The 70163-nt window shown below is 47.0% G+C and overlaps 3 protein-coding genes across 9 annotated transcripts in view; all 3 read left to right on the top strand.

Annotated features, from left to right (window-relative positions):
• Positions 1-9455, top strand: part of UBA1 (ubiquitin like modifier activating enzyme 1) — a 22489-nt gene extending 13034 nt beyond the window's left edge. For all 3 annotated transcript variants that reach the window (XM_030849860.3, XM_060292647.2, XM_030849859.2), the window contains exons 15-26: positions 1192-1357; positions 1527-1723; positions 3726-3790; positions 4032-4227; positions 4949-5023; positions 5143-5332; positions 6692-6780; positions 7075-7167; positions 7295-7486; positions 8682-8783; positions 8888-8988; positions 9126-9455. In XM_030849860.3, the coding sequence (XP_030705720.1) occupies positions 1192-1357; positions 1527-1723; positions 3726-3790; positions 4032-4227; positions 4949-5023; positions 5143-5332; positions 6692-6780; positions 7075-7167; positions 7295-7486; positions 8682-8783; positions 8888-8988; positions 9126-9261 (1602 nt within the window). In that variant the 3' untranslated portion in view covers positions 9262-9455. The remainder of the gene's footprint in view (positions 1-1191; positions 1358-1526; positions 1724-3725; positions 3791-4031; positions 4228-4948; positions 5024-5142; positions 5333-6691; positions 6781-7074; positions 7168-7294; positions 7487-8681; positions 8784-8887; positions 8989-9125) is intronic.
• A 3364-nt stretch (positions 9456-12819) lies between these two features.
• On the top strand, positions 12820-24728 carry CDK16 (cyclin dependent kinase 16). 5 transcript variants are annotated; one of them, XM_030849849.3, is made up of 16 exons: positions 12820-13236; positions 18103-18310; positions 18914-19047; positions 19149-19274; positions 19363-19419; positions 19518-19632; positions 20327-20421; positions 20520-20582; positions 20850-20973; positions 21176-21296; positions 21406-21503; positions 21588-21693; positions 21775-21817; positions 21969-22059; positions 23352-23429; positions 23831-24726. In XM_030849849.3, exons 2-16 carry the CDS (start codon positions 18109-18111, stop codon positions 23869-23871), a joined length of 1494 nt encoding a protein of 497 aa, XP_030705709.1. In that variant the 5' UTR covers positions 12820-13236; positions 18103-18108; the 3' UTR covers positions 23872-24726. The 5 variants fall into 5 exon arrangements, 3 of the variants coding, with proteins under 3 accessions (XP_030705709.1, XP_030705708.1, XP_030705711.1); XM_030849848.3 differs by lacking the exon at positions 12820-13236 and adding an exon at positions 13280-13677; XM_030849851.3 differs by lacking the exons at positions 12820-13236; positions 23831-24726 and adding an exon at positions 23521-23778.
• Positions 24729-27691: 2963 nt separating this feature from the next.
• Positions 27692-43438, top strand: USP11 (ubiquitin specific peptidase 11). The gene is given in 22 exon segments (XM_060292649.1): positions 27692-27823; positions 27825-27985; positions 35350-35459; positions 35633-35763; positions 36109-36226; positions 36365-36510; positions 36634-36695; positions 36820-36919; positions 37279-37452; positions 37535-37693; positions 38079-38303; positions 38445-38528; positions 38647-38741; positions 39478-39684; positions 40360-40412; positions 40600-40842; positions 40933-41003; positions 41157-41269; positions 42228-42377; positions 42466-42581; positions 42754-42842; positions 42916-43438. Coding segments are annotated over 22 exon segments (2862 nt in total). The 5' UTR covers positions 27692-27706; the 3' UTR covers positions 43054-43438.
• Positions 43439-70163: the final 26725 nt, after the last annotated feature.

Genomic DNA, 70163 nt, shown 5'->3' with positions numbered 1-70163 from the left:
ACCAGGGAAGCTCGTTAGAGACACAGTACCCAGGGTTTTTACTGTGGTCTGGTCACATAGGCACCTTCTGCTGGTAATGTCCCCAAATTCCAGACTCCCAGAAGGAGAGCAGGAGTTCAGCATAAACCACAGGGTTTGCTCAAGCAGTCTAGGCACAGTGAGAAGCCCTTACCAGGTACTGAATGGCAAGAACCCTCCAGAAGTCCAGGTTCCCAGACTGCAGCCAAGGGCCAACCTGGCCAGCAGGCCTCTTTCCTAGGAGAGTACTTGTGCTAGGTTCACTCTTCTCTGCACAGATAGAAGCTGGGTTATATGGTGATCTAGTTAGGAAGCCTTCTGTAGGGGACAGTGTCATTGTTGCCTGGCCAGGATCGATTCCCCTTTTGTTCATTCATTTATTCACCAAGTAGTTATTGAGTAAGTTCTGTTCTAGGTACACCAAGGAAACAAAGATTTTAGTGGACGGGGACAGACAGTAAACAGCACAGTACAATAGCGAAGTTTATAGTTAACGTCCATAAGTGCTGTGCAGAGGAAACAACAAAAACAAGATGAGGGAAGTGGGCAGGCCAGGGAGATCGGTTTGCAGTTTTGATTACAGTGGTTAAGGAAGGGCTCATTTCTGCCGACTTGGAGGGCATGAGGGAATAGAGTCCCTTCTTCTGGGGAAGAGTGCTCCAGGCCAAGATCCTGAGGTGGGAGGGTAATAGGAGATGAGCTAGAGGAAACGGGGGCCAACTCATTTTGCCTTCAGTGGAGGTGGGAGCCAAGGGAGGGTTTTCAGCAGAGGAGGGACGTGACCTGATTTGGACTTTGAAAGGATCCTCCTTGTCTGTGTGCTAAGATTCTGTTTTGTTTGGGGGAATGTTCCCCAGCCCTGGGTGCCGTTAACTGCAAGAACAATAGAAGTTGGGTAGGCAGAAGAACAAGTGGCTGGCCTATCGTCTCCAGCCTGTGTCTGTGCACTGCTTCCCTTTTCACTGAGCCCCTGCCATATCCGTCACAGCCCTAGCCATGTGGTACTGTCACGAACTGTCTCCTGCCAAACCAGGGAGCCTCCTGAACTCAGGGCTTGGTTCTTCCCAGCATTAAATAAGCCAGCCTTCAGGAGGACAGCTCTGTGGAGGTTCGCTGGTGCATGCATGAATAACTGAGTTCTGTTCCCCCATTCCTACCCGTGCCCCCCCCCAGAAGTTAAAGTCTGACACAGCTGCTGCAGCTGTGCGCCAGATGAATCCGCACATCCGAGTGACAAGCCACCAGAACCGTGTAGGCCCTGACACCGAGCGCATCTATGATGACGATTTCTTCCAAAACCTGGATGGTGTGGCCAACGCCCTGGATAATGTGGATGCCCGTGAGTTTGGAGGCGGGAGAGGAGGTCAGGGGCCAACTTGCGTGTGTGTGTGTGTGTGTGTGTGTGTGTGTGTGTGTGTGTGTGTGTATCTTGGAGGTGCCTGTCTTCCATTCTCCTGATGTCCATTTCTTGGCACTCACGTTTTGTTGTGACCCCTCCCGCCCCCCAGGCATGTACATGGACCGCCGCTGCGTGTACTACCGTAAGCCACTGCTGGAGTCAGGCACACTGGGCACCAAGGGCAATGTGCAGGTGGTGATCCCCTTCCTGACAGAATCATACAGCTCCAGCCAGGACCCGCCTGAAAAGTCCATCCCCATCTGCACACTGAAGAACTTCCCCAATGCCATCGAGCACACCCTGCAGGTGATCAGCATGGGGGGAGAGGGCAGGGGTCAGGCACCCGGCCTCGCGGCCACTGGCCCCTGTGCTTTTTCTTTAAACTTTCCTCTCTTACTTTCTATCTTGCAACCTTGGTTTCTAGAATGATTCATTCTTTTTTTTAAAACCTTTTTTTTTTTTTTTTTTGTGGTACGGGGGCCTCTCACTGTTGTGGCCTCTCCCATTGCAGAGCACAGGCTCTGGACACGCAGGCTCAGTGGCCGTGGCTCACAGGCCCAGCCGCTCCGCGGCATGTGGGATCTTCCCGGACCGGGGCACGAACCCGTGTCCCCTGCATTGGCAGGTGGACTCTCAACCACTGTGCCACCAGGGAAGCCATTTTTTAACTTTTGTTTTGAAAACTTTTCAGCATTTAGACAGATACAGAGAATAGTGTGGGGAACACTCAAATACTCTTAAATTTAACATTTGTTAACGTTTTGCCACATTCTCTTCATAGATTCATGTGACTTTTTCTTGTTTTGGTGAAGTATATTGTGGCCATCACAATGCTTCACTCCCTCTGCTTCTTCGAAGGGAGGATGTATTCGCACATAACAGGGTCTCAACTTCAGCACTGGTGACAGTTGGGGCCCGATATCTCTTTATCATGGGGGCATCCTGAGCACTGTAGGATGTTTAGCAGAATCCCTGGCTCCTACCCACTAGATGCCAGTAGCACCCCCTTCCATTTGTGGCAACTAAAAATGTCTTCAGACATTGCTGGATGTCCCCTGGGGGCAAGATCTCTCCCAGGTGAGAACTGCCCCCAGGTAAGAACTGCCGTGTCTAACCAAAACACCACCTTCGTGCTGAACAAAGTTAATGGTAATTCTTCCTGTCTCTCCTAGTTACTTATTTGTCTCTAATACTCAGTCCATATTCAGGTTTCCCCTGCTGTTGCTCAAAATGGGTTTAATAGCTGGTTTTCCAGGTTGATTTTGTTTGCGTGATGCATATACATACAGAATACAGAGCAGTGCACATATTATCTGGCTGAGTTTTTTACAAAGCGAACATATCTAGGTTGTCCAGCACCTAGGCCTACAGACCAGAACCTAAGGATAACCATTGTGTTATCAGATGATTCTTAGTACAGTCTTTGAGAGCAAACCATTCAGAACGTTTAGTAAAAGTATGGGGCGGTGGGAACAAAATAGGGAGGGGGGAAAAAACAGTTCCCTCTATCACTTTCCCTTCTGCCCCTGCAGTTCCAGACTGGGTGTCTTTGTATTTGTGCACCCACCACAGACTCACTAGGCCATGAGTGACCTTGGACTTAGCCTCTCCATGCCTTGATGAAATGGAGGTGACAGTAGTATATACTTTATGGGGTTGTAAAGCATTTAGCATTCACTATGTATCTGGTGCTGTTTTAAATAAACTTTAAATATATACATACTTGGCAACCCGTGAGGTACATACTACTGTTACAGTATCTGTTTTGGAAAGGAGGGCACAGAGTTAAGTGTCACTGTGTGTCCCTGAAGTCGCAAAGCTAGATACTGTGTAGCGGAGCTGGTTTTGATCTCTGACATCTATATCCTCCAAACCCCCTCACCAGTGACAGCACTTACTGTTCTAGGAATTCTCAGAGGGCAGAGCCTCTGTCCAGTTTGCTGCTGAGTCCTCAGGGCCTGTATAGGACCGTAATTTTAAATATGTAATGTAATTTAAAAATACACGTAACTGAATTATTTCTTTTTTATTGAGGCATGACATACCTCACGTAAGGTACACAGAACTAAATTTTTTTCACGCATTCACTAGTGTAACTGCTGTCCAGATCAAGTTCATTGGTTTTTCAAATTGAGGTGCTGGGGGCGGGTGGAGTGGGGAAGGTTGGGAACAGTGATTGCGGGGCTTACCTTCTGCCAGAGCAGCTTTGTTCATCCTGTTTGATTTGTTCACTGATGGTCTTTCTAATGCCTCCAGAAGCCCATTTTGTCAACCATCGCCCCCTGTAATCTGTTTGCTCTGTCTGCAGTGGGCTAGAGATGAGTTTGAAGGCCTCTTCAAGCAGCCGGCAGAAAACGTCAACCAGTACCTCACGTAAGTAACCAAATGCCCCCTCACCCCACCCACTGCCCTCCAGCCAGAGCATCCTGTCTGCTTTCCTCACCAGTGTGACACCCAGCACCAGGCACACTTCTCAAGTGAGTCAGTGAATGTTGGGGCCTCATTCCACTGGGGGTCAGGACTAGCTTTCCGTGGAGAAAGTGGGGTTGCCCTGGAGCCCACGCTTGGGGCCTCTGTGTAATCCTGCCCTTTTGACCCCTCCAATTCCTGATAGAGACCCCAAGTTTGTGGAGCGGACCCTGCGGCTGGCGGGCACCCAACCCCTGGAGGTGCTGGAGGCCGTGCAGCGCAGCCTGGTGCTGCAGCGGCCATGTACCTGGGCCGACTGTGTGGCCTGGGCCTGCCACCACTGGCACACCCAGTACTCTAACAACATCCGGCAGCTGCTGCACAACTTCCCTCCCGACCAGGTAACGCCCACTTGCCAGGTCCATTTGGTGGGATGCGTTTCCCAGAAACAGGAGCCTGCTGTGCGTTCTCCGTGTGGCTCCTTTCGGTCATTAGTCCAGCTGTGGCAGATGCCCCAAGCATGGGGGTCTCACACGAATGATTAAACTCGACCTGTTTTTGCTGTCCCCTTTCCTTTGAGCAAGAGACTTCACTTCTGTTTCCCTTACCTGTGGTGTGGGCTGACTCACCCACCTCCCAGGACTGTAAGGATCATAGTGGAGAGATTTTGGAGTTAAGAGCTCAGGAATCAGTGGGGGTTCAAATCCCAGCTCCATTTTCATTTGGGCAAGTCACATACCTTCTCTCTGTACTTCAGTTTCCTCATCAGTAGAGATAACAGTAATCTACCTCATGAGGGTTTTTGTGAGGATTTATTAATATTAGCTTAGTACAGTGCCTAGCAATTCATAAGAGTTTGTTAAATGGCTGTGTGGCTAGCACAGAGTGAGTGCCAGGAGTTTTTTTTCAGTGAGGTGCCCCTGTTTCATTCAGCCTGGCATCAGCACTTCCATCTACAGGACCCTACAGTCTAGGTTGTTCATGATCTATTCTAGCCCCCTGCGCGTGCCCAGCCAGGAATAGTGAGTCAGGGCACATCCAGGGCCAAGGTGAGAAGTTAGGATTGTTAGAGAGGACTCCAATCTCAGGTCCTGCTCCTCAAAATTCTCTCTACTTCCTTAGCTCACAAGCTCGGGAGCTCCATTCTGGTCTGGGCCCAAACGCTGTCCACACCCGCTCACCTTTGATGTCAACAATGTAAGTCTCCTCCTTGGGGTCTCCTAGGGTCAGGTGGAGGGTGCGTGGGTGGGAAGGAGGCCGAGACTCCCCAGGTGAGGGTGGACGTGCTCACCCTTCTGGGCCCTGCCTTCTCCTAGCCTCTGCATCTGGACTACGTGATGGCTGCTGCCAACCTGTTTGCCCAGACCTATGGGCTGACAGGCTCTCAGGACCGAGATGCTGTGGCAGCGCTCCTACAGTTTGTGCAGGTCCCCGAGTTTACCCCCAAGTCCGGCGTCAAGATCCATGTCTCTGACCAGGAGCTACAGAGCGCCAATGCCTCTGTTGGTGAGGATGTTTGGCCAGTCGGCCAGGAGTCACCACCCCAACTTGTCCCCTGCCCAGTCCAGCCTTCTCTGCCCCTGGCACTGCTCTGCAACCCCTGGCCTAAGGCTTCCCCACACCTTCCTTTGAGCCTCCCTTGCTCTGAAATGAGGGTCGGTTGGGTTAAATTCTATCCCTCCTGCCTCCTCCTCCCCACTCCCTGGCCCTCAGGAGAACTAGCTGTTTGTTTCTCTTGCTCTGTGTGCGTTTCCCTTGGAAAGAACAACTTTTCTCTGTTTCTTCTTGATCTGTTTATCTGGAGGGTGTGATTTCCGCCAATGGTCTTGCTCCCTTGGTATCTGCCCCATCTTCCCACCGCCATGTTCCTCTGTGTGCATCTTTGCCATGGTATTGCTCTTCACAGTTTCCCTCATCTCCCTCTCCATATCTCTGCCCCAGTTCCCCATCTCTCTCCATCTCTTTCCCCCAGCTCATGCTGTATATCAGGGGTAAGGGCCAAGCAGTGACTCTTCTAGGCTTTGCAGGCCATATAGTGGCTGCAGTTAATCACCTCTGCAGTTGAAGCACAAAAGCAGCCATACACAACATACAAATGAACGAATGTGGCTGTTTTTATTTTCTCCCATGTCCCCATCTTCCTCCCCAAATATATATCTGTCATGTTCCTCTCTGTGTATTTCCTCCATCTTGTTCCTCATATACATGCATACGTATGTATCTGTGTGTAATATATATAAAACATATGCAAGGTCTATGTAAAATATATATAAACTTTGTGTGTGTGTGTATATATACACACACACACACACACATACACAGCATATATAGGGTATATATAAGATGTATCTATCATGTGTATAAAATTTTTTCTCACCTATCTCATCCTCTGTATATGCCCCTATTCTCCACTCTTCATATATTCTTTCCCCCAGTATCTTAACCTCAATATCCACATCTGCATATTTCTCCCAACTTCCCCTCTATGTATCTTCCCCTGCCTTTTTCCCCTGTATCCTCTTATGTCTCCCCACCTCTCTCTGCATCATTCTTCCTGAGATCTACAGCTCTCCCATCCTGATCTGTCCATCCCCACTTTCTCCTAATGTCTTCATTTTCAGTTCCTTAGAGTCTCTAGAGATACCTCTCTCTTGATATACCTGCCCCCTGTCCCCTGTCTTATTCAGGTTTGTACTCTGTTGTCCTGCTCTCTCTCTCCCCATTGCTCCTCCTCCCTCCCAGGATGTCTTTCCTTTTCAAATCCTTTATCTACCTAAACACCTTTTGCCCCACCTGGGCTCCTGTTTCTACCTTAGACCCTGGCCTGGGGTCTAAAGGGTTGACGGTGTTCCTCTCTCCCTGCAGATGACAGTCGTCTGGAGGAGCTCAAGGCCATACTGCCCAGTCCAGAAAAGCTCCCTGGGTTCAAGATGTACCCCATTGACTTCGAGAAGGTGCTGGGTGGGGGCCCTGGGCAGGCAGTGGGGATGGGCTAAGCACAGATGGGCAGGACAGAACAGGTTCTGGGGATCTAGAGGCAGCCCCAGGCCTTTGTGGGATTGGATCACAGGCCTACTATGGGGCCCTGAACGAATAGATGTTCCCAGCCATGCTTTGTGATCTGAGAGCCCAGCAGGTAATTGCAGTGGAGGATACTTGTGTCTCCGGAGGCCAGGAATCCTCTTCCTCCTCTGATCCTCTCCTTATTGTCTCCCCACCCTCCTCCCTTAACCTCTCACTCATAAAAGGATGATGACAGCAACTTCCATATGGATTTCATTGTGGCTGCATCCAACCTCCGGGCAGAGAACTATGACATTCCCCCTGCAGACCGGCACAAGGTGAGGCAAATCTAGACTTGACGTTTCACCCCCTCCCAGGCTGCAGTTGCCCACATTCTATCCCTTCTGTAGAATATGAGCTTCTTCTACCCTTAACTTCCTTCCTTGATCCTTTCCTTCCTCACAGAGCAAGCTGATTGCAGGAAAGATCATCCCAGCCATTGCCACGACCACAGCAGCCGTGGTTGGCCTTGTGTGTCTAGAGCTGTACAAGGTGGTGCAGGGGCACCGACAGCTTGACTCCTATAAGAATGGTTTCCTCAATTTGGCCCTGCCTTTCTTTGGCTTCTCCGAACCCCTTGCAGCACCCCGTCATCAGGTGAGGGCCTGCATCAGGGGAAGTGGATTTGTGGGTGGGTGTTGCTCTGTAGAGCTGGCTCTAGTTTGCTTCATAGCCTGTCACCAGGAGAGGGTTTCTGTCAGTGTGTACCTGTTCCTTTTGTTGACCCCCTTGTTCATTTATTCATTCATCATATATATATATATATATATATATATTTTTTTTTTTTTTTTTTTTTTTTTTTTTTGCGGTACGCAGGCCTCTCACTGTTGTGGCCTCTCCCGTTGTGGAGCACAGGCTCCGGGCTCGCAGGCCCAGCGGCCATGGCTCGCAGGCCCAGCGGCCATGGCTCACAGGCCTAGCCGCTCCGCAGCATGTGGGATCCTCCCGGACCAGGGCACGAACCCGTGTCCCTTGCATTGGCAGGCGGACTCTCAACCACTGCGCCGCCAGGGAAGCCCCATATTTTTTTTTTTTTTAGTATTTTCTATGTGCTAAGTACCGGTCTGATTCTGCTTGTGGAAGACCTCAGAAAAGATATTTGAATAGTAGATTATGATTAATAACTGCACAATAGTAGCACCCAAAATTTATTGGGTGCTTAGTATGTGAAATGCTTTTGCTTCTTCGTCATTCACTCAGATATTTACTGAGCACCTACTGCATGCTAGGTACTCTTACAGGTGCTAAGGTTATATTCCTGAAATAGAGTAACACAATAAATGATTTTGGAACCCCAAAAAAAGAACAGGATAAGGAGAACTTGAGAGTACCAGGTGGTGAAGGGATGGGTTTGGGATTTTAGCTGTGGGATAATCAGGAGTGGCCTTACGGAGAAGATGACATGTGAGTCCAGACTTGGAGGAGGTGAGGAGACAGGCCATGAAGGATTTGCCGGGAAGGCATTCCAGACAGAGGGGCCAGTCTCTGCGGGGATATTGAGGTAGGAGTGTGCCTGGGATGTTTGAGGAAGAAGTCGTTAGAACAGAGTGAGTGAAAGGATGAGGGGATAGGAAATGAGGAGAAAAGAATAGGATTCCAATGACTTAAGGCCTTATCTCCATTATCATAAGGGTTTCATTCTTTACTCAAGGCAAGACAAAAGCCATGGGAAAGTTTTGGACACAAGAGGCTTGTGATCTGACTTAGCATGTCTGCATGAGTGGAGGGGGAGACTGATGGGGCTGCGCCCTCTGGTGGCCCCCATCCCATTGGCCTGCTCCTTGTCCCACAGTACTATAACCAAGAGTGGACATTGTGGGATCGCTTTGAGGTACAGGGGCTGCAGTCTAATGGTGAGGAGATGACCCTCAAACAGTTCCTTGACTACTTCAAGGTGAGACCCCTTTCTCTCTCTCACCCCACTGGGGGCGGAGTGTGCAGGTGACTGGCTGGCCTGTCCACCCCCATGACACTGCTGTCCTCCCCCTTCTCCTCCAGACAGAGCATAAGCTGGAGATCACCATGCTGTCCCAGGGTGTGTCTATGCTCTACTCCTTCTTCATGCCGGCTGCCAAGCTCAAGGAACGGTTGGATCAGCCGTGAGTTGGGTAGTGGGGACCCTCAACTTGGCAGCTGTCCCACTCCTGCTCACTGCCCTTCACCTCCTCTGCCCTCAGCTACCTGCCCCTCTTCACTTACTTTTTGCCTCCCTGACCCTCTGCTCCCCCGCCCCCAGGATGACAGAGATCGTAAGCCGTGTGTCGAAGCGAAAGCTGGGCCGCCATGTGCGGGCCCTGGTGCTTGAGCTGTGCTGCAACGACGAGAGTGGCGAGGACGTTGAGGTCCCTTATGTACGATACACCATCCGCTGACCCCTATCCTCTCCTACAGACTGACCCCAGGCCCCCTCTCCAGACCCCTTCCAGCCCAGGGCTCCCATTTGGCCTTTGTCATCGGCCCAGCTACCCAAGCCTGGTGTTCCCTCTTCGTCCCTCTACCTGAACCCTCTTGCCGCTGCTTCCTACCTTGTTTGGAACCTGAATCCTAATAAAGCGTTGTAAACCCAGATGTGACATAGCTGCTGGTTCCAGGGAAAGAAGGGACTTTCTGGAGCTGTCTGGTTCAGATAGTAACCAAAAGGGCTCAGCCTCACCCCAGCTGCCAGCTTCCTGGGCAGAGAAAATGTGGGAACTGTCATGTCTTCCTCCTGCCCTTCCTGCTTAGGAAGAAATGGAGGCAGTAGTGAAGCTGTGGAGAGCAGGTACCTAGGTCCTTGTGACTTCACTGGAGGTGGGTTCAAATTCACTTTCTCCATCTCTAGCTCCTAACTCCCTGCCATATTGATTTTGAGAGGTAGTTAAGAGCAGTGTTTGAGCAAGTCCTTTAACTTCTCTAACCTTGTCCCCCCTCTGTGAAGGGAAAAGTTATGGCAACCAGTTGGCCAGGGCTTGGTCACTGTGGCTTATGTCCTTGGGGCACATCTCTTCCCACCTGGACCGAAGCACTCAGACCCTGGACAGGCCTTTAGCATCATGGTTCCCAGTGCTAGGAATGCCCGTGGTGTCCTTAGTTCAACTTCCCTGCTGCAGAGGGGCCTCAACAGCTCTGCTTGACTGAGGAATGCCAGTGTTTGTGCACACTTTGCAGTTCTGATGAAAATATTTGGCTGAGAACATCTGTAAAGGAAAAGCCTCTTTCCTGTCCCTCAGGCCTGGTCTGCTTGTCCTGAGGCCTCCCACCTGTGAGAAGAGAGCGGCTGTGGGTTGTTGACTGGTTGGAGCAGACAGTAGGAGGCTCACCACAAGCCCCACCAGGACTGCAGAACTGCCCGCACTCCGTCTTTAGTCTCAGCTGAGCACTTCAGACAGTTGAAAGCACCAATCGGACTGGCCACCTGGTGCCTGAGGATGCCACTCATAACCTCTGTCCTTCACCCAGCCAGACTCCAACTTTTTCCATTTAGAAACAGACCCCTCATTCCTTCACTCTAACTCAAGTACTGGGAATCACACAAACTGGCCTTACCCTGACCTGTCACCCATCACAGCCTGTTCCCACATGTGCTGTCTCCTGGGCCAGCTCCAGACTCCAGGCACAGCATATGCCCTTGCCCCACCTCCCTCTGGTTACTTTTTTTTTTTTTTTTTTGACCACATTGGGTCTTAGTTGCTGCGTGCGGTCTAGTTGGCGGCGAGCAGGGGCTTCTCTTGTTGCGGAGCACAGGCTACAGGCACGCAGGCTTCAGTAGTTGTAGCGCACAGGCTCAATAGTTGTGGCTCTAGAGTGCAGGCTCAGTAGTTGTGGCGCACGGGCTTAGTTGCTCCGCGGCATGTGGGATCTTCCTGGACCAGGGCTCGAACCCGTGTCCCCTGCGTTGGCAGGTGGATTCTTAACCACTGAGCCACCAGGGAAGTCCCTTTCTGGTTACTTGTTTTTTCTTCGCCTATTCTGTTTGGGTGACCTCATCCTTCCATACTTCCTTTCATTCTCCCCCAGGACATTAGGGACTGAAGTGCTTTATCTCTGGCATCCATTTAGTGGTGATGCTAGCTATCTAGGTCAAGTGGAGAGGTTTTCCCGCCACAGGTACTTTTTCCATTATTGCTGCTCTAGAGTACCCCCAAACTCTGCACGTCTGTCCACTGTTTCCACCATTTCCACCTCAGCATCTGAGGCTTGCACACAAACTTGATTTCTCTGCTTCTACTATCCTGGGGCCTTCATGGGTACTCTAGACCTTGTTCACTGTATCCCCCCACCCCCCACCATTACACCTCCTGACTCCAGACATTGCTGTCCCTTTCTTCACCACCACAGCTCCTGGATCCCCTTGCTACCTAATTTGCACAAGGTTTGAGAACAGCTTCTTCATCAAGAACCCATGTTTTCTGGTTGCATTTCAGTTCCCCACACATGCCATTTCACTTCTCTATCATTTTTGTCTACCATTATAACACCAGGGCTCAGTGGGCAAGGGCTGGGTCACTGCACTGAGCCCCCTGCACCCAGCAGGCATAAAGGACAGGGTGGGACAAGGTTGCTTCCTCTTGTCTCTGCCTAGAACTATTTACCATCAGGCATTCAACAAACATTTGTTGACTGCTTACTGTGTGTCAGGCTCTATTGTAGGTGTTGGAGATAGCAATAGATAAAAAACATCCGTGTCCTGGGGTGGGTTGTGTGTGTGTGTGCATGCGCGTGTGCGCATACTTATGTTTTGCTAGGGCAAGACCTAGAATAGACAATAAACACAGTGAGTAAATTGTATGTTAGAAGTTGATCAGTGCAGTTCAGAAGATCTGTAGAGCCAGGTCTGGGGAATGATGGGGGGGTGCCGGTAGGCAGTTTTAAATAGGGGAGTCAGGGAAGGCTTCATGAAGAAGGTGACATTGAAACAAGGACTTGGAAAAAGATGAGGCAAGTGGATATCTGGGGAAAGAGCATTCCAGGCAAAGGGAACAGCAAGTGCAAAGTCCCTGAGGCTGGACTGTGCCTGCTTCATTCAGGAACAGCTAGGATACTAGTACGACTGGAGCCGAGTGAGGCGGCTAACAGATGAGGTCTGGGAAGTGATGGACGCGATCATCTATCCCGAGGTGGACTTTTGTCTTTGTGAAATATTTCCACTCCCGACATGCTCCGGTAAATCCTCGTTAATATGAACTGGTGTGACCAAGGGTACCATAAGGGGAAGCCCAGAAGAGATGGGGAAGTTGGCTTTGCACTGGGGTGCCGTGTAAAGATGTTCCAGATGGCCTGCCGGACGGAGTCTGCTGCCATTTAAACTGGGCTTGGTGATAGTGCAGGAGTTTTGCAGGCAGAGAGGGGTGAGGGATTAGGTTGGTTTGTCAGTGCTTGACACACAACAGGCGCCCAATAAATAAAATGAAAAACCGGAGAGCCCAGGAGGTGGGGCAGGGGGAACCACGGGCGGGGCTCCGGCGGGCCAGAAGAGGTAGTTGAGAGGTGGCAGTAAAACCCAATTTAGGGTACAAATCCTCGCGTGAGGCGGAAAAGAGCCCCCTTTCCAACCCAAAGTCCCAAGCATGCGTAGTAATGCACTCGCTCCTGTAAAGGTCCATCTTTCCCTTCAGCCTAGGCTCCACCCCGTGAGCTTCGCTGATGGAGATGGGAGGGGTTAAAGGCGGGACGAAATTCGATTGAAAGACCTTTTGACCAATCACCTTGCGAGGCATTCGACCCATGGTTGAGAACAAAAAGGAGGCCCCGCCCCCTCAACGGTGAAACCAATGAAAACCTGGCAGAGGCGCGGCCGGGGCAGCGAAATCACGCCTCTCCAGCCAGGCCACGCCCTTTATTCTTGCTCTGCCTCACCCCAGGGAGCAAATCCGATTGGATGGGCGACAATCTCAAAGGGCGGGGCCGCATACATTCACAGTGGGAGTGAGCTCGCGTTTGGGGAGGAGCAGCTGGGCGGGGCTAGACTCTGTCCTATCTAAGGTGGTAGAGGCCAGTGATTCTCCAGGCCGCATCTCCTAGAAAAGTCATCTTCTCGCGAACCTTTAAAGTCCCTGCCTCCGGAGGCACCTCAAGGGACTAGGACTGACTGCCTTATCTTTTTCCTCCTTCCCAAAGTCCCGTTTGCTATCATGGGGATGTACCAAGTGAGACGGAGTAGGGGGACCGAGTGGTGACCGGCACGCTGGTCACTGTCTGCTGCCCACTTCAGCGTTAGCAAACTTCTAGCAAGATCGGAACTGAGTACTAAACAACCTCTACACTTCCCCCCTGGCGCCATTCCAGGGCAGCGCCACATTCCCCAGTGGGCGCGCAATGGCCGCGCCCCCTCCCGCTGCGGACGGGTCTTTTGGTACATCCAGTCCGAGGTGAGTCCCTTCCCTATCACTTCACCCTTTCCAGCGCGTGCGTGCGCATGCGCGGAGCGCGGCGCGCGCAGCGGTTGGGCCGTTGGGTGTTCGGCTCTGGGATCTGCCGCGTCTCCGCGAGCAGTCGGCTCTGAACCGCGAGCCGCCGTGAGCTCTCGGATTCTAGCCGGCGCCAGCGAGCCCAGGGGCATCGCCCGCAGCGGCCAAGCTCATGGCCGGCTGAGCGGGACGCCGCCTCCGCCTCAGCCACCGCCGCCGCCGCCGCCTCCTCCTCCTCAGCCGGCGGCGGCCCGGGCCCAGCAGCCATGGCCGAAGACTACTGGGACGGGCGCCTGCGGCGAACAGGAGGAGAAGGAGGTCGCGCGGCCTCAGCCCGGGCCGCCGCCCCAGGCGCCGCCGCGCCGGTCCCGCGGCGTTGAGGTTGCTCGCGCGCCCCCGCCGGTGAGCGCGTCCACGAGGCGTGGGGTGGGGGCTGCCCTTCCTCCTACAGAACCAACCCAGACCCCGGGCGTTGCCGGGCTGCACTGCTGGCATGTGCCCCCTCCCCCAGCGAGTTTCCCAGAATGCGCCGGGCCGGGGGTCATTTGGGGCCTCCCTGACCTTGGCCCCGCCCTGGGCCTGGTCTGGGAACTGGGGATGGGAAGTACTGTGGGTGCTAATGGGGAGCAGGGTAATCGAAGGACCAGAGGGTGTGTAAATGGGTGGCAGAGTGGTGAAAGACTCGGGGTTTGCTAACGGGGGCCTGAGCTGTGGAGGGGTCGGAGCATGTGGTAATAAGTCTTACCTCTTTGTAAGGTTTTGAGGCCCAGTGTGTGCTAACGGAGGGGCGGTGCAGGGCGATGGAGGGACCTGAGGATGTATAACAAGGGAGAGGACGTCGGAGGAGTGCTGAGATATGCAAATGGGGTTATAGCTGTAGAAAGGCCCCGTGTGTGTTACTGGGGGATAAGGTGGTAGAGGTACCAGAGGGTGTGCCAGTAGGATCGGGGTTCTTAGGCCCTGTGTGTGGTAAGGGGGGGGGGTGGTCAGGATGGTGTTAATATTGTGTATTTGTCCATGACGGACTGCGAGGTGTGAGGGTGCAGAGTGTGCTCATGGAGGACAGGGTAGTGGAAGAACTCCAGTGTTGAGAGGGTACTAATGGGGGTCATAGCTCTCGAGGGTATGTGCATATGATAATAAAGGTCTGGGTAGTATGAGGCCCAGTATGTGCTAATGGGGGCAGAGTAGTGGAAGCCCTGAGCCTGTGCTAATGGGTATCAGAGTTGTGGATATATGTGTGTGTGGGTTGGGGGTGAGGGAAGTATCTAAGCACTGTAAGAGGTTCAGTGTATTAAGGATCAGGATGGTGTGAGATCAGTGTGTGTGGGTCCATGAGGTCAAGGGATGTGAGACTCTAGAACACCCTAAGAAGGAGCAGGGTAATATATGAAGTTCTAGTGACTATTAATGTGGATTTAGAGTCATGGAGGCGCTTAAATGTGTGCCAATGGGGGGGAGAATCAGAGCAGTATGAGTTCTGGAATATGCTAATGAGCGTCTGAACATTCTGAAGACAGTGTGTTCTTGGGGGACTGAGGTGCGTTGAGGTTCCAGAGAGTGCTAAAGGAGGGTAGAGCTGTGGAGGGGATCTTGTGTACAATAAGGAAGATCAGCGCTGTGAAGTGATCCAGTTGTCAACCGACAGGGGTTATAGCTATGGAGGAGTTGAAACAAAGAGAAATAAAGGACAGGAACGTGACAGTCCAGGTGTGCTAAAGTGGATTAGTGCCATGGAGGGCTGAAGTGTGTTAATGGGGTTCTGGGCTGAATGAAGATCTGTGTGCACTAATGAGGGTCAGGCCATTATAGAACAGCGTGTTTGTGTGTCCCTGGGGACTAGGGCTGAGTACAGGTTCAGGGTGTGGTAATGGGGAGGCACTGTGAGGCCCGGTGTGTGCTAATAGGGGTCAGGGTGAAGTGAAGGTCCAGCCTGTGCTGATGGGGTATGGGGGGACAGGGTAGTGGGAGGACCAGAATATGTGTTAGTGATGATCATAGCTGTGGAGGGATCTGAGTGTGGGCTAAAACAGGTCAGGGATCTGCAAGATTCACTTTGTGTTCATGGGATTCAGGGTAGTGTGAAGGTCCAGTGAGTGCTAATGTGGGTTACCAACCTCTACTGCTGTAGAGGGTCCCAAGTGCATGTTAATAGGGGTCAGAATCATGTTGGGGGAACAGTGAGTGCTGTGGAGAAGAAAACAGGCAGCATGTGGTGCTAAGAGTTAACTTAGAGGGGCCAGTGGTGTGCTAACAGAGCTTAGTGCTCTGTTGAGGCTTTGTGTGCTGATGGGGGTTAGAGATAAATAGAGAAATTGCATTGCCGATGGCAGTTACAATGCAGAGAAGCCTTCTTGAGGGTCCAGTGTGTACTGAAGCCAGCAGGACACTGAGAGTCCAGTGTGTGCTTATGAGATGTGCCTGAACAGAATGAGGATGGTATGTTCCTATAGGAGTTAGTAGAGTGTGATGACTGTGTCCTCAGTGGTTGGTGTGATGTGAGGTGGTGAGTATCCTTGGGTGTGGAAATATTCTGAGGATGGAAGCATCCCCTCAGGGGGTCAAGACGGACATGTGCCCTTCTCAGAGTGGGGTTGTGTATCCAGTTTCTTGCTCCTTCAGTATTCTAAAACCTAAAAATCTCAGAAAACTGAAATGATATTTAAAAGTTTTACTGCAGATTAATGTTCAAGTGTCTCTGTTCACAGGGCCCTGTCCAGGGTCCCCCTGCTGGGGGCGTTGCATGATACACAGATTTTGTACCCTGTCTCCCTAAAATCCCCCCAAAACTGAACTCTGGAATATGTCCAGCCCTTGGGGTTACTGCTTAGAGGTCATGGATCCATGGCTCCTTCGGGTTCCTTCCTCATCCTCCGTCCAGCTCTACTTACAGTCCCCCCAGCTCCCCATTCCCTGCCACAACAGGCAAAGCGACTGGGTATCCATGCCATATGGACGTATGGAAAACAGTCTTTGGGGGCTGGCCATGCTTCACCTTCCTCAGCCTCAGGTCCAGTGTTCAGCCTCTTGGGTCAGGATTTTTTTTGTTATTGTTATCTTGGGTTCTTTGGATGGACTTCATCCTCCTTACTGGATCTTTCTGCTAGGCTGGGCCCTCTACCCCTTCTGGGGGTGATGAGCTCAGGCAGGCAGAAGTGGGGTATGGGGATCGCTAGGGTAAGCACCTGATTTCAAGGTAACAGATGACCCACTTCTCTCTCTTTCGAATCCAGCCCCAGCCTCATCGTCAACCTTCTATCTAGCTCCACTTCCCTTGGGCCCAGGGCCATCTTAGGCCCTGCTGTGAGTCCAGATGGTTCCTGGGCCAGGTCTTTCCCCCTCCTTGCTGGCCCAGAGCCCAGGAGGAAGCAGAAGAAGGCTGGCCTAAGCCTTTTGGTGGCCCCGTTCCCTCTAGCAGCCCCATCTTCTTGCTGATACCAGTGTCCCTGGGTCACCTTGTCTGGGGTTGTTCATGAGTAGCAGGGACTGACCCTGCTCACCCTGACAGATGTTGGTCCTAGGCCCTTAGCCCCCTGCTTCATTAATTTCTGCCACAAGCACTTTTTGAGCATCTACTCTGTGTCAGTCACTGTTCCAGGTCCTCAGGATATAGCCATGACCTAAACAGACATAAATCTACCCTGGCGGAGCTGATCTTCTAGTTATGGTGGTGAGGAGACAGACAGTAAAGAATAAAGAAACCAGTAACTAGATGGTGTCATTTCTGAGGAGGTGATAAGTGCTGGGGGGGTAATTGGCAAGGTGAGGGGGCTCAGAATGATTGCGATTTTAAATAGGATTATTCGTGGTTATCTGTGAAAAAGGTGATATTTGAGCAATGGCCTGAAGGGGATGAGGGAGTGAGCTATTTTGAAATCTAGGGGAAGGGTCTTCTAAGTACCAGGAACAGCCACTGCAAAGGCCCTGAGGTGGGACTTTTGGGTGCGGTTTCAGAACAGCAATTAGCAACGAGGGGGCGGTGAGGCCAGAGAGGTAATGGTGTGAATGGGGGCCTTGTGGGCCACATTAAGGACTGAGACGTTTATTTGGGGTGATAAGGGACATGTGGTATGTTCTCAAGTAGAGGAGAAATGTGACCTGGCTTGTAAAAATCTGGTAAAATCTGGGTTCAACCTGATGGAACCAGGACAGCTGGTAGACTTAGATCCCCCCGCAACCCCACCCAGTGGTTGGGTCTGGGCAGGACTCTCCCTCCCTCTCCCTGCACCCCTCACCTGGGTAGCCCACTGGGGTAATCCTTTAGCCACCTTGACCATGGCTGCTGGGGGAGGCAGGAGGGTCCTTGTGGTCGCGGGGAGCGTTCCGCCTTGGCAGTTGGGGGTGATGTGAGCTGGTGCCAGCAGAACATGCCATTCTGTGGGCGTGCCCGGGGCCGTGTCAGTGGTTCCGGCGTCCTGGGCGAGCCCCCCGCTACACCAATGGCTAGGTCCATCAGTGCTGCTGCACCCGAGAATGCCTGCTGTGGAGCCTCTGCTTCCACAGTGAGGGTGCCCCCATAGAGGCCAACACGCCACCAGTTGGGCCCTTTCCCTCAGCCAGCCACCCAAGCCTCAGTACCCAGGTGGGCTCCTTAGGAGCAGGGTGCCCTGGGGCTGGTCATCGTAGGTGGCAGGCACTGACAAGGGTCTCCATCCATGCCAGGTTTCTAGGAATCCTGAGTGGTCCCAGGACTCCACAGTGGTTGGGTGGGCACTGACACAGGTTCATGTCAGTGCACCTCACTGGGTTGTCATGGGTTTTAGGGGGCCTATGGGTGTCAGGCAAATGCTAATGTGGGACCCATTCGCATCCATACCCCCTGCGCAGGTCGCCATGGATCGGATGAAGAAGATCAAACGGCAGCTGTCAATGACACTCCGAGGGGGCCGAGGTGTAGATAAGACCAATGGTGCCCCTGAACAGATAGGCCTGGATGAGAGTGGCAGTGGCGGCGGCAGTGACCTTGGAGAGGGCCCCACACGTGCTGCCCCTGGTGAACCTCGCTCTGGACGGGGCCCACTCAGCTCTGCACCAGGTGGGTCCACTGACCATTCCCACTCCCAGACTGGTCCCAGGGGTGCTGCCTTCCAACTGAGTTCCTCTTAAACTTGCGTTATTTTCATTTTCCTTTCTCCATTTTTTCCCTCATCTCTGCCATCCTCTCTCAACACCCTCTCTCTATTGTCCATCTGTGTCCCTTTCCTTGGCTTTGTGCCCAGGCCTCAGCGGGGAGGAAGGGTGCCCCGCCTGCCACAGCTGCCCCAAGCCTCCCTCTGCCCTTCTCCTGCGCTCTGTGACAGCCCCCTCAGGCCTCCTGGCACCTGCCTGCCCTGGGCCTGCCTTCCCAGGGCATTTGGCTACTTCTGCTGCCTGCCCACTGGCTCTGGGCCAGCCGCAGTTTCAGCTCGCCGCTGACGCGGGGTGCTCCACTAGGTGACTATTGCCCTCCCAGTTCAACCTGTCTTGACCTGTGTGAACCTCCCTGGGCCTTCCCACCCTCTCCATGAGGGACTCCAGGCTGCTCTGGGGGCCATGTGCACACGTGTGTGATGAGGGAATGTGTTACGGGAGGGTGGGGGGATTTGTCCTGGGGCTTCTGAGCCCACCCGGCCTGCCCTCCCCCTGTCCCCACTACCAGAGATTGTACACGAGGACTTGAAGATGGGGTCTGACGGGGAAAGTGACCAGGCTTCAGCCACGTCCTCGGATGAGGTGCAGTCACCAGTGAGGGTGCGCATGCGCAACCATCCCCCACGCAAGATCTCCACTGAGGTGCTGAACCCCCTGTCCGGGCAGTGGCGGGGCTGGAAAAGAGGGTCGGACCTGGGGAGTTGGAGCTCATGGTCCTGTTTCTCCCCTATCTTGCCTGCCAGGACATCAACAAGCGCCTATCACTACCAGCTGACATCCGGCTGCCCGAGGGCTACCTTGAGAAGCTGACCCTCAATAGCCCCATCTTCGACAAGCCCCTCAGCCGCCGCCTCCGCCGTGTCAGCCTGGTGAGCGTCTTCTCTTCCTGTCTCCTCCTCTTCCTCCTCCCAGTCCCTTCCCCTGAGCTTACTTCAGCCTGCCTCCTTTGCCCCACAGTCTGAGATTGGCTTTGGGAAACTGGAGACCTACATCAAGCTGGACAAGCTGGGAGAGGTGAGAGACAGCCAGGAGGCCCATGGTAGGGCTGGGGGTCCGTGGGAACTCCCTGCAGCTTCATAGCTCGTCTCCTGTCACTCTTCCTCACATTCCAGGGTACCTATGCCACCGTGTACAAAGGCAAAAGCAAGCTCACAGACAACCTCGTGGCACTCAAGGAGATCAGACTGGAACACGAAGAGGGGGCACCCTGCACCGCCATCCGGGAAGGTACAGGCCCCATCTGATCTGCCCCAGGCTTCCCGGGCTCTCCCCATGGTGTGCGCGTGCACGCACACACACACACACTTGCACACACACACCCATAGTGAGGACAGGGACTAGGGGTTCTGGGACTTCCCTCCTGACGTTCTGGGCTTCATGAGAAAGTGCCCATCAGCCACATATCCAGATAATAAATCAGGGTAACCAGGAATCTTCCTGTGTGGAGAAGAGGTAGGTGAATTGTAAAGCAGGGTGCTTGCTTTGGTTCTGAGAATATCCCTGAAAGTGCTCACGAGTTTACTTGACACAATAGTTTCTAGTCAGAATTTCACATGGAATGAATCTGAATTGCATAGTAATTGAGTGTGCAAACTCATTTTCACACGATGCTGCAGATCTGTGTACTGAGGATTGGAGCAAGGGCGCTTTCCAGAAACCAAAAACTGGTTGTGAAAATCTAGTGTCACATAAGCCTGGGGCTGCAATCCCAGGTTCTTGCTCTATACTCTTCTCTGAGCCTTAGTTTCCACATCTGGAACTTGGGGACACACCTTCTTCCTGGTATCAGGTGGGTTAGAGCCGGTGGCTGTGAGCCACCACCCCAAGCCATCTGGCTCGACCCGGTCTAGTCCTCCTCCTTGCCTCTGTTCTGAGGGTGGGCCCTGACTCTTCCCCTGTCTCACCCCCCTGCTTCCTGCAGTGTCCCTGCTCAAGGACCTCAAACACGCCAACATCGTCACGCTACACGACATTATTCACACGGAGAAGTCCCTCACCCTTGTCTTTGAGTACCTGGTAAGGTTGGGTGGCAGTGGGTCCTGGGGGGAGGTGGGGAGATGGCCAGGAGCCACAGGATGTGACCCTCTTTCCTCTACCTGCTCTTCTTTCCTCAGGACAAGGACCTGAAGCAGTACCTGGATGACTGTGGGAACGTCATCAACATGCACAATGTGAAAGTGGGTGTGGGGCAGGAAGCAGGGGCACAAGGGGGCCCCTCACTCACCCACTCCACCCCACAAATCTCCCAGAAACAGACTTTTCCTGTTTGGCTTTTTTGCCAAAAAAAAAAAGCTGGGAGCCCTTGGAGGGCATTGGGACCCTATCCTCTTTTGTGAGACAAGGCTCTGGGCTCAGTGCCTGTCTTTGGGAGGGGGAGCAGTGCCTGCTGGGGGTCAGGCTGCTGGATACTCTTTGACCTCTGCCTGCCGTTCCTGGGTCCCCAGCTGTTCCTGTTCCAGCTGCTCCGTGGCCTGGCCTACTGCCACCGGCAGAAGGTGCTACACCGAGACCTCAAGCCCCAGAACCTGCTCATCAATGAGAGAGGAGAGCTCAAGCTGGCCGACTTTGGTACCCCTGGCCTCTGCCTTCTTCCCAGTGATCCCCCAGCCTTACTCTCCCAGCCTCCCCCTTCCCCACAACCACCTGGTCTCAGTCCCTCCCATTCAGCCCCTCCAGGCTTTGCTTAGGATGCCCTCAGTCCTAACTGCATTCTCCCCAATACTGCCCACAACCTCCTCAATTCCAGCTGCCCCTTCTCTCCACCTACCAGGCCTGGCCCGGGCCAAGTCAATTCCAACGAAGACCTACTCCAATGAGGTGGTAACACTGTGGTACCGGCCCCCCGACATCCTGCTCGGGTCCACGGACTACTCCACTCAGATTGACATGTGGTGAGGACAGGTCGAAGTGTGGCAGGGGCCATGCGGTGAAGGGGGGTGGCTTGGTCACAACAGCCAACCGGCCAACTGCCTACATATTCACTGTGCCCTCCCTGCCCAGGGGTGTGGGCTGCATCTTCTATGAGATGGCCACAGGCCGGCCCCTCTTCCCGGGCTCCACGGTGGAGGAACAGCTGCACTTCATCTTCCGCATCTTGGGTGAGGAGGCATGAGCCCTAGGAGCTGTGGGGACATGCAGGGAGGCCCTGTGAGATGTTTAGGATAACTCCACTTCCCCGCCAGGAACCCCAACTGAGGAGACATGGCCGGGCATCCTGTCCAATGAAGAGTTCAAGACATACAACTACCCCAAGTACCGAGCCGAGGCCCTTTTGAGCCATGCACCCCGGTGAGGCTGGTGGGTAGGTGGGTGTTAGGGACCAGAGTACCCAAACTGAGTTTAAAACAGGTCCCCTTGTCCTTGTGGTAGACTTGACAGCGACGGGGCTGACCTCCTCACCAAGCTGCTGCAGGTGAGACGATCTTCCTGGGCCAGCCTTGGGGCCTAGCGGATTCCAGGTGTGGGGAAACAGGGAGCTACAGGGGCAGGATCTGGGGCGGGGAGGAAGAGAAGCCTACTTGTTGAAAGTGTCAATACTCCCCCATCCCGACACACACACTCAGTTTGAAGGTCGCAATCGGATCTCCGCAGAAGATGCCATGAAACATCCATTCTTCCTCAGTCTGGGGGAACGGATCCACAAACTTCCTGACAGTGAGTGGAGCTGGGGAATGGACCGGCTGGTGGGGGGCTTTGGGGAACAGGACTGCTGCAGATAGCTGGGTAGGTTGTGTTGGGCTCTGGCTCTGCCACCTTGGATGGGGTGGGGTGGGGTGGGGGGGTATGCCCTTGTTCACGTGTGTGATGTGTTGTTCATTACAGAAGAGTTTTTTAGTTTTCAGTTCCTGGAAATTTTCAAACGTACATAAAAACCGATGGAACATCACTTTACCTTTTAAAAAAAAGTAAATGTTGTGAAATAGATACTGAGAAATGATAGATCATAAGCATATAGCACAATGAATTTTTACAAACTAAACACCCGTGTAACCGGCATACAGGTCGAGAAATAGGATATGAGAAGCTCCCCTGAAGTGCCCTCTTTTCTCCTTCAGTTATTCCTGGCATCCCCTCTAAAAGTTGCCACTAGTTTGACTTCTAAAGCATAGATATGCTTTCCCTGTCCCTGTCCCCTACAGAAATGGAGGCACATGGCGTGTTCCGTTATGTCTGACTTTTTAAAACTTTTTAATATGGACGTTTTAAAGTTAGATATATTTATATATTAGACCAAATAATATGATGAGTCCCCAGGTACTCCAACAAGTGATCAACTCATGGCCAATCAGGTTTTATCTATAATCACTCTGATTATTTTGAATCAAGTTCCAGATACATCATTCATCTATAAACAATTTCAGCATGTATCTCTAAAATATTTTCTTAAGCGTAACAGTAATACCATTATCACGCTAACATTTGATTGGATTAATCTCAATCAAATCCCAAACACCGGGCTTCCCTGGTGGCGCAGTGGTTGAGAGTCCGCCTGCCGACGCAGGGGACACGGGGGTTCGTGCCCCGGTCCGGGAAGATCCCACATGCCGCGGAGCAGCTGGGCCCATGAGCCATGGCCGCTGAGCCTGCGCGTCCAGAGCCTGTGCTCCGCAACGGGAGAGGCCACAACAGTGAGAGGCCCACGTACCGCAAAAAAAAAACAAAAAGAAAAATCCCAAACACCATCCATTGTCTAGACTTTATAGGTGGTAATCGCAGTATCACTGTCGCACTTGACAAAGTTAATGATTTCTTGGTGTCATGTAATAGTCTATAATTCCATTTTCCCTGGTTGTAGCTGGTTTGTGTGTGGGATTATTTGATGGATGAAAGTCAAGGCTCTCAAAGAAAAGGCAGCTTTTTCTAATTTCCCTGACGGGGCCACATGGGAGGTGGTCCTAGGTGGCCTCATGGGTCATGCCCCACTCCTGTCTCTCCTCCACCCACAGCTACTTCCATATTTGCACTAAAGGAGATCCAGCTACAAAAGGAGGCCAGCATTCGGTCTTCGTCAATGCCTGACTCAGGTAAGTGTACTTGTGGCCCTCACCCTCTTCCCTGCCCCGTCCACCTACCTGCTTGCTCACCAACAGCCATCTGCTCTGCTTTCCCCTGCAGGCAGGCCAGCTTTCCGAGTGGTGGACACCGAGTTCTAAGCCACAGACCGAGGCCCCAGCAGGCAGCAGCTGGAGGGATGCCATACCCCTCACAGGGCAGCCCCCAACTGCATCATCCTCCCTGCTTGCTGCCTGCCTACCTGCCTGACTCATGCTCACCTGCCCACATGTCCCCTGCTGCCTGTCTGAACACCCGACCATTGGCCTGTTGGCCCACCCATTGGCCTGTCTGCTGGGTGCTAACAAAGTTCTCATCGTTCCTTCGCCTGATCTGTCTGTCTGTGTGTCTCTCTCTCTTTCTGTCTCGGTAGTTGCCGGCGGACAGCATGGCCGTGCCAGCCTCCCACACTGAGGCCAGGCCTATACCCCTCCCCATCATGCCCCACCCCCCGCAGGACCACTACCCCACGGCAAGCCAGGGGTCTGGAGCTAGCCCAGGCTGGGGATCTCGACTCAGACAAGACACGGTGATGCCTTGGGTCTGAGGCTCCCCTGTCTGCTTTCCTGCCTGCCCCACCTGCCTCATGTTGTGTGGGCCTTTTTCTTTTTGTTTCATTCATTGTTGTTTTTTAATTATTTTAAATGAGGTTTTCATTTTTTAAATGCAATATCTCTGTATACAGGCTGGCTGGGCCCCACCCACTGTGTGGCCCTCCCACAGTATTTTGTGCAATGAAGCCCCGCTCCCAGCCTTTCCATGGCAGGGACACAACCCCTATTCAAAACCCTGACCATCACCAGACCCTGGGGTCAGCTAAGGGAAAGCATGCCTCAACCACTCGCCTTCCGACCCCCACCTGCCATCCCCAGCTGCAGGGGGACTTGGGGACTACTGGAGATTCTCTGGGAGATGGATGAGGTGGGGGGCCCCCACTCTTTCCCTCCTGCAGTCCCATAGCAGGGGCCTCCTTCTCAGGGTCTCCCTAGCCCAGCCCTCCTGCCCCCATCCCACTCGGTGCTGTTGAGTAGGGCCCCTGCCAGGAACTGACCAACTCAGCGAGGAGCCATAGTGTGTATATGTACACAGGCAGGGACAGAGGGGCACATGGTGGGGGGGGGGTGTGCCCAGGCGTTACCCCCTAACCCCTGGGGAAGATGAGGCAGGGCAGGGACAGTCTCTGGGGTCAGTCTCCAGATGGGTGGTTACCTCCCCTTCAACTCTAAACCCTGGGGCCCTCAAATGGGGTGGGAGGGCAGGGGCCTTCCTAGGGTGGTTTGGGAGGGGTGGGTTCCTGAATGCACCATAATCGCTGTATGAAATATTAAAAAGTCTAAAGTGAAAAACCTGATTGCAAATCCCTGTGGGGGTGGGCTCAACCCAGGGTGAGTACTGGGACCTTGGAGAATTCATACCTGGTCCCCATCGTCTAGAAGAGCACTGGGAGTGGGCCAGGGACACGTCAGGACTATGAAAAAGGCATCTGAGGGGTTGCACACAACGGTGGAACATCGAGTTGAAGCAGGCAGGGCAGGCTGTATAAGAGCATAGGCTAAGGAGAGAGGAATCAGATTTACCTGAGAATATGCGGGAGCCAGATAGAGGGTAGACTGGTGGGTGTAGAGAGGCTGTTTGAAAGACACTTGGAAGGCCCAATAAAATGAGTTGGGGAGATGAGGCAGAGAGGCCCAGTATGACCAAGACATGTCTGGCTGGGAGCATGAGAAAGGCCAGTTGGAGAGGGAATATGAGAGGAGGGTAGATTTTGAACCACTGAGTAGATAGGGGAATGCTTTTAATACATGGATCAAATTCAGGAGTAGGGCCATTGATGGAATTGGATGTTTAGATTACTGGTGTCTAGGAAGTAATGGAAACCATGGACATGTATGAGATGACCCTGGGGAGGATGCAGTGGTTTGTGAGAGGCTAGAGGTCAAGAGACAGCCTGGGACTTGGTCTCAAGTCGAGGCTTTGATTTCCTCTGTCCTGGGAGTTCTAGCCCCTGTCCACCATCTTGGGCAAAGCCTAGGATAGACTTCCAGGCAGAAGAGGTAGGGTGGGCAGGCAAATGCTACAGGAGATGCAAGCTTAAGTGACTGGTTACTGAAGTCTAGCGGTGGCAGTGGCCGACGGACCTCTACTGTGTCCCTGTAAGCACTTTGGTGATAGCTTGCAGCCTTATAGTTCCATGATGGCTGCCATGTCCCCAAAGATGGGAAAGCAAGCAGGGAAAACATCACCCTCCCTACCTGACCGCATCCTTGTAACAGGAAACTTCCACAAGCTCGTCAGCGGACTTATGCCATCATTTGGCTAGAATCAGTTGACATGGCCACCTCTGGCAGCAAGGGAGGTGGGGAAAACGAAGACCTTGCAAAAGGGGACAAGATTGCCAGGCCGGACTAGAATTCATCCAACTGCTCTGGGAAGTGGTAGGGTACCTGGTGTGGGCAGATGTTGGTTTCTGGAAAACGGAGAAATCAAGTTTAGGCCTAGGGAGGGAGGCCTCTTGTTGGATTGTAGGAAGGATGGGCTATCAATTAAATGCGGAGGGGGAGTTTGCAGAGGGGCAATAAGAGTCAATTCAGAGAATCTGACAAGCTTCAGCTGGGCCTGAAGAGCAGCTATCTGCCATGTGCCAGACGGAACTCGAATGCCACTTCGGGGATCCCCAGGTGAAAGGGCTGCTCCCTTTCCTCCCTCAAAGTTTGCACAACTGAGTTGTGACCCCCTCACCTGTGCCAGGTCTGAGCTGGAGGCTGGAATCACAGTAATATACAATCCCTGCCCTGCAGAAGTTAACCGAAAACAGGTAAATCATAAGATCATGTGTATGAGTGGTAGTGGGATTTGAAATTGTGCAGGGAAAGGGTATTCTGGACCTGTGTGTGCCTGGGCCTAGGTGTGGAAAGGCAAGGTGTGTTTTTGCCTGTGGGTATGGGTGGTGATAGTGAAGGAAATCACTGAAACAGACCCAGAGTCATGAGCCTGTCTTGGGGAGTTTGTGATATGGTCAAGTGGGGACAGCCAATAGGCAGGTAGATGTAGAGAGCCAAAGAGGGAAATTTTAGTTATCACCAACATGTAGGGCTGGGAGTTCTAGCAGAGAAAAGGCTGGCATAGTCTAGTGCACTGGTTCTCAGCAGGAGATAATCTCCCCCACCCCCAGAGGACATCTGGCAGCGTCTGGAGACACTTTTGGTTGTGCCAACTGGTGGATGCTAGCGGGCAGAGGCCAGGGATGCAGCTAAACATCCTACAATGCTTCCTACAACAGAGAAATGTCAACAGTGCCTAAGCTGAAAAAACCCTGGCATGGTGGACTGGTTCTCAAACTTCTGGTCTCAGGATCCCTTTATATTCTTAAGAATTGAGAACATCCAAAGAGCTTTTGCTTATGTCATGCAGCCTCTGGAAAATTCCACCGCATGTGCAAGAGAGAATGACCATGAAAAAGTATTGTTGTGAATAGTTTTGACTTTGTGAACCCCCTGAAAGGGTTTCCTGAACCGGTAGAAAGCCTAGGACCACAGTTTGAGGATCTCTGGCCTGGTGTTTTAAGGTGCCAACTCTGGAACTGGAATTCCTGAGTTCGAACCACAGCTCCACTACTTACTAGGTGGGGCAAAGTGAATTAACGTTTCTGGTGCTCAGCATCCCCATTGTTGCCCATAGGCAACCTGCTACCTAAGACTACTATTTACGTGCAATAAAACACCTAAACAGGGTCAACTATTATTAGTACTGCAACTCCAACAAATATACCTGGCCTGGGGCTGACTTGCCTTCAACACGTTTATCAAGAGAATAAATCTAGTTCACCCAGGGAAGAGGCCCGAAGGGCTGGGCGGCGCCCTGGAAGTGGTGACCTCTTTTGCATTAGGTTTTGATGGAAGGGAAGGGTAGTGCAATGAAATAAGGGTATTCTGGTCAGGCTAGCAAAAACGCCGCTCCCAGGATAGGGGCCCGCGGTCCCCAGCAGAGCATGGGACCGAGAAGACCTGGAACCTTTGTGTTCCTCTGAGCGCTCCCCAATACATGTCCTCGTCCACCCCGGGGACCTCTACCTGCACCTTCCACAGAACCGTTTGCCCCGACTCAACATGGCGTTAGAATCCCACAAGACACCTTTGTCTTTAGGTCCCAACTGGAGGCTTTACCCCGCCTATTCGTCGCAGAGATCACCGCCCAAGGTCCGATGCCCGCCTAGCCCCTCGACGCGTCCGAGCGGGGCTCCCTTTTCAAAATGGCAGTAGCCCCCCGGCTGTTTGGGGGGCTCTGTTTCCGTTTCCGGGGACAGAAGCCGGAAGTAGCATTTATGGGGACTTTTCCTATCCCCAGCTGCGATGACTGTGAGAGGAGGGCGAACGGCCATGGCGGCGGTGGCAGAGAGTCCGGCGGCTGCGGCTGCGGCCGAGGACCGAGAGCCACAGCGTAAAGCGGTGCCGGGCCTGGAGAGCCAGCGGCGCCAGATCGAGAACGGCGAGAATGGGCGAGGGCATCCGCTGCGGGCGGGCGAAAGCTGGTGAGGCGGAGCTGCGAACGGAGCCTCGGCTAGGGGGACGATGGAGGCGTTGGGGAAGGTGGGGGACGGGGCGGCGAAGGTCCGCAGGAGAGGTGCCGTGGGGCGGAGTGGCCTGTGAGACTGAGGACAAGAGACGCGGGGAAGTGCCTTGTCTGTGAAAGAGGCGGGGCCGGGCCTGTGTGGTGGAGCCTGCGGCCTGAGAACCGGATTGTTGTGGAGAGGCAGGGGGTCGGATATATATTTTTTAAACATCTTTATTGGATTAAAATTGCTTTACAATGGTGTGTTAGTTTCTGCTGTATTACAAAGTGCATCACCTATACGTATATATATATCCCCATATCTCTTCCCTCTTGCGTCACCCTCCCACGCTCCCTATCCCACCACTCTAGGTGGACACAAAGCACCGAGCTGATCTCCCTGTGCCATGCGGCTGCTTCCCACTAGCTATCTATTTTACGTTTGGTAGTGTATATATGTCCATGCCACTCTCCCACTTCGTCCCAGCTTACCCTTCTCCCTCCCCGTGTCCTCAAGTCCATTCTCTATGTCTGCGTCTTTATTTCTGTCCTGCCCCTAGGTTCTTCATGACCACTTTTTTGTTTGTTTATTTTTTGGATTCCATATATATGTGTTAGCATACGGTATTTGTTTTTCTCTTTCTGGCTTCATTGTGTATGACAGACTCTAGGTCCATCCACCTCACTACAGATAACTCAGTTTCATTTCTTTTTATGGCTGAGTAATATTCCATTGTATATATGTGCCACATCTTCTTTATCCATTCATCTGTCGATGGACACTTAGGTTGCTTCCATGTCCTGGCTATTGTAAGTAGAGCTGCAGTGAACATTGGGGCGCATGTGCTTTTTTGAATTATGGCTTTCTCTGGGTATATGCCCAGTAGTGGGATTGCTGGGTTGTATGGTAGTTCTATTTTTAGTTTTTTAAGGAACCTCCATACTGTTCTCCATAGTGGCTGTATCAATTTACATTCAGGGGGGCGGATCTTGAGAAGAAAGGGCCACGGCGGCGGGGTCAGGCTCGCGTGGTGGAACTGAGAACCTGGGAAGGAGGTTTTCTCAGCAACAGAGCGGGGCAGCGTGGTCTGCGCGACGTAACGTAGCATTTGGGGGCGGCCCGCGGTGCTCCGCCGCGCCTGACAACGGAGGCGAGGCGGGTGATGTCAGGCGGAAGAGCGAAATCGGAGCCGAAAGGCTGAGGGGGGAGGGGAGTCGGAGCCTCCGTGACGGAGGGAGCTGGAGCCTGGGAACGAGGCTTGTGACGTAGGCCGAGGGGCGTGTCCTGGGGCAGAGGAAAGACTGCAGAGGGGAGGTGGTACCTTGTGAAGCAGAAAATGGCGCCTGCGAATGAGCAAAGTTTGTGACGCGGCGAGGTTTTTGCCTCTGGCCGAGCCCTTCTTCCCAGGACGGGAGAAAGTGCAGGTGATTGGCACGGGAGGGGCCTTCGATGTTACATTTGTTTTCTGTTTTGTAATGCTTTGTTTTTGTAATCAGGAACAAATAGCTTTTTAAAATGTCAACGCGTATCTTGATAAATCGGCTTGTTTAATTGATTTCTTTGCTAACCAGTGCTTGAAATGTACTGTTCCTGGGTTCATTTTATTTCTCGCCGAGTTGTATCTCGTTTTTTAAGTTGTGAAATACGTAAGACCTGTAAAGATTATATGAAACGTTTACGTAGCCCAGGTTGATGGACATTCTATAAAAATAAACGGCCTGTGCTCTTCAAAAATTTCAAGGTCGTGAGAGACAAAGGATGAAGAACTGTTCCAGACTGAAGAAATTAACGGGATTTAACGAGTCATGATAACTAAATGCAAAGTGTGATCCTGGGTTGGATCCCGGAGCAGAAAAAATAAATTATTTAAAAATAAGTTTTTTCTCATAAAATGAATTTTCTCTCTTTTACTGTAAAAGATATGAATGGGGAAATTGGTAAAATTTTACTAAGGTCTGAAGATTAGCTATTAGTACTGCTAATTCCTTGCTTTTGATAATTGTATTTTGAGTATGAAAGGGAATATCTTTGTTTTTAGGAAATACATGTCGAAATATTTAGGGGTAAAGAACCATCGTGTAAGCAAGCTTACTCTGAAATCGTTGAAAGAATGGCATATATAAAAACGTATTTAAAGAAATAATCGAGCAAATGGGTAAAATTTTAAATTTGGAGAATCTGGATGAAGGGCACGCGGGAATTCTTTGTATTATTTTCGCTATTTTTCTGAGTCTATTTCAAAGTTAAAAATTTAAAGAATAATAAAAAAATTTGTGAATTAATCACCTAGGTTAAGATTCAGACCGTTACCTTAAGAAATCTTTCTGTGCCCCTCCCAGATGAAGATCCCTCTCCCTGCCAGGGGAAGTTATTACCCTGAATTTTTAATTTCGTTAACGTTTCCCCACCATTGTATGCATCCCTAAATAGTATTTGTGGTCTAAGCTTTCATTTTATTGAGGATATATATGAAATCAGACTGGATGCACATGGTGTGCCCTTTGCATCATGTCAGGTGGGTACTCTGTATTCACATGACGTCATTGGTGATGTTAGCCTTGATCACTTGGTGAAGGTATCTGCTGGGTTTCTCCACTGTGCAGGTACTATTTTCCTCTTTCCGTACACAGTAATTCTTTTTAAAAATAATTTATGTCCATCCTTTCCTCAAAATGTTTTAACAGTCTTCCTATTTTATTCAATGTAACTGCTAAAATTCTTACAATGACTTGCAAGGCTTTAGGATTGCGAGGCTGGTCCCTGGCTCTGATCTTCTCCCATGCTCTTCTGATTTCCCTCCCCCTCACTTTCCCCATCCGGCCATGTTGGACTCTTGCTGTTCCTCGAACGCCTCAAGCATGCTCTCACCTGAGAGCCTTTAGGAGTGAGGTTTGCTCATTTTACAGAGTTATTTAATCACAGTACTAGCGAAATATATATTCCTGTTACTGGAGAGACAAGTTGAGATTCCCCAAATCGGAAATATGGAACTGAGCAGTTTGTTTTACCATTACACTATAGCTCTCCAGCAAGGCAAAACCTCAATCCATCCTGAGAATAAACAATAACAGGAACGTTTTTATAGCCCACTTGGAGGTGTTCAGAAGGGCGGGGGGGGCCTTTGGTTTCTGCCCCATCCTACCTTTACAGCCTTGTGACAATACCCTTTAAAATTATCCCACCAGTACCAGCTTTCCTCTTGGGGTGCTGAAAATGTTTTGGAAGTAGATAGAGGTTGTGGTTGCACAATGCTGAATGTACTAAATGCCATTGAATTGTTCACTTTTTAAATGGTTAATTTTATGTCATGTGAATAAAAAATTATGCTCTGTCAATAAAAAAAATTTATCCCATCGATGTTGGTTCAGTGAAGCCAGTTTATCTCTGCTTTTGTGGATAATATGCAGCATTTTTCCTTAGCTCCATTTTTTAATGCTTATCTAGAGCAGAGCACCTCAAGATTCTTTAATTTGCTGTCTATTTTATAGGGGTTTGCTGCAGTGGTCAGGAAATTTGTGCTTATAAAGCATTTCAAAGTCATGGACTAACCCCAAATCATATACCTAATATCCATATTAATATTTGCACCTTCTATCTTTTGTCAGCTGGCAGATTTGGGTGGGGGCATTTAATTAATTTGGCCATCTAAATTGATTTAATTTCTAGGAGAAGCTTAAATTTTAAGAGAAAATTCAAATCTGTGATAGTTTAGCCTCCTTGGCAAATTTTCGAGGATGAACCATCTAAAACAAATCTGGGATAGCTGGAGTCTCTAGGTCTGTGCAGGGTGGGGATAGTTTCCTAACAGAGGTAAGCAAGCATGAGGTTCTCTTTGCTCAGGTTAAGGAAGGTGGGTGGCTGGGTTCAGTATTGCAGAATCGACTGTGATGTGTGAAGGGGAAGCAACGTCTCACTGGAGCTTAAGAGACTAGCCTAGAAATGTTGAGGGTTTTCTGTCAATGGAGAAGTCTGCACAGCACGGGGAACCGTTACCTTTAATGAAGACCCTAGAACTAAACCGACTGAAATTTTCACACGTTTGGTTGGCGATTGCTGCTATAGCTCTTACACAAGGTAAATATGCTTTGGCCACTGGATCTAATGAAAGACTGAAAAAAACAATAGGCCTCTGACAATTCCCCTCTAATTGAGTCGGCACCCTTAGTACCTGTTCAGACTTTTTGTGAACCAAAAAGGGAAAGGAGTTTGTGAGTCTAGCGTCCTGGAGGGGGGAGCTTTTGGTAGACAGTTACTGTACTAGTCTTTGTTGCTTGAACATTATGCTTTTTAGCTTGAAAACTATGCAGTTATTGAAAGATATTTATATTAGTATATCTAATTATATATAATTAATAACTAATCTAGGAAGATAAACTTTCTTTTTGGTTTGTCATTTTTAAAAATATCAAGTTTGAAAAATGAAAGCTTTTCTGAAATTTTCAAGTTAATTAAAATTGGGGGAATTTTGGATAAACCTAATGATGCTATTATCATTCCTTTTATAGGGCAAAGGAGCAGATCTTTGTGGTATCTCCCAGAGATAGTTTAGACAGAAAAGAACATCTTAACAGTGTTATTATTCTGACTTTGGCCTGAATTTGTGAAAGACAAAGGAAGAATAGTTGTTTTTTAACAAGATATAAATTGAAGTAAAGACAAGAAATATTTACACTCAACCTCGTAAAACACAGTGATAAATAACAAAGATTATTAGGAGCTTAACTTTTTTTTAAAGCAAGAATTCTTTTTAAAAAATGAGCTAAGGAGATGTCAGAAGGTACCAAGAGTTAACAGTAATTTGGTGACAGAAAAAGGAACTTCCAGTCTGGGCATAAATTAATGTAGTCATTTTACAGAAAAAGGCCCAAATTCTAATTTTTCTCCTTTGGTACATTATTCATGTAACAATTTATAGAAAGGATTTATTTATATGCCTGCCTTCTTATTTGTGTATGTAGGCTTATACAGATATATAAATAATAAATTTAGAACAATGTAATAGCACATTTACCATCTGAATAAGCTAACAACCTTTTAATAAAACAAGTAGGAAACCATCTCTTAGTTTACATCCATATTTCTATTTCTCTGTAATTATTATACCTAGTGTAATGATTAACCAGAATAACCAATATTTTCTCCAGACACAAGAGAAATCTAGAGGACAGACAATATTTTTAGTAAATTCTTTCCATAAGCACATATTTCATATCATTTTAACAAATTTGAGGAAACACAAACATAAGTGACTTTAGGAAGATCCATTTTATTTCTGTATACTAGCAACAAGACATTAGAAAGTTAAAATTTGAAAGATACCATTTACAGTAGCAACCAAAAAAAATTGAAGTGTAGGAGTAAATAACAATGTGGTGCTTTTTCATTAGACAATGACAACTCTGTCATGACTGCCACCTGAGCTGACAGATTATGAGCCATCCCAATTCAGAGATGTTAAAAAAGTTTTTGTGTCTTTGAATTGAAAAAACATGCTAGTGATACTTTGTGAAAATTTATGTAAAACTTCAGTCTTCTATGATGGCTTTAGAAATCCAGGTTGTAGCCAGGTCTGGAGGTTTTGCTTACCACTCTAAAAAGTGATTTTAATGTTAATCTTCCTTAAAAATCTGCTTTTAAAAAAACCCATTGAGCTGTGGCTCCTTTTGCTTCGAAGATCCCATTAACAATAAACTAGCTTTACTGAGTAACCTCATAGACCATCAATGGAGGCAATTAAAACCTTGAAGGGGAGGTGAAGGTACAGTGGCAGAGGGTAAGGTCCGCAATGGGGTTTTCTAGATGAGTGATGGGAAGTGTCTGTGGCTTGAGCCACTGGAGTGCGGAGGGTGTGTGTTTCTGGCATGAATGAAGTACGGGGTCTGTGGGGGTCACTGCAACCCCCCAAATAAATAACTGAATAAAAAACAACCCACAGAAAAGTTTGCCTATTTGGGCAACATGTGACTATTCCAGGGTTTTTCTATCTCCCCATCCCCCTACCTTTCTGATCCTTTTTTAAACAAAGAAAAGTTGCCATTTTAAGGAATCCAATTTATAGAGTTAAATCGTTGGAAAACTGTTACGTATTTTTTATCAGTTTTGTAATTTTTTAAAAAAGTGTTTATTTGAGGCTGTTAAATACTTGGGACAGCCTTTTATGTGTCAACAATTCCATAGCAGGGACTTCCCTGGTGGTCCAGTGATTAAGATTCCGCACTTCCACTGCAGCGGGCAAGGTTCGATCCCTGGTCTGGGAACTAAGATCTTGCATGCCACGGGTGGGCGCAGCCAAAAAAAAAAGAAAAAAAAAAATTCCATAGCAGAGCAGGTTTGTGTTGGAGTTGGAGGGGGGAAGGAGGATTACGTGTACATGAACTTTTTTGTCTAAGCCCTGGGATCAGAACAGTAACAGCTAATGTTCATTTAGCACTTATTATATGTCAAGTATTTTGCAGACTTCAGAATTTCTCATGACATTTTACAAAGGCAGATTTCAACAGTCCTAAATGTTTATCCTAGTAGTGCATATAAAAGTCTCCTTTAAAAGAGAATAGGTCAAACTGCACTTAAAGGTGGTTCAGGTGGTAAATTTTATGTTTTAACCACAGTTTTACATAAAGAGTGAGCTAGTCACCATACACTTAGAAATTTACTCTAAAGCCAAAATAAATCCTAAATAAGAAATTATTTTTAAGATGGCAGTATACAGTTTTTGAAGGAAAACTTTATGATTCCTTTAGCAGTTGAAATTCTTTTTGATTTCTGAGTGGGTTTTCAGAATTTAACAATCCATTTCTTAGCTGAAGATTTTTGTATCCTTTACAAACACTGCACATTTAACAAATGGCTAAGTCTTACAACATTAGCTGCAAGTAAGTTATTTTGAACCTAATTTGACTGTGTTACCCCACAGACTAATACAAGTGAATTATTGTTTATTCCATAATAAAATCTCCTGTTTTCTGGCCCCATGGGTATGGGTATGGGTTTTGGTTTTTTTTTTTGCCGTTATTGAGCACACTTTCTGTTTTTAATCATCAAATCTCTTTTAGTATCCTAAGAAGTTAAGCATTCTATCCAAATCTGGATTTCACTGAATACATTTTGCTTCTAATTTATTTTTATATGATGCTGAAAATTTTTTTAAATGTTGAATTCTGGGAAGAATTTCTTTTTTTAATCGGAAATATAGTTGGCGTATAGCGCTGTATTAGTTTCAGGTGTTCATGAAACTTGTCATCTTGACTTGTAACATGTTGATACTTTTAGTCTAATAACCGTGTGAAGTGGTACCACTAACCCCCAGATAGCCGTGTGACACCCCTGTCACCTGTCTGGTCCAGGTTCCTCGTGGAGCAGCACTGGTACAAGCAGTGGGAAGTATACGTGCAGGGAGGAGACCAGGACCCCAGCACCTTCCCTGGCTGCATCAACAATGCTGAGCTCTTTGAAGGTACCAGGCTTCTGCCTCCCAACATCAGCCAAGCCTGGACTTCTTGTCATCTTTGTCCCCGCAAATGATCATGAGCCCCTTTTCTGTGCTAGGTCATTGGTGAGATGGCCAGAGTGACTCATCACTTTCCTTCCCTGATTGTTCCTCTGCCACCTCCCCCCGCCCTCCTGCAGACCAGGTAAACTGGCGCCTCAAGAAGGGACTGGTGGAAGGTGAGGACTATGTGCTGCTCCCAGCGGCTGCTTGGCATTACCTGGTCAACTGGTATGGTCTAGAGCATGGCCAGCCTCCCATTGAACGCAAGGTATAGTGGGTGGGGAGGGTGCTGGGGGGTGGCTTTTATAGGGCGGGGAGCGTAGGAGGAAGGCCTCCATAGGCCCAGGATGGGTCCAGACCTGTGTGTTCACGTATGCTGTATCCATACACCTGGGTCTGCCCTCTCCTCCTCTCCCAGGTCATTAGATGGTATCTTGCTGTGTCCCCTGCATTTGCTCGCCTGTGTGTGCTCCCCTCACAGAGCCTCGTACGTGTGTCTATGCCATGTGTGTTTGTCTGTGTGGATGTTCCTCTGATCTCAAAGGTCGTCGTTCCTGTGTCCATGTGTGTGTTGGGTGGGTACACCTGTGTGTGCATCCTTCCCTCCTTCCAGGTCGTGGAGCTGTCCAACATCCAGAAGGTTGAAGTGTACCCAGTAGAACTGCTGCTCATCCAGCACAGTGATATGGACACAGCTCACACCGCTCAGTTCAGCCGCACAGATTCTGTTGGTGAGTCTAAGGGTCGTGGAATGAGTTGGCATTCCCAGCCACGGTCACAGCTCGGTGACCTAAGGAATCTGATGCCAAGATGGGTGGATCCTCCAGGGTCCCAGGAAGACCTTGAATGTGCTCCATCACCCTCCACAGACCTAGTTCTGCGCACCGCTCAAGAGCAGTTTCTGGTGAGCCCCCAAGAAGAGACACGGCTGTGGATCAAGAACGCGGAGGGCTCTTTTGAGAGGTTGTGCAACACACGTGTCACAGTGCTTGACGCCGCTCTCAAGACTGGGCAGGTAAGGGTGGGGAGGACTTCTTGGCCCACCACCCGTGCTCAGGTTGGGGGAAGTGAGGGCTAGGTGTCCGTGGACCCTCCATGAATGCCTTTCCTGATCTTTACTCCTCTTCCTCCAACCCAGGTGGTCATCATGGAGACCCGAAACAAGGATGGCACTTGGCCCAGCGCACAGCTGCCCGCCATGTGAGCCCTTGGGGTTTCCAGTCCAGAGTGGGATCCCACAGTAGGCAGAACAACTGAGCCCAAGAGCACATTCCACCCACAAGTAGTAGGTCCTCAGCTGATAAGAGTTTCTCATCCGTCCCAGGAGCAGCGCGTCGGAGGAGGATGAGGACTTCCAGGGCCAGCCGGGCATCTGTGGTCTCACCAATCTGGGCAACACGTGCTTCATGAACTCGGCCCTGCAGGTTGAGCCATTAGGTCTAGGTCTGGCACTGCGCAGGGATGGATTTGAGCGTTGGAGATTGGGGACAGAGCTAGGGGGGTATTGCAGGGCAAGGGGTCAGTTGGAAGCTGGGGCCCCACAGTCTGGCTCGACATGCCCACGTTACTTTCTGAAATGTTAATGCCTCTTCCTTCCACTTGCTCCCTGCTTTCCCTTGTCTTCTCTCCTTCGTCACCACATTCTTCCTTCTCCTGAAATTCTTCTCTCCCCTACTTCCCTGCCCCTTCTCTTTCTTTCCCCTTCCTCCTGTCTCCCTTTCCTCTGTCCCCACCTTGGTTACCTCTCTCGCCTCTTCATGCACCTGGCCCCTGCCTTCTGCAGTGCCTCAGCAACGTGCCACAGCTCACCAACTACTTCCTCAAAAACCGCTACCTGGAGGAGCTCAACTTCTGCAACCCACTGGGCATGAAGGGGGAGATCGCAGAGGCCTATGCGGACCTGGTGAAGCAGGCGTGGTCCGGCCACCACCGCTCCATCGTGCCCCACGTGTTCAAGGTGTGGCTCAGCCCTGGCCGGTTCCTCTGTGCCCCCACCCCCCAACTCCCTCACGCTCTGACGGCCCTGCCCATCTTCTCAGACCAAGGTCGGCCACTTTGCGTCCCAGTTTCTGGGCTACCAGCAGCATGACTCACAGGAGCTGCTGTCGTTCCTCCTGGATGGGCTGCACGAGGACCTCAATCGTGTTAAGAAGAAGGAATATGTGGAACTGTGCGATGCTGCTGGGAGGCCAGATCAGGTGGGCGCTCCTGGAAGACCCCCATCCTGAGAGCCTCATTAAAGCCACTAGGGCCTCTGCCTCAGGAATTTTCTGGCCTCCCTGGAGTATCCCGCACACCACCATTTTCTATTAAGCTCCTCTTCCCTGACCTCGGTCCCAACCTTGGCTCCAACGCCACATCTGCGCTCATGCCCAACCCAGAGTTAACCCCCACCTGGTCTCCTGCCCCAAATAATCCCTGGCCCCGACAGTGAACGCAGTCTCCAGATAGCCCTCACTGTAACTCTGCCTCTGGATTTTACCGGTGGCCGTAACCTTAACTTTAATCCCATGCACATCCACCCCATACCATGGTTTTCCCCGGCCCCGGGCAAGCCTCACCACCCACCATGACACTCAACAGGAGGTTGCTCAGGAGGCCTGGCAGAACCACAAACGGCGGAACGATTCTGTGATTGTGGACACTTTCCATGGCCTCTTCAAGTCCACGGTGGTGTGCCCTGATTGTGGCAACGTGTCTGTGACCTTCGACCCCTTCTGCTACCTCAGTGTCCCATTGCCTATGACCCACAAGAGGGTCATGGAGGTCTTCTTTGTCTCCATGGACCCCCGCCGCAAGCCAGAGCAGGTACGGGGGGAATGGGGACAGGGGACGTAATGAGGGACATGTAGTCAGAGTTCGTTTGATTACTCTGTCGTACCTCAGGGTTTCCTTCACTAACTCACCACACATCCTTCTGCTCTTTTGTGGATACCGTTCCTCCCTCAGCACCGGCTCGTGGTCCCCAAGAAAGGCAAGATCTCGGATCTGTGTGTGGCTCTGGCCAAACACACTGGTGTCTCGCCAGAAAGGGTGAGGCTCTGCAGATAGAAGGAGGGTGGGATTCAGGGGCAGGGGGGCAGAGAGAGGCAGAAGGGCCTGGGGGAGACCTGGCAGACTGACCGGTCCCCTCTCTGCATCCCATTCTCAGATGATGGTGGCCGATGTCTTCAGTCACCGCTTCTATAAGATCTACCAGCTGGAGGAGTCTCTGAGCAGCATCTTGGACCGAGATGATATCTTCATGTGAGTGAGAGGACGAGGGGAGATGAGGGCTTCTCAGGAACCTCCTCCGTTAACCACCTTCCCTCTCCCTTCCTCGGCCTGATTCACAGGGCACCTGCGCAGCTCGGGGCTTCGGCCACGTGCCTTAGTGGGGCAGGGGGCTAGGGGCTGTCAGTGAGTGGGGCGACACATCCTTATACAGGGCGTCCTTGGCTGTTTTCCTCCTTGTTATGTGAGGGAGGCTCCTGTTTCTTTATTTTATTCAGCACTTAACTAGTACCTTGTATGTACCCGATGCTGATCTGCACTCCTTACTCACATTGCATGCCTCAAAAACCAAGTGATTTTTGAAATGGGGAACACTAAGATGCTTTCTGAACATAAGAACATTCAGAGCAGGTTTGAAATCTTTGGGTAACTAAAATAGAAGGTGCTTTATGAGTAGAAAAATTTTTGTAAACCAAGCAGTTTAGTTTTCCAAAAAGAAAATGGTTTTAGATCCCTGTGTCACAAAAAATTTTTGTCAACTCCCTCAGTGCGCTGATAACACCAAAGTACTTTATCTAACATCACATAAACAAAGGGCTGTGTAAATCATCCAACAGTTTGTAAAATACAGAACCCTGGGTAACTCTTCGGACCCTTTTAAAAATATTTTCAGACTGTGAGTGGTGAGTGGCTGGAGCAACTGGGGTAGAATCCTCGAATCCCTCTTGGGTGTCCTGATCAGGCATGACCTGATGTCCATCCCCCACAGATACGAGGTGTCAGGCAGGGCTGCTATTGGCGAGAACTCCAGAGAGGACGTTGTGCTTCCTATCTACCTGCGGGAGCGCACCCCAGCCCGGGACTACAACAATTCTTACTATGGCCTGATGCTCTTTGGGCACCCGCTCCTGGTGTCGGTGCCCCGGGACCGGCTCTCCTGGGACGCCCTGTATCACATCCTGCTGTACCGCCTCTCGTGAGTCTGCTGTTTGGGGTCAGGCAGGGAGGTGGGGTCAGAACTCAGATCCGGGCGTCTAGCTGCTTAGTTGCCACTTCCCGTCTGCATCCAGAAGACAGCTCAAACTTAACATGGCCAGAGAGGAACTTGTAGGCTTTTTTCTTTCTCTAAATTTCTGACTTTGCACCACTTCTCCTAGGTGTTGGGGATACACAGAGGTGAACAAGACAGACAAAATGCAGACTTCATCTTGTACTTAATTGTCTCTTCCTTGGAGAGGCTTGGTTGTTTGTGTTTTTACTGATAGATTTTCATTGTGCTTAAAATCCAGAGTCCTTACCAAGGCAAACAACAGTGCGTTATCTGGCTTCACCTCTCTCTCATGTTGCACTTACAAGTGCTTCTCAGAGGCCTTCCCTGATGGAAATTTACAGCTGATTGTGTGCCTGTTTACCAGTGGCTTATCATACTTAAGATCCACGCTCCTTAACTGTGGCACACAAGATCCTACATTGTCAGGCTGCCTCTTCCCGTGTCCCTCTGGCATCTCCTGAGACCTTCCGGGCTCCTCCTTAAGAACTGTTTGTGTGTGGGTTTACCAGTGGCTTCCCATCATAAGCAAAGTAGGATTCTGGGCTCTGTCCTCCCTGCCCTCGGGTCCCTCCTTGAGAGTCTCCTCTGCTCTGTCGGCAGACGCTATGTGACCAGACCCAGCTCGGATGACGAGGATGATGGGGATGAGAAAGGTGAGGAGGAGAAAGGAGAGAGGATCGGCAAGGATGAGGGTCTGTACAAGCAGTCCCATGGCCTGAGGGAGGGTCAGGGGGTTTGGGGTCGGTCTGGCCCACACAGGGTCCACATGGATGTGTATTGCAGCTCAACCCCCTGGGGCTCACACATTTCCACCTCTGACATCCTCTTCTGTCCCAGCAGACCTGGAGGATAAGGACAACCTCCCTAAGCCTGGACATGTGGCTGGGGGCAGCTCCCAAGACCCTGGGCCGGAGCAGGCTGGGCCCAGCTCTGGAGTCGCGGGCGGGAGCCGGGCCCCCGTGGACAACTCCCCTGGACCATCCCACTGGCCCCAGAGAGCACGGCGCAAGCACCTCTTCACCCTGCAGACAGTGAATTCCAATGGGACCAGCGACCGCTCGACCTTCAACGAGGATACCCATGGTGTCTCCTTCAGCTGTGAGCCAGGGTTGGGGAGGCGGGAGGGGGGTGTGCTTGGCAGCAGGGCCCATGACCACCTCCCCTCGCCCCCAGCCCAGCCGTACATTGCCATCGACTGGGAGCCAGAGATGAAGAAGCGTTACTATGACGAGGTGGAGGCTGAGGTAAACGAGATCCTGGGGATGGGAGGCACTTTCACCTTGCGCTACACACAAAGTCCATGCTCTTAACCACTCGGTGTGTGTCTTCCACCCCGACTCCTTTTTATCCCCCACAACCCCCATCCTCATACCTGGCTGTCCATTCCCCCAACCTAGGGCTACGTGAAGCATGACTGTGTTGGGTACGTGCTGAAGAAGGCTCCGGTGCGGCTGCAGGAGTGCATCGAGCTCTTCACCACCACTGAGACCCTGGAGAAGGAAAACCCCTGGTGAGGGCCCAGAACAGGGCCTCTGGGGGTGCAGTTGGGTGGGACCACCTCCCCCAGTCCGTCACCACTAAATACACCTCCTTCCCCCTCCCCCTCACTCGAAGCCTTCCTGCCACTCTGGCCACCAACACCCCAAGCCTATTCCTACCTCAGAGCCTTTGCCTGGGCTGTTCCTTCTCCCAGGGTCATTCTTCCTCTAGTTATCTACAGGATTTGACCTCCATTTTGCTCAGGTCTCTGAGCAAATGTTACCTCCTCAGAGAGACCTTCTCTTACTCTTCTGTTAAAAGCCGCTCCTCTCCCAGCCATCAGCTCCCTCCATTCCCTCTTTCTAGCTCTGTAACACCACTTGATGTCACCTCCTAGATCCCCTTTTGCATCGTTTTTTTGTATTTTCTGTTAGAGTGAACCCCTTAAGGGGGAAGACTTTTAAGTTCACTGTGTGTCTCTTCTCACTGATTATAATGGTGTGGGCTGTGCAGTAGATACTCATTAGATCCTTGCAGAATAAGCAAAACAGAAAAAGAGAACCAAAAAAGACAAAACCAGTCTAAAAAATAAGAGCGGCATCTCCATGGAGCAGAAAGGGAATAGAAATACAAAGTAGTGCCAAAGGACTCAACAGTAGACCGTCAGTAAATACCTGGTGAGTGAGTCAGTGAATAAAATAGAAGAGAGAAAACTGGAGTGAGAGAGGCAGGCTCTAAAAGAAGGCTAGTGTCTCACAGACTGGAAGCCAAACAAAAACACACGCCAGTACAAAAGTGTATACAGTGGGGAGTTGGTGAGTACTTGGTAGGATTTTAACATGTCAAGAGAGCAAACTAGAGTAACAGGCAGACTAGGAGTAAGAGCAGCATCTCTGGACGAGACGTGGCCCACAAAGGCCGCATGGCACAAAGAGCATGCGGTAGGTGCTCAGAAAGTGTCTGTGTCCTGACTCGGGCTCCATCTCTAGGTACTGCCCCAATTGCAAGCAGCACCAGCTGGCCACCAAGAAGCTGGACCTGTGGATGCTGCCGGAGACGCTCATCATCCACCTGAAGCGCTTTTCCTACACCAAGTTCTCCCGCGAGAAGCTGGATACCCTTGTGGAGTTTCCTATCCGGTCCGGGGCCCGGGGAGGCTGGCTGTGGGGGGAAGGCAGGCAATGGGGAAGGGGGCGCCAGCAGTGTTAACCCTCTCCCCACCCACAGGGACCTGGACTTCTCCAAGTTTGTCATCAAGCCGCAGAACGAGTCGGCCCCAGAGCTGTACAAATATGATCTCATTGCAGTTTCCAACCATTACGGGGGCCTGCGGGATGGACACTGTATGTGCCAGGCTGTGGCAGGGCCGTGTGCTGGGGGGTCAGGATGTCCCCAGTGGGTGTCCCCAGATGTGTGAACGGGTGGCGAGGTCATTAGGGTGGGAGGAGTGAGAGCGGACGTGGACGCCTCTTAGGGGCAGGAGGGTGGGTGAGGACAGCTTCCCCTCTTTTATAGACACGACATTTGCCTGCAACAAGGACAGCGGTCAATGGCACTACTTCGATGACAACAGTGTCTCACCTGTGACTGAGAATCAGATTGAGGTGTGATTTCCATCCTCCCTTCTCCCGACACCCTCCTCCCCGATCCACACTGACTCCTGTCCTCTCCTTGCAGTCCAAGGCAGCCTATGTCCTGTTCTACCAACGCCAGGATGTGGCACGTCGCCTGCAACCCCAGCCCAGCTTATCTGACCCCCCAGCGTCCCCAGCCTTTGGTACCCCAGCCAACTCTGAGTTCATGGATGTAAATTGAGGGGCCCTGGCCCTGCCACAGGGAAGGTAGCCATCTCTGCTCTCTTCCTTCCCAGCTCCACCCCTGTCCTCTTACCTGTGTTAGGTGCCCCATGCCAGACGCCACAGGCTTAGTCGTGGCTACTGTTCTCCTGTGCTGCTATATTGCTTTCTCTTGGGGAAGAAGAGGGCATGTCTCCTTCCAGCAGTGTGTTCCCTACCTGTGTTTGCCCCTTAGAGCATTAACCCTCCCTTCTATTCTCTATTTATGGTTGTCCCCTTCCCTCTTGTCCTCAACCTGGGGTGAACTGAGGGGTTGGTGGTGGGATGCACCTGAACACAGAGTGTATTTTCTTATTGAGACTCTGTACTTTCTGCTGTGTACATATAAACGTGCCAGTGTGTTCCTTGGCAGTGTGGGTTTTTTTCTTTTAACATACTTACCAAGCACCAGTTTTATGCCTGTGTGCTTACTGAATGCCAGGTGTGTGATGGCTGCTGCTCTGAGTGCACCATCTCTGTGCCAGGTACTATTCTAAGTGCTTCTGAAGCACCATCTGCGCATCAGACACGATTCTCAGCACCAACTGCATGCCCAGTGTTTCCCAAAGCATTTTGGGAATATCGACTCATAATCCTCACAACAGTCTCACGCAGGAGTTGTCATCGCCAATTTCAGATGGGGAAACAGATACAGAGGTCAAGTAATTGCTCGAGCTAGGTCCAGAGGTCAGTACACCTTATCAGTTACACGGCAGTAGTCCTGGAGGGGACGTTTGACCTCCCTGGACCCAGGATGGAAATCTTTGTGGACATGACCTGCACTACAGGTGATGTGGGAAAGGTGTGCCTGGAACAGACAGGCATCCGTGTGGGCAAATGGGTGGTTTCCGGACATAAAAGATACTAACCAGACCACCTCGCAGGCCCCCAGTAGTGTCCTCTGAGGAGTGGGTACATCTGGCCCAAGCCATACAAACTGACAGGACAGGTGTGCTGTGTTTGTGTCGCCCCTATGCTTAGCCTCCCGCCATGACTGCAGCTCCCCCACCAGGCAGGGTCCCTTCAGCCTCATGCCACAGAAGAGTGAGGTGGTGCACCTAGCACAGAATGGGTGCAGCATAGTGTGTCTGAGCATAAGATGCCACCTAAGCACTGCACAGCCCCCACCTGAGCCCTCCCGTAGGCACCAGCTGTCACCTCTGAGAAACGGCTCTTGTGGGGACAACCTTGGGGCAGCGTGGAGTGGACAGATGTGCAGTATCTGGGTGTAGACAAGCACCCCAACCCTTCACACTGAGGAAGGGAATCCTGATCAGGACGGCTGAGAGACCATTCCCATGGGAAGGGTCTCCTCATTCCCCTCAGCCTGCTGCCTTTGCACTGGACCTGGCAGCCTCCCCCCGCCCCCACCTCCAGCTTTATCACCCACAAATCTCCGGTCATGCTGTTGACACAGGCAAGAATCGAGGTAGTTGCTGTGAGGAGCTCAGCTCAAACTGACTTAAGCAAAAAGCACAGAAATACTAGTTAAAGTTATGACTAGATCCAGGCACTCATAAGCTGTTGTTTAATCCTCACGAAGACTATATGGTTTAAGCACTGTTACCCCATTTTGCAGATGAGGAATCAGGCATAAAGAGCTGGTTCAAAATGAGACCTCAGGGCTTCCCTGGTGGCGCAGTGGTTGAGAGTCCGCCTGCCGATGCAGGGGACGCGGGTTCGTGCCCCGGTCCGGGAAGATCCCACATGCCGCGGAGCGGCTGGGCCCGTGAGCCATGGCCGCTGAGTCTGCACGTCCAGAGCCTGTGCTCCGCAACGGGAGAGGCCACAACAGTGAGAGGCCCGCATACTGCAAAAAAAAAAAAAAAGACCTCATTAGCTATGAATAATCAATCAGTCCTGGACAAAAATCCACCTACAATGAATTCACTCAAAATAACTTCCCGGGTTTAACCAAAGACGTTTCGAAAAGACAACATGCCTAAGAATCAGGAGAAGTAAGAGGCAACAGACACAGTTACACAGAGACACCTCATATTAGAATCCTCAGACATCAATGTAAAACAGTTATGCTTACTCTGGCCATGGAAATAGAGACGATTACATATGAACAAGAAATTTAAAACTTTTAAAAATGAAAATGAGAAAGAACCAAGCAGAAGTAATAGATCTGAGATAGATAATAACAGTTTGAGAAGTCGATGGATGAGTTTAGCAACATATCAGACATAGCCGAGGAGGGACTCTGTGAATTGGATACAGTTTAAAGTGTACTAAGTAGTGCACTTGTAGAAGATTTTAAGTTAGACTAATACTACATTTCGATAAATTAAGGGTATAAAAACTAAAGAATAGAAAAAGTATAAATTTCAAACAAGAGGCAGGGAAATAGATGAATAATCCAAAAGAAGGCAAGAAGAAAGGAACATGGAACAAGGTGGATGGATAGCACATATGCAACCACTTGCAAATAGTCTGCTCTTCCCTCTCCAGTTCAAGGAAGGGGACTGGGAACTAGGCTGCTGCTTCTAGACCGCAACTGCCACCGTCCCAGGGAGAAGGTGGGGCGAGGGTGAGTAAGAATGCCAGAGAACTTTCCCACGACTTTGAAGATGTCTTTTTCTTGATTGGGTACTTGCTGTGTTGCTATAAACCTGTGACTGTTTCCAGAGCACTGACACAATTGGTTCTGACAATTCAGCTTGCTTTCATTTTTCTTTTCTTTTTAAATTTAATTTTATGTTTTCGTTGGGGAACATAAGCTTGGAGCTTCCTAGTCTGCAATTATGCTGATGCCACTCCCTTTGTGTATTATGTGTTTTTCTTTAAATAGGAAATTTATTGATAGAAATCTCATATTTTTTCATTAGATTACACATCATTTATTACTTGTTTTTTATGTTTTAAAATTAATTTGTTTACTTATTTTAATTTTTTTTGGCTGTGTTGGGTCTTCATTGCTGGGCGCGGGCTTTCTCTAGTTCCGGCGAGCGGGGACTAACTACTCTTCACTGTGGTGCGCGGGCTTCTCATTGCGGTGGCTTCTCTTGTTGTGGAGCACGGGCTCTAGGCTCGCGGGCTTCACTAGTTGCAGCACACAGGCTCAGCAGTTGTGGCTCGTGGGCTCTAGAGCACAGGCTCAGTAGTTGTGGTGCACAGGCTTAGTTGCTCTGTGGCATGTGGGATCTTCCCGGACCAGGGATCAAACCCATGTTCCCTGCATTGGCAGGCGGATTCTTAACCACTGCGCCACCAGGGAAGTCCCTGAATTAGGTATTTTAAAATGATTCCACTTTATCTCTTTTGTTTGCCTATTAGCTCTTACTCTTAGTTTTATTTACTGATTGCTTTAGGGTTTATATTATACATCTTTAACTTATCAAAGTCTACCTTCAAGTGATATATACTACTTCACATATAGTATAAGAACTCCATAATAGTGTGCTTCCATTTCCCCCTGCTCAGCCTTTATGCTATTGTTATCATGCATTTTACTTTAACATGTTATAAATCCCAAAATACATTGTTATTTTTATTTTTTAAAAAAATATTTATTTTTTTTACATCTTTATTGGAGTATAATTACTTTACAAATGGTGTGTTAGTTTCTGCTTTATAACAAAGTGAATCAGTTATACATATACATATTTGGTTGCACCAGGTCTTAGTTGCGGCATGGGGGCTCCTTAGTGTGGCATGCGAACTTTTAGTTGCAGCATGCATGTGGGATCTAGTTCCCTGGTCAGGGATCGAACCCGGGCCCCCTGCATTGGGAGTGTGGAGTCTTAACCACTGTGCCACCAGGGAAGTCCCTGTTATTTTTATTTAAGCAGTCAATTACTTCAAAGAGATTTAAATAATAAGAAAAGGAATCATATATGTTTACCCACATAGTTGCCACTTCCAGTGCTCTTCATTCCTTTGTGTAGGTCCTGATTTCCATCTGGTATCATTTGCCTTCTTTCTTTAACATTTTTTGTAGCGCAGGTCTGCTGGTGATGAATTCTCTGTTTTTGTATGTCTGAAAAAGTCTGTATTTCACCTTATTTTTTGAAAGATATTTTCATGGGTCTAGAATGTTAGGTCAACTGTTTCTATTTCTTTCAGTACTTTAAAGACATTCCTCCACTATCTTCTTCCTTACATTGTTTCCTATGAGAAATCTGCTCTCATCCTTATCTTCGTCCCTCTGTGCATAGTCTTTTTTTCCCTCTGGCTGCTTTGAAGATTTTCTCTTCAGCACTGGTTTTGAAAAAATTGATTATGATATGCCTTGGTGTAGTTTCCTTTTTTTCTTCTTCCAGTTTTATCGAGATATAATTGACATACAGCACTGTGTAAGTTTAAGGTGTACAACATAATGATTTGACTTACATACATTATGAAATGGTTACCACAATGTTTAGTGAATATCCATCATCTCATATAGATACAAGATTAAAGAAATAGAAAAAAAATGTTTTTCCCTGTGATGAGAACTCTTAGGATTTACCATCTTAACAACTTTCATATATAACATACAGCAGTGTTAATTATATGATGTTGTGTATTACATTCCTAGTAGTTATCTTAGAATTGGAAGTTTGTACCTTTTGACTGCCTTCATCCAATTATCTTCCCCACCATCTTCCTGCCTCTGGGAACCACAAATCTGACCTCTTTTTCTATAAATTTGTCTCTTTGTTTTTGAAGTATAATTGACCTTCAACACTATGTTAGTTCCTAGTACACAGCATAGAGATTCAATTTTTCTATATATTTCAAAATGATCACCAAGATAAGTCTAGTTACTGTCACCATACAAAGATATTACATAATTATTGACTATATTCCCCACACTGTACATTTCATACCCATGACTCACTTATTTTGTAACTGAAAGTATGTACCTGTTAAACTCCCTCACCTATTTCTCTCCTCCTCACCTCCCCTCCTCCCTGGCAACCACTTGTTTGTTCTCTGTTTATGTTTAGTTATGTTTGTTCATTTGTTTTGTTTTTTAGATTCCACATATAAGTGAAATCTTACAGTATTTGTCTTCGTCTGACTTATTTCACTTAGCATAATGCCCTCCAAGTCCATTCATGTTGTCACAAATGGCAAGATTTCATTCTTTTTTAAGGCTGAGTAATATTCCATTGTGTATATATATACCACATCTTTATCCATTCCTCTTTTGATGGGCACTTAGGTTGCTTCCATATCTTGGCTATTGTAAATAATGCTGCAGTGACCATAAGAGTACACATATCTTTTCAAATTAGTGTTTTCATTTTCTTTGGATAAATACCCAGGAGTGGAATTGCTGGATCATATGGTATTTGTATTTTTTATTTTTTTAGGAATCTCCATACTGTTTTCCATACTAGCTGCACCAATTTGTATTCCCACCAACAGTGCACAAAGGTTTCCTTTTCTCCACATCCTCACCAACACTTGTTATTTGTTGTCTTTTTGGTAATAGTCATTCTGACATGTATGAGGTGATATCTCATTGCGATTTTGATTTGCATCCCCCTGATGATTAGTAATGTTGAACATCGTTCATGTATGTGCCTGCTGGCCATGTATATGTTTTCCTTGAAAAAATGTCTATTCAGGTCCTCTGCCCATTTTTTAAATCAGGTTGTTTGTTTTTTTTAACGTTGAGTTGTATGAGTTCTTTATATATTTTGGATAGTAACCCATTAGCAGATATATTGTTTGCAAATATCTTCTCCCATTCAGTAGGCAGCTTTTTGTTTTGTTGATAGTTTCTTGCCTTGGTGTCGTTTCCTCATGTTTCTTGTGCTTGGGGTTCCTTGAGCTTCTTGGATCTGCAGGTTTCTAGTGTTCATCAGATTTGGAAAAATTTTGGCAAGTGTTTCTTTATATGTTTTTTTTTTTTTCTGAAGCTCCCTTCTCTCTTCTTCTTTATGGACTCCAATTACTCATATATTAGGCTGCTTGAAGTTGTCTCACAGCTCACTGATGCTCTTTTCATTTTTTTTTGATTCTTTTTTTCCTATGTACTTCATTTTCAATAGTTTCTATTGCTGTGACTTCAAGTTGACTAGTTATTTTCTTCTTCAATGTCTAATGTGCTGTTAATCCTATCTGGTGTATTTTTCAACTGGGGCATTGTAGCTGTTCAATTTGGGTCTTCTTTATATCTTCAATGTCTCTACTTAACTTTGAACATATGGCATACAATAATAGCAATAACTGTGTTAATGTCCTTTTCTGCTAATTCTAATGTCTGTATCAGTTCTGAATCAGTTTTGATTGATTATGCTCCTTATTATGGGTCATGTTTCCCTGAAAAGGCATTTCTGATACTCTTTGGTTGGATCTCAGACATTGTAAATTTTATCTTACTAGTAGCTGGATATTTTTGTATTCCTACAAATCTCCTAGAGCTTTGTTCTTGGATGTATCTAATTTTCTTAGAAATAGTTTCATCCTTTCAAGTCTTGCTTTTATGATGTTAGGCAGTTCCAAAGAAGTGTTTAATCTAGGGTTAATTATTCCCCACCACTGAGGCAAGATCTTCCTGAGTCCTGTATCCAACGACCTGAGAATTACGAGTGTTTCCAGTCTTCCTGGTTGGATCAGCCACTGGAACCACCCTGTGTGAATGCCAGACCTTGTTCCCTATAACCCTTTTGAATGGCTCTTTCCCCAGTCTTGGGCAGTTTCCTCACACAGATGCACTGCTTGATACTCTGTTGATTGCTCCAGGAAGACCCTCTGCAGATCACCAGAGTTCTCTCTGCAGCTCTCTCCTCTCTGGTACTCTGTCCTAAGGACTCCAGCTGTCCTGGTCTCCACAGACTCTCAGCTGTGTCTCTTCAACTCAAGGGCTCTGCCAGGCTCTGCCTGGGTTCCCCTGCCTGAGCAGTGGCCTGGACAATCCCTCCAGGCAGTAAGCTGGGGAATTCACCTCATCTGCTTCCTGTTTCTCAGGGGTCACTGTCCTTCATTTCCATTGTCCATTGTTTTAAAAACTGTTGTTTCACATATTTTGTCTAGTTGTATTGTTGTTTAAGGCAAGAAGGTGAGTCTTGTCTCTGTTGCTTCATCTTGGCTGGAAGCAGAAGTGCTCTCCCACAACTTTGTAAAACTTGCTGTTCTTTTCCTCACTTCTTGAGATGAAGACTTAGTTCATTAATTATTCTAACTTTTTGCCTTGATATGTTTGTACTCCTAGATAATAAAAAACAGAAATATGGATTGTAAAAACCCCATGTAACTATATTTATTACTTTTGACACTGTTGGATTCTTTAAATTCTTTAAATAAAAAAAGTAACACATTTGTGAAATGCTTACAGTTTTTTGGTGCCATCATAGACCTCACCTTGAAAAAAAGTTTCCTTAACAACTGGAAAAAATGTATATAAACATGGGTATCTCTATATTTTAAAAACTTACTGTACCTTTAAAAAATTGTACACTCTTTCTGTGTGGAAAGGAGATAGCAGAGAGAGCAATCTGGAAGTTAAAAAAGAAATATGGAAGGTAGAAGAAAGCAAGGAGAAGAGGGAATAGAAAAGTAGGAAAAATTAGTAGCACATGGATGAGGTTTACAGAAATGGCATGTAACCCTCACTGTTTCTAGATCTTCAGTTATAGTTTCCATAGACTGCAATGCATGGCTGGTCATGGTCCACTTGCATTCACCAGCCACCCCACTGAGCGGACCACTGCCTGTGTTAGCTACTCTATAAAATGGTAAAAACAGTATGTAAATACACTGTAGAAGAAGACTTAATTGTGAATATAGTTTTTTGGTATGTTTAACAATGGACAATGTCTGAAGTCAGGGTTCCAAGGGAGCATCCTCTTTTTCTTCTATTGCCGTGTAAGATCCCTGTCCTATTCTCTGAGCAGCTCTAAAATCTTGTTTCTTTCCAGTCTAGATCCTAACAAAATCTTGGATTTGGTTTGCGCTAGCAGTTACAGTCACTGAGGTGCTTTTCTCTCTCTCCTTCCCTCAGTTAATAGGTTTCCTGTGCCCAGTTGGAAATGGGGCAGGTTGGAGAGGACCATTCCTCTTTCCAAATGGAGACTGTGCTGAAAGCAGCAGATTTTGTGTCCATTTGGTATCACTGCTGCCTCTTCCCAAGCTCCTGTCCCTGTCATCAGCTGACCCTTTCTTTCTGTGATGTATGAATAGGGCTATGAATTTCAGTGAAGGTAAAATATGTGTTTTCAAACAAAATCTGTTTTTGAATCTATCCTGGGGACAAAAATACTTTCATAATTATTAAATACTGTGTGCTGGTCTAATGTCATAAAAACAACAATATGTATAGGACTTCAGAAATTACAAAAAAGCTTCCAGATACATTCTCATTTGCCCTCTGTGTAACACTGTGGGACGTGGTATTATCATTGCCATGTCGTAGATGATGGAGCTGCCGCTGAGGCAGGTAGGCATTTTGCCCTTGCCCAAGGTCATATAGCAAATAAGCGGTATCTTTTAGCCAAGTCTTAGTTCTACAGCCCCACTCTTTCTACTACTTTATTCCTTCTAACATGTGCCGAAAAGCATTGTTATTTATTTAAAGAAAAATAAAGTACTTTCACTCCTCCTAATGAATTTTAAAAAATATTTATTTATTTATTTGGCTGTACCGGGTCTTCGTTGCGGCAGGCGGGATCTTCATTGCAGCATCCTTGTTGCAGCATGCGGGATCCTTAGTTGTGGCATGCAAACTCCTAGTTGTGGCATGCGGGATCTAGTTCCCTGACCAGGGATCGAACCACCCAGGCCCCCTGCATTGGGAGCATGGAGTCTTAAACACTGGACCACCAGGGAAGTCCCCTCCTAATGAATTTGAACATGTGTAAGCTTTTTAAAAAATAGAAATGTGTTGGGAATTCCCTGGTGGTCCAGTGGTTAGGACTCCATGCTTCCACTGTGGGGGCATGGGTTCCATCCCTGGTTGGGGAACTAAGATCCCTGCAAGCCGCATGGCATGGCAAAAAAAAAAAAAAAAGGAAATGTATTCTTATAATTTGAAAGAATGAGCCATGTTAGTAAGCCAGCTCTTTAGAGAGCAGTTAATTATTTTAGACCATCTCATTCCCTAGCTTTATCTCTTTGTGCCCTGCCATGGTGGGGTTAATGCCATCTTGGTTAGTGAAGGGCTCTCCATCATAGGGTGGGCAAGGGAGGATGTCTCAGGTTCAGGGGATTTGCTACTTTTTTAGTGGTTCTGGCATAAGGTTTGAAAGTGAGCAGTTTAACAAAGCTGACTTTCTCTAGGCATTTCCCGCCCCCCCCGCCCCCCCGTCCCCGATTTCAGCTATTTTTGGTAGCTCTTTGTTTTAACCCAGTATCAAAAAAAGAAGAGGGTGGTTATTTTGTTGCTCAAGCAGAGACTGAACATCACCTGTTTTGACTGCTACAGTGTAATTGACTGCTACAGTGTAATTCATCCATGTCTCTCTCCATCCCTATCTTTGGCATGTTCTGAGGACTCCCATCATGGAACCACACAGGGCTGCTTCTCCATTTTTACAGGATACAGAAATATTGGAAGCTTCAAATTGTGCTGTTGTATTCAGGTGAAGTAATTTTATTCACAGGAATACAAATTAAAGATTATTTTGTGTTTTTGGAGAATGGAGAGTTTATAATAACCATAATCCAAAGCTTACATCTTTTCTGATGCTAAAACTCAGCAGAAAACTCCAAAAGAAATTGTTTTGTTAGAGATAGGACAGGGAACTGCCCAAGGGAGTTAGACATATCAAGTAGGCTACTTTTATTGAATGTATTGAATTAGATGACAAGGAAATGTATTAAGTGCATATATATTACCTGTCACTGACTACATCTGAAGCCCTGAATCTCTTAGCAAAGAGATCTGAGCATGCAGGGAAAGTGAGTGCTGAACCCAAGCTGGTGTGTTTGTGGTGGTGTGTGTTCTGAGGCCTTTTTAAAATTTTTATTTATTTTTTCTTAGTTTTATTGAGATATAATTTACATAGAACATTGTATTAGTTTTAGGTGTACAACACGATGATTTGATATACACATATATTATGAAATGATCACCACAAGTTAACACCTCTCACCTCACATACTAAGATCTTTTTTATTGAGTTATAATTAACATACAATATTATATTAGTTTCAGGTGTACAACATAGTGATTTGATATTTTATACATTATGAAATGACCACCACAATAAGTCCGGTTACCACCCATTACCATACAAAGCTGTTACAATACTGTTGACTATATTCCCTATGTGTACCTTATATACCTGTGAGTTATTTACCTTATAGCTGGAAGTTTGTACCTCTTTATCCTCTTCACCTATTTCGTCTGTACTCCCAACCCTTCCTCTGTGGCAACCACCAGTTTGTTCTGAGATCTTTCCGAAGACAGAATAGATATCTTTAATTTCTTATTGCAATGCTGGGATGTTTCTTATTTTTCCCATGGTATCCTTCTAACACCCCTCCTTATCCCCTCCCCCACTTTTCCTCCAACACTTTCCTAAAGCAGAATTTGTGGAAAACCTATTCTGTTTTACTTATTTATTTATTTAATTTATTTTTGGCTGTGTTGGGTCTTCGTTGCTGCGAGTGGACTTTCTCTAGTTGCCGCGAGTGGGGGCTACTCTTGGTTGTGGTGCGCGGGCTTCTCATTGCGGTGGCTTCTCTTGTTGTGGAGCACGGGCTCTTAGGCACGTGAGCTTCAGTAGTTGCAGCACACGGGCTCAGTAGTTGTGGCTCACGGGCTCTAGAGTGCAGGCTCAGTAGTTGTGGTGCACAGGCTTAGTTGCTCTGCAACATGTGAGATCTTCCTGGACCAGGGCTCGAACCCGTGTCCCCTGCATTGGCAGGCAGATTCTTAACCATTGAGTCACCAGGGAAGCCCCCTATTCTGTTTTTAAGTTAGAATTTTATAAGCCAGCCCCTTAGGTGATAGCATTCCCAAAAAATCAGGAGTTATGTGTCTATTTTGGAAGTACAATTTTTAAAACTGCAGCGATCACTTATTAATTTCACTGAAAGCATAGAATCAAAAAGTGATATTTGCACTTTTAAAGCATTTTTAGATGATAAAATTAGAGATAAAGGCATAATTCACATTCCAGAGCTCGGTAATGTCTTCACAATAGTGCTTTCTGTATGATAGACATCAGTCTCCAATGTCAAAGGGGACCTCCTTCACCAGAAGTTAGCATTTTCTGGGGGTCTCTTCCATGCCATCTTACTCTAGGGACAAGGAGTGCACTTGGGGTCTAGTCAGAAGCCTGCTCCTAATTCCCATCTCAGGCTTTGACCTCGTTTTCTACAGCTGCAACCATAGTATGTTGGGTGAGGCTCTGGATACAGAACTCTTGCAGCTCTGAGTTTCCATGGTTCCAAGAGCACAGATGAAATAACAGCATAACCTAAATTTTGTTGGAATACGTTGCTTGACTGTGTTTAGCCTGTGTGCGTGTGTGCACACACGCACACACGTCTGAGTATTCTAGGAATAATATAATTATAGTGGATGCATTCCTGAGCAATGATGAGCAATAATGGGGAACAGTATGGCTGACTGTCTCTATGATAACCTCAGTTAACTATGTGTATGCATATTTTACTTATTTTGGTAATTTGTATTTTATTTAATTTATTTATTATTTATTTATTTATTTGGCTGCACTGGGTCTTAGTTGCGGCAGGCGGGATCTTCGTTGCCACATGCAGGATCTTTAGTTGCTGCATGTGGCATCCTTAGTTGCGGCATGCGAACTCCTAGTTGCAGCATACGGGATCTAGTTCCCTGACCAGGGATCAAACCTGGGCCCCCTGCGTTGGGAGTGCGGAATCTTAGCCACTGGGCCACCAGGGAAGTCCGGTAATTTGTATTTTAAAGTATAGATAATTTTATGTTCATGATCGTGCATTTGTGACCATCAGTTACTTGTGATCGCAGCGATTATTGGCCATTATTTCTGCTGTGGAATTGTAAGAGCTGTGGAGGAGGTGGGTAGAGGAGACACAGGGAGAGAGATGACCCATTTTAACCTTTTCTGGAGCAAACAGGTGATCACATCAGAAAAAGATGCTTTTTAGTATTTATTTCCCCTTCCCCCCACCCCCAAACACCTTTATCAGTGATGAATGACTGCCTTTCTGTGTTGACTTTGTTCTTCAACCACTGCCTTCAAGCTGGTGCTTTTTTTCAAGTGCCTTGTAGACTTGAGAGCACTTTGCATTTAAGTGAGTCTGAGGCAATCTTTTCAGCAGAGATGCTCAGTTATCATATGCTTCTTGGGGACAACTCTTGGAGGTCCTCATTTGCTAAAGTCTCATCATGAGAATTTAAGGACTGCTACAGAGCATCTTCGTTAGACTTATTAAGCCACATGGCTGAGGGAATTCCCTGGCGGTGCAGTGGTTAGGACTCCGTGCTTCCACTGCAGGGGGCACAGGTTCCATCCCTGGTCAGGGAACTAAGATCCCACATGCAGCGCATGTGGCCAGAAAAAAAAAAAAGAGAGAGAGAAGGGTTCACAGAAGGCAGGAGTCCCTCTGTGATCCATGTTGGTCCTAGGAAGCATGGTTTTATTTTGTTTCTGTGTTGCTGAGGACCAGGAGTTGAGTGGCCTGAACTGTTGTCACAGAGGTGATGGTTTCTTAGAGGTTCTTTTCATATAACACCTGAACAACCATGAAGAAAATGCTAATTAGCTGCTCTCCAAAGATATTTTCAAAAAATGATGCTTTGCCAAGGCATGGAAACAACACAAGTGCCCATCAATAGATGATTGGTTTAAGAAGATGTGGTATATATATATATATACAATGGAATATTACTCAGCCATAAAAAGAATGAAATAATGCCATTTGTAGCAACATGGATGGACCTAGAGAATATCATACTAAGTGAAGAAAGTCAGACAGAGAAAGAAAAATATTATATGATATCATTTAGGGACTTCCTAAAAAAAAAAAGAAAGAAAATTATTTTTAAAAACCCAAAAGAAACAGAAACAGACTCACAGACATAGAAAACAAACTTATGGTTACCAAAGGGGAAAGGGAGGGAGAGGAAGGATAAATTAGGAGTTTGGGATTATACAAACTACTATACGTAAAATAGATAAGCAACAAGAATTTACTGTATAGCACAGGGAACTATATTCAATATATTGTAATAACCTATAATGGAAAATAAAAATAATCTGAAAAAAAATAGAACTGAATCACTTTGCCATATACTAGAAACTAATACAATATTGCAAACCAACTATACTTCAATTTTTAAAAATGCTGCTTTGGGTTTGAATGCCCCATCATACATTTCTTTTCATCGAGAAACCCTAGGCTTTTTCATTTTATTTATTTATTTATTTTTTGTGGTACGCGGGCCTCTCACTGCTGTGGCCTCTCCCGTTGCGGAGCACAGGCTCCGGACGCACAGGCTCAGCGGCCATGGCTCACGGGCCCAGCCGCTCCATGGCATGTGGGATCTTCCCGGACCGGGGCATGAATCCGCGTCCCCTGCATCGGCAGGAGGACTCTCAACCACTGCGCCACCAGGGAAGCCCAGGCTTTTCCATTTTAAACCTCCCATATTTCCCAAAGCGAGGCAACCAGTCTTCATTAGTCTCAAAGGCTAGCAGAGCTTTTCCTCACAGAGAGCTATGGACGCTGAAGGGTTCAAAAGCAATTATAACATATTCAAGGCTCTCTTCCTTATGGTTCCAGCAAATATCTCTGCCATATGTCTGCCTGCTTTTTCTGTCACTGCTGAAATTCTGACACCATGCTCATGGTCAAAGCCACTCCTGTGGCTATTCGAATTTATTTCCTGCTTTTCTCATTCTCTTTCTGTTTTTCATGCTGCTATCAAACTCACCTAGTTATTCACAGTAATTCTCTTAGTGAGAATCAATTAGAGGTTTTGATTCTCAAGACATATAACCTGATTTTTCTGCTTGTTCTGACATATTTTTCCTTGTCCTTGTTACTGTACTTAGACCCAGAGAAGTAACATTTTCTTCTGCATTTGTAAAAATCTCTACTTTTTCCCCCAAAGATATTTCACCATAGTTGACTATTTTAACTGATAACATGTAGCATGTACCATGCACTCCTTTCCTTAGTCCTTGAAAATAATTTTCAGCTTTTGTTCTGCTATATCGTTATTCCCAGATACTTTTTTGGCAGTACATACAATGCAGTAACTTGCTACTCTTTTAAAGGCCACAGTGATTTTTTTTTCTTTTTTATCTCTTTTTTTTTTTTTTTTTTTTTTGCAGTATGCGGGCCTTCTCACTGTTGTGGCCTCTCCCGTTGCGGAGCACAGGCTCCGGACGTGCAGGCTCAGCGGCCATGGCTCATGGGCCCAGCCGCTCCGCGGCATGTGGGATCTTCCCGGACCAGGGCACAAACCCGTGTCCCCTGCATCGGCAGGCGGACTCTCAACCACTGCACCACCAGGGAAGCCCTTTTTTCTTTTTTATACAGCAGGTTCTTATTAGTTATCTGTTTTATACATATTACTGTATATATGTCAATTGCAATCTCCCAATTCATCCCACCACCACCCCTCCCCCTGCTTTCCCCCCTTGGTGTCCATACGTTTGTTCTCTACATCTGTGTCTCTATTTCTGCCTTGCAAACCGGTTCATCTGTACCATTTTTCTAGATTCCACAAATGTGCGTTAATATACAATATTTGTTTTTCTCTTTCTGACTTACTTCACTCTGTATGACAGACTCTAGGTCCATCCATATCTCTACAAATGACCCAGTTTCGTTCCTTTTTATGGCTGTATATATGTACCACATCTTCTTTATCCATTTGTCTGTCGATGAGGTAGCTTCCATGAGCGGGCTCTTGTAAATAGTGCTGCAAGGGCCACAGTAATTTTAAAAATCCAAAACTTTCTTTTTACCACTTAAAAAATCCTAATGCACCCAACAAGGATTTTGAAATGGCCTGGGAACAGTTCGTGATACACAAAGGATATCTCTGTTTCTTAGCAAAGTGATAGAACATAAACACCTGCAACTCAACAGACTTGTGAGATACTTTCTTAATTGTGAAATAACGTCTAAATTATATTGATTTAGTGTTATTTTTTGCATTCAAATTCTCTGAAAAATTAATAATCCAAGTGGGGTATAAAGGGTACCATTTTATTAATTAGATTAGTGGGCTGCCAGAGTCGAATATTCCCCACTTTACCAAGCACAAGGGCTTCCTGTAGAATTCTGCTAGACCAAGACAGGCCTTTCCTCTGAGCAATAGTGATAAAGTTGTCTAAATATGTGAACTGCAATGTTTTTGTTTTCTTCAAGTAAAAAGTTGAAAGATGTGTTGGAGGATTTTGCGAGCAGACCTTTTGTTTCTTAATGACTATTCTGCCTCACAGAGAGACTGAGTGACTTGGCTGCTCTCAGAGGTGGCAGAGGCCCACGTGGGGGGTTACAGCCCTCATTTGCTGGGCTTGGGGCAAATATTCAATGAATATTCTTTAGTAATGAGTGTTAGTACAGTTCCAACATTTTTATACATTTTAAGGTTGGCCCTTTGAACATTTGGATTTCATAGAATATATTAAAATGGTTTAAAACTCTATGGAGGTGGGCTTCCCTGGTGGCGCAGTGGTTGAGAGTCCGCCTGCCAATGCAGGGGACACGGGTTCGTGCCCCGGTCTGGGAAGATCCCACGTGCCGCGGAGCGGCTAGGCCTGTGAGCCATGGCCGCTGAGCCTGCGCGTCCAGAGCCTGTGCTCCGCAACGGGAGAGACCACAACAGTGAGAGGCCCACGTACCGCAAAAAAACAAACAAACAAACAAAAAAACTCTATGGAGGGACTTTCCTGTTGGCACAGTGGTTAAGACTTTGTGCTCCCAGCGCAGGGGGCCTGGGTTCGATCCCTGGTCAGGGAACTAGATCCCACATGCATGCCACAACCAAGAGTTTGCATGGCACAAATAAAGAGCTGGCGAACTGCAACTAAGGAGCCCTCGAGCCACAACTAAGGAGCCTGCCTGCTGCAACTAAGACCTGGTGCAACCAAATAAATAAATAAATATTAAAATAAAACTCTATGGAGTAAATATCTACCCCTTCCCCCATTTTTGACACTATAGCGAGATATTTTGAATTGCAAAGTGCCCTTCTTTTTACTTATAACATTTTATAATTATGTAACAATGGGAAAGTGTTCAGAATAAGTCCTTCCTTTTATGTTTTTATGTTGTGTGAACACTATGGAATAAATCGATTTCTGTTGCCATCGCCATAGGTTTTTCTTATCACATGTGGTTTTTCCAGTTACTAAGCACATAGCATAATTTAAACCATTCAAGCACTGGAGTCAAGAGAACTGGTCTGAGTTCCAGCTTACTAAGCAGGTGATGCTCAAAACACAGCCATGGGCAAAGGGCCACAGAAGTCCATTCTCTGAAGTTGGTGTGTGATGTGTTAATTTATAGGCTAATTCTCCTGTTGACTTCTCAATTCACTGCATCATAAAGATTTTAGCTGCAGCTAAAAAAGAAATCCAGAGACTGATACTTTCCTCATAATTTCCAGAGTTTTAACATGCAGGGTATATATAAAAAGTATACATATTTGGATTTCATATTATATCTGTTCCATATGACACATATAACATACATATGTGACACATATACATAGAAAACATATTCATATGATAAAACTGTGGTACAGACTTCAGTAATTCATGTACAACCATCACTACTTTTGCAATATCCATATACCAAATGAACGTTATTACCTAATATGTTTTTTTTTTAATCTTTATTGAAGTATAGTTGATTTACAATGTTGAGTTAGTTTCTGGTGTACAGCAAAGTGATTTAGTTTCATATATATATATATATTCTTTTCATGTTCTTTTCCATTATGGTTTATTACAGGATATTGAATATACTTCCCTGTGCTATATAGTAGGACCTTGTTGTTTATCTATTTTATGTATAGTAGTGTGTATCTGCTAATCCCAAACTCCTAATTTATCCCTCCCCCACCCCTTTTCCCCTTTGGTAGCCATGAGTTTGTTTTCTATGTCTGTGAGTCTGTTTCTGTTTTGTAAATAAGTTCATGTCATATTTTAGATTCCACATATAAGTGATATCATATGATAGTTGTCTTTGTCTTACTTACTTCACTTAGTATGATAATCTCTAGGTCCATCCATGTTGCTGCCAATGGCATTATTTCATTCTTTTTTATGGCTGAGTAGTTTTCCATTGTATATATGTACCACATCTTCTTTATCCATTCATCTGTCAAGGGAATTTAAATTGCTTCCATGTCTTGGCTATTGTAAATAGTGCTGCTATGAACATTGGGGTGCATGTATCTTTTGAATTATATGCCCAGGAACGGGATTGTCGGATCATATGGCAACTCTGTTTTTAGTTTTCTGAGGAACCTCCATACTGTTTTCCATAGTGGCTGCACCAATTTACATTCCCACCACCAGTGTAGGAGCCCTAATATGTTTCTTTAAATTGATGCACATTTCAAAATTTAAATAAAATGATGCTCAGTCCTAAGTGCAGGGTGCATTTATCCCTGGTGGTAATTATGGACACAGCACTAAATAACAGAGAATCACAAGTGAGAGAGATGACCCATTCCCCAGGTTCTTTCAGCCTCGGTAGGCATCACAGTTAGAAAGTCTCAGTTTGGAACTTTTGACAAAAGAAGTACATCTTTTGACAACAGAAGAGTAAGTCTCAGACCCAGAGCCTCCACCGAACAGTAGTTTTTAGCTAAAATTCAGTAATGCTATTTTGTTTTCATTGTAGTGACCCCAGTATATAAAAAGGGGGAAAAAAGCAATAATATAGAAAAAAAAGTTTTGTGATCACATTCTCCTTTATTTATTTTATTTTGGACAGGCTGTGCAGCCTGCAGGATCTTAGTTCCCCGACCAAGTACTGAACCCAGCCCCCGCAGTGAAGGCGCTGAGTCCTAATCACTGGACTGCCAGGGAATTCCCAACATTCTCCTTTAAGAACATAAATTGTTAAAGTTAATTTTATTTAAAAAGACATAAGTGAACATGTGAGAATTTACCATGTTAGTACTACTTTAATTTAATCTAAGCAATTCATAATTATTATAGGGATTTTTCAAATAGCCATGCTGGAACTCAGAAAAGAAATAGGAACACCAGGTAAAGAAGCCAGGTCTTTCTAGTATTTTGCTTTTTACTCAAATATTGAGACTATTTTATAACTAATTATAAGTTGCTATATAACTATGGTTATGGCAATTATAAGTTTGATTAATGTGTAGGATCAAAAACTGCAAATACAATAAGCTTTTGGTTCTCTTGCTAATTCTCCTTCACAAACCAAGATATACATCTGAATATGCAACAGGCACAGATTGGGTGACAGCCTCAGAACAGAGATTGGGAGCAAGAGGGCAGCCAGGCACAAAGGAGAAGCCATTCCAAACTGGGAGCACCAGCCTGCAGGCAAACGGAGCCCTTCATGCATGCGTGCTGTGAGGAGACTGTGATCTATATACACAGTCATTGCATGACAGCAACTGCCAGGGCTACCTACTGGTGGTGGTGACATTCCAGAGTGCTCCATGCAGTCTCACTTGTGGGGTATGCATTTTCCATAAGAGTGAGAAACTTCATCTATTTGCCTGCTTTCAGATGGTGTTTAACTCTCTGCTTTAACTTTTGAAAGGGAAAAAGAATCGCTAACAAAAGTGTAAGAACATATTGTAGTTGTCCAATGTTTGCTCCAGCAACTATAGCTTGTGAAAGGGGCCCAAATCCATGGAAGAAAGGGACATTGTAAGTCCCAACTCCATGACTGAGACTTTGGGCAAGTTGCTTTACATTTGGGTGTCTCCATTTCCTGACCTGTAAGATGGGTACAATAATACATACCCATCTGACTTAGGCTGTTGTTGACCTAATTAATCTCCAAATACCCTTTTCACTGTAAAATGTCTGTGATCTGCGTCCTAAGCTTACACAGATGAACTAATTTCCTTTCATTGGGGTATTTCTCTAGGAAAATGGTTATGGTTTCCTGTCTTCCCTTTTGGAATCTCTTAAGTAACACTCCACATCTAAGCTCCTGGTGGTGATTTCTGACACACGCAGCAGTGAGTGGTAGCTTGCAGTGAGCAGCGGCTGGGAGCGAGACTATAGTTCTCTGACCGGGAATCGAACCCTGGTTGCTTGGGTGGAAACCAGGAATCTTAACTGCTAGACCACAGGGCCAGCAGCCAGAATCTAAATCCCCAGTCCCTGTCTACCTTTAAAGGAGGGATCTGACAAGGAGACAAGGTATGGAGGAAAGTAAAGTGCTTATTAGGAAAGAAGAGTACATGCAGAAAGATGCATGGGCGAACTCAACGAGAGAGTCCTGAGAGTCGCACCTTTGGGAAGTTTAAATCCTTTATAAGGGGGCAGTCTTCTGGGTCTTTGTCTTCTTCTTGACCAGTCGTATTTCTTTGACTCCATGGCTTATTTGTCTCAGGACCCTCCCCTGGGTGCGAATGCACCCCTCAGTCAAGATGGTGTTGGTATCATTCCATTGCAAAGGCGTCTGGGGGGGAAAATAGCAAGACTCATTATGGTCTGGCATCCCCTGCCTTTTTGACCCCATGGAGGCTTCCTGCATATGTGTAATGTTTCCCTTGCCCCAAGGATGAGAAGTGTATGACCTCTTGATCTTTTAACAAGGTTTAGTCCCTCTCTGGTCCTGCCATAGAAGTGTCCAATGTCCGGCTATTTGCCCTATTCCTGTTGTTGTTTCTTACATCGAAGTGCAGATCTTGAAATGCAGACAGGAGTCTGGTAGTGAATGTCTGGCCTGGAGCCCATCTTTTTCTCACCCCAGGAAGTATGAACAGGAGGCCAGTTGTAAACTTCTAGCCTGGAGCCCATCTATCTCCTGCCTCAGTGGGTTCACAATGACTAATGTCCTGCCGAGTTCCACAGTCCACACAGGTGGCATCCAGGCGATGTGACTCTGGGAGGTGATGTGGGAAACTGTAAGATAAGGTGACACCGGGAAGATATTTTATCAAAACGCCAAAGTGTGAGAAAGCATATCCTCCTTCACATTTCAACACATTTATGTCACTTGGGCGACAGCTCTTAAGCAGCAGTGCACTGGCAGCTGCTAAGCTGGCTTGTCACATGTCCACGGATTCAGCCGGAAAAGAGACAGTGAAACCAAACTCACTCAGGCAGTGTAGTCCTTACAGAGACAGCAAAAGTAAGACCAGCGTGATGTCAGCTCCCATGTCCTTAGTCCCACAGTTTGACACTGAACCAGAAGGGCCAGATGTTAGACCGTGGGTCGCTCTGTTATTGAAGAACCAACTTTAAACCACAGCCAAGCAATTTTGTAGACTTTACACAGAAGCCTGCAGCTGTACCCTAAGTGTGATCAAGGTGGGAATTCCAGCTGCACCAGAGCCAGGGAGGCGGATGGACAATTGCCTCTTGGCGGCTCCTCCTCAGGCTGCTTGTCTTGTTATGTCCCAGGGAAAATCCCAGGACATTCTGCCAAGACTCATTTCGGACTTCAGCCAAACCTTGGCCCATGTGGGCTCCATGGAGATGTGCAAGGTCACCGCCACGGCAGAGCCATTCCCCTACACCTGCACTGCCTGACCTTTCATGGATCCAGCTAGCTAAGAATTCTTTTAATTTTATTTTTTATATTTTTTGGCCGCACTGTGGTGTGGCCTGCGGGATCTTAGTTCTCCGACCAGGTATGGAACCTGTGCCCTTTGCAATGGAAGTGCAGCATCTTAACCATTGGACCACCAGGGAAGTCCCTAAGAATTATTTTTAGAAGCACAGACCATCCCATCAGATGCCCCATCAGTCATTGTACTGATAGGGGCTTGGACAAAAACCCTTTCTATTTATTTTGAATGAAATCAGATGAGAGTGACTGTGGCTACGACTCCCAGTAGAACAATCACACCTGCCTGGAGGACAGACTGCAGCCAGGATCTTGATCCAGAGCCAAGCCAGCCAAATATGTCATTTAATCCAGATGCAGCAAGAGGTGTTGGCAACTGCACACACCCTGACTTAGTGGCCAGCAGGAAGTCCAGGGTGATGGGATTGTCCATCCCCAGTCATGCTAGAGAGTGTAGACTGGTTCATGTGTGGCAGGCAAGTATAGGCTTGATGTCCATGTCAGAAGTGGTACCCTACTGGACCATAAACTGTAGCAGAAGTGTATCATTTATTACGACAGGAGTAAACCAGTTTTATGTCCCTTACGATAGAAACTCAACTAATTAAACAGTTCCTACATCAGCCAGCTCAGCCCCCTGCCACAGCCTGCTCAGGGAGAGCTAGATTCTACTAATAGATTTGTAGCGACCTCAGCAGCAGCATTTTGTTGCCTTGGGGTCTAGGACAAGGTTACCACAGCATTCTGAAATGATAGGACAGGTCAGGGGTCCTGCAGGCAAGAGCCAAGAGAGCCTAATGGTCCCCCGCACCCATGCCAATCCCTGGGTCTAAGGTGTTCCTTTCCCACCAGCCCAGGTTGTCACTCTCCTTTTGTGGTCACGTGATGGGTACCCCCAGTCTCAGAAGCGCCCACATCTTCTAATCTCCCCATGTCTTCCCCACACTGTGGGTCTAGGCTCATTCTAAGATGGTCCAGTGGTTTCCTTCTTTGTATACCTTGTGCCCTCCTAGATCATCTTCCGCCTCCAGACGTGTGCACCCCTCCAGGACCAACTTAGAAATTGTCACCTCATACCTATGATCATCATTAACCCGGAGTGAAGAGAAACACCAAGTTAGTGGCTCCAACCTCCCATCTCTTCTGGGCCACTTGCCAAGTCCCGGCTTCCTGCAGGTCGGTGTGGAAGGGAACAGGCAGAGTGAAAAGGACTACTTGGGTGGTTTGGGTCTCTTACAGTCAGTCTGGGCCCCTTTCCCTTCCCCCGAACTTCATAATTAAAACATTTTCTCCAAATGGGAAGTTCTCTTGTGGAGAATTGCCACATCTAGAGCTCATACTGCCTGTTTTTTGGGTTTTTAAAAAAATTTTTTGCCGCGCAGCACGGCTTGCAGGATCTTAGTTCCCTGACCAGGGGAACTGGTCCCTGCAGTGGAAGCAGGGAGTCCTAACCACTGGACAGTCAGGAAGTTCCCAATACTGCCTGTTTTAAATGTATGCGCCACTGGAAACTGAGCCCTGCTGGCCCATTTATCTTTTTTTAAATTAATTTTTATTGGAGTAGAGTTGATTTACAGTGTTGTATTAGTTTCTGCTGTACAGCAAAGTGAATCAGTTATACATATACATATATCCACTCTTTTTTTTTTGGCTGCGTCAGGTCTTATTTTCAGCCCACGGGATCTTTCACTGAGGTGTGTGGGCTCTTCGTTGCAGCACGCGAACTTCTCTCTAGTTGTGGCACGTGGGCTCCAGAGCAGGCGGTCTCAGTAGTTGTGGCACACAGGCTCTCTATTGTGGTGCACAGGCTCAGTAGTTGTGGCACATGGGCTTAGTTGACCCACGGCATGTGGGATCTTAGTTCCCTGACCAGGGATCGAACTCACGTCCCCTGCACTGGGAGGTGGATTCTTAACCACTGGACCACCAGGGAAGTCCCTATCCACGCTTTATTAGATTCTATTCCCGTATAGGTCATTACAGAGTATTAAGTAGAGTTCCCTGCACTATACAGTAGGTTCTTATTCGTTATCTATTTTATATATAGTAGTGTGTATATGTCAATCTCAATCTTCCAATTTATCTCTACCCCTGCCTTCCCCTTTGGTAACCATAAGTTTCTTTTCTACATCTGTGACTGTATTTCTGTTTTGTAAATAGGTTCATTTGTATCACTTTTTAAGATTCCACATATAAGCGATATCGTATGATATTTGTCTTTGTCTGACTTACTTCACTCAGTATGACAGTCTCTAAGTCTATCCATGTTGCTGCAAATGGCATTATTTCGTTCTTTTTTATGGCTGAGTAATATTCTATTGTATATATGTACCACATTTTTTAAAATTAAATGAGTCTTTTTATTTAGACTCATTTATTTTATTTTATTTATATTTTCACTCTTTTTAAACATCTTTATTGGAGTATAACTGCTTTACAATGTTGTGTTAATTTCTGCTATATAACAAAGTGAATCAGTTATACACATACATATATCGTCATATCTCCTCCCTCTTGCACTTCCCTCCCACCCTCCTTATCCCACCCCTCTAGGTGGTCACAAAGCACCGAGCTGATCTCCCTGTGCGATGTGGCTGTTTCCCACTAGCTATCTGTTTTACATTTGGTAGTGTATATAACTCAATGCTACTCTCTCACTTCGTCCCAGCTTATCCTTCCCACCCCCAGATCCTCAAGTCCATTCTCTACCTCTACATCTTTATTCCTGTCCTGCCCCTAGGTTCATGAGAACAATTTTTTTTTTTTAGATTCCATATACATGTGTTAGCATACGCTATTTGTTCTTCTTTTTCTGACTTACTTCACTCTGTATGACAAACTCTAGGTCCATCCACCTCACTACAAATAACTCAATTTCTTTTTATGGCTGAGTAATATTCCATTGTATATATGTGCCACATCTTCTTTATCCTTTCATCTGATGATGGACACTTAGGTTGCTTCCATGTCCTGGCTATTGTAAAGAGTGCTGCAATGAATATTGTGGTACATGACTCTTTTTGAATTATGGTTTTCTAAGTCTCTATGCCCTGTAGTGGGATTGCTGGGTTGTATGGTAGTCCTATTTTTAGTTTTTTAAGGAACCTCCATACTGTTCTCCCTAGTGGCTGTATCAATTTGCATTCCCACCAACAGTGTAAGAGAGTTCCCCTTTCTCCACACCCTCTCCAGCATTTATTGTTTGTAGATTTTTGATGATGGCCATTCTGACCGGTGTGAGGTGATACCTCGTTGTAGTTTTGATTTGCATATCTCTAATGATTAGTGATGTTGAGCATCCTTTCATGTGTTTGTTGGCAATCTTTATATCTTCTTTGGAGAAATGTCTATTTAAGTCTTCCACCCATTTTTGGATTGGGTTGTTTGTTTTTCTGGTATTGAGCTGCATGGGCTGCTTATATATTTTGGAGATTAATCCTTTGTCAGTTGCTTCGTTTGCAAATATTTTCTCCCATTCTGAGGGTTATCTTTGGGTCTTGTTTATGGTTTCCTTTGCTGTGCAAAAACTTTTAAGTTTCATTAGGTCCCATTTGTATATTTTTGTTTTTATTTCCATTTTTCTAAGAGGTGGGCCAGAAAGGACCTTGCTGTGATTTATGTCATAGAGTGTTCTGCCTATGTTTTCCTCTAAGAGTTTTACAGTGTCTGGCCTTACATTTAGGTCTTTAATCCATTTTGAGTTTATTTTTGTATACAGTGTTAGGGAGTATTCTAATTTCATTCTTTCACATGTAGCTATCCAGTTTTCCGAGCACCACTTATCGAAGAGGCTGTCTTTTTTCCATGGTATATTCTTGCCTCCTTTATCAAAGATAAGGTGACCATAAGTGTGTGGGTTTATCTCTGGGTTTCTATCCTGTTCCATTGATCTATATTTCTGTTTTTGTGCCAGTACCGTATTGTCTTGATTACTGTAGCTTTGTAGTATAGTCTGAAGTGAAGGAGCCTGATTCCTCCAGCTCCGTTTTCTTTTCTCAAGACTGCTTTGGTTATTCGGGATCTTTTGTGTTTCCATACAAATTGTGAAATTTTTTGTTCTAGTTCTGTGAAAAATGCCAGTGGTAGTTTGATAGGGATTGCATTGAATCTGTAGATTACTTTGGGTAGTAGAGTCATTTTCACAATGCTGATTCTTCCAATCCAAGAACATGGTATATCTCTCTATCTGTTTGTATCGTCTTTCATTTCTTTCATCAGTGTCTTATAGTTTTCTGCATACAGGTCTTTTGTCTCCTTAGGTAGGTTTATTCCTAGGTATTTTATTCTTTTTGTTGCAGTGGTAATTGGAAGTGTTTCCTTAATTTCTCTTTCAGGTTTTTCATCATTAGTGTATAGGAATGCAAGTGATTTCTGTGCATTAATTTTGTATCCTGCTACTTTACCAAATTCATTGATTAGCTCTAGTAGTTTTCTGGTAGAGTCTTTAGGATTCTCTATGTATAGTATCATGTCATCAGCAAACAGTGACAGTTTTACTTCTTCTTTTCCAATTTGGATTCCTTTTATTTCTTTTTCTTCTCTGATTGCTGTGGCTAAAACTTCCAAAAGTATGTTGAATAATAGTGGTGAGAGTGGGTAACCTTGTCTTGTTCCTGATCTTAGAGGAAATGGTTTCAGATTTTCATCATTGAGAATGGTGTTGGCTGTGGGTTTTTCATATAAGGCCTTTATTATGTTGAGGTTAGGTTCCCTCTATGCCTACTTTCTAGAGAGTTTTTATCATAAATGGGTGTTGAATCTTGTCAAACGCTTTTTCTGCATCTGTTGAGATTATCATATTGTTTTTATCCTTCAATTTGTTAATATGGTGTATCACATTGATTGATATGTGTATATTGAAGACTCCTTGCATGCCTGGGATAAACCCCACTTGATCATGGTGTATGATCCTTTTAATGGGCTGTTGGATTCTGTTTGCTAGTATTTTGTTGAGGATTTTTGCATCTATGTTCATCAGTGATATTGGCCGGTAGTTTTCTTTTGTTGTGACATCTTTGTCTGGTTTTGGTATCAGAGGGAGGTTGGCCTGGTAAAAGGAGTTTGGGAGTGTTTCTCTCTCTGCTATATTTTGGAAGAGTTTGAGAAGGATAGGTGTTAGCTCTTCTCTAAATGTTTGATAGAATTCGCCTGTGAAGCCATCTGGTCCTGGGCTTTTGTTTCTTTGAAGATTTTTAATCACAGTTTCAATTTCAGTGCTTGTGATTGGTCTGTTCTTATTTTCTATTTCTTCCTGATTCAGTCTCGGCAGGTTGTACATTTCTAAGAATTTGTCCATTTCTTCCAGGTTGTCCATTTTATTGGCATAGGTTGCTTGTAGTAATCTCTCATGATCCTTTGCATTTCTGCAGTGTCAGTTTTTACTTCTCCATTTTCATTTCTAATTTTGTTGATTTGAGTCTTCTCCCTTTTTTTCTTGATGAGTTTGGCTAATGGTTTATCAATTTTGTTTATCTTCTCAAAGAACCAGCTTTCAGTTTTATTGATCTTAGCTATTGTTTCCTTCATTTCTTTTTCATTTATTTCTGGTCTGATCTTCATAATTTTTTTCCTTCTGCTAACTTTGGTTTTTTTTTTTTTGGTTCTTCGTCCTCTAATTGCTTTAGGTGGAAGGTTAGGTTGTTTATTTGAGATCTTTCTTGTTTCTTGAGGTAAGATTGTATTGCTATAAACTTCCCTCTTAGAACTGCTTTTTCTGCATCCCATAGGTTTTGGGTCATCGTGTCTCCATTATCATTTGTTTCTAGGTATTTTTTGATTTCCTCTTTGATTTCTTCAGTGATCACTTCGTTATTAAGTAGTGTATTGTTTAGCCTCCATGTGTTTGTATTTTTTACAGATCTTTTCCTGTAATTGATATCTAGTCTCATAGTGTTGTGGTCGGAAAAGATACTTGATACAATTTCAATTTACTTATATTTAACAAGACTTGATTTGTCACCCAAGATATGATGTCCCCTGGAGAATGTTCCATGAGCACTTGAGAAAAATGTGTATTCTGTTGTTTTTGGATGGAATGTCCTATAAATATCAATTAAGTCTATATTGTTTAATGTATCATTTAAAGCTTGTGTTTCCTTATTTATTTTCATTTTGGATGATCTGTCCATTGATGAAAGTGGGGTGTTAAAGTCCCCTACTATGAATGTGTTACTGTTGAGTTTCCCTTTTATGGCTGTTAGCATTTGCCTTATGTATTGAGGTGCTCCTATGTTGGGTGCATAAATATTTACAATTATTATATCTTCTTCTTGGATCGATCCCTTGATCATTATGTAGTGTCCTTCTTTGTCTCTTCTAATAGTCTTTATTTTAAAGTCTATTTTGTCTGATATGAGAATTGCTACTTCAGCTTTCTTTTGGTTTCCATTTGCATGGAATATCTTTCAGTCTGTATGTGTCTCTAGGTTTGAAGTGGGTCTCTTGTAG

Source organism: Globicephala melas, chromosome X (genome assembly GCF_963455315.2).
Source record: "Globicephala melas chromosome X, mGloMel1.2, whole genome shotgun sequence".
NCBI lineage: Eukaryota > Metazoa > Chordata > Mammalia > Artiodactyla > Delphinidae > Globicephala > Globicephala melas.
Note: the sequence above shows the minus strand (reverse complement) of the source record. Positions and strands in the feature narration are given on the sequence as shown.

Bases quoted from the DNA above. Each gene is read 5' to 3' on its own strand.
- CDK16 (XM_030849849.3), top strand. From the start codon at position 18,109: ATGGATCGGATGAAGAAGATCAAACGGCAGCTGTCAATGACACTCCGA. The intron at 19,275-19,362 runs GTGAGCGTCTTC...TTTGCCCCACAG, and splicing joins GCCTCCGCCGTGTCAGCCTG to TCTGAGATTGGCTTTGGGAA. The intron at 21,818-21,968 runs GTGAGACGATCT...ACACACACTCAG, and splicing joins TCCTCACCAAGCTGCTGCAG to TTTGAAGGTCGCAATCGGAT.